This window comes from Narcine bancroftii, chromosome 9 (genome assembly GCF_036971445.1).
Source record: "Narcine bancroftii isolate sNarBan1 chromosome 9, sNarBan1.hap1, whole genome shotgun sequence".
NCBI classification, from domain to species: Eukaryota; Metazoa; Chordata; class Chondrichthyes; order Torpediniformes; family Narcinidae; genus Narcine; species Narcine bancroftii.
Genome location: NC_091477.1, coordinates 50,463,781 through 50,530,041, shown reverse-complemented (window position 1 = coordinate 50,530,041; position 66,261 = coordinate 50,463,781). Strand labels below are relative to the sequence as shown.

The window sequence follows — 66,261 nt, the reverse complement described above, 5'->3', positions numbered from 1 at the left end:
ACTTTTTCCAATGTACAGTATAAACATAATCAGGATGGAGCCACCATTGGTTTGGTTGCTAAATGTATTGATGACATAAGTGGGAAAGGAGGTGTTGAAGATCAGAGGCAGCAAAAGGATATAGATAAGTTGAGTGGTTAAAAGATCTGGGAAATGGATTATGAAGGGTATTCCTGTGATGGCAGCTGAGAAATGGTAAGGGATTCCAGTGATCTCAGGAAGAGGAATTTGGATGTCCTCAGGAATATTTACAATAGACTGGAATATAATTGTTTATTGCAAGAGACTGGATTAAAAAATAGTAGAAAGGATAGGTTTCAATTTCACGAGGGATTGATGCGGCCACGTCTGGAGTACTGTGAAGAACACTGGTCTCCTTATTTAAGAAAGGATGAACTTCATGAATTAGAAACGGGTGGCACGGTTAGCGTAATGGTTAGTGCAACATCAGCGAGTGGGACTGGAGTTCGAATCCTGCGTGGTCTGCAAGGAGTTAGTTTGTCCTCCATGTGACTGCATGGATTTTCTCCCCGGGGCTCTGGTTTCCTCCCCCCCATTTGAAATGTACAAAGTTAAGTTAATTGGGTGGCACAGACTCATGAGCCGAAAGGGCCTGTTACAATGCTGCATGTCTAAATTAAAATTTAAAACTATTTGGAGAATCTTTACAAAACCTGGATTGGATGGACAGGTGAAGTTTCAACGAGTGAGATGGGACTTGATGGAAATGTATTTAAACTTAGGGGTGCTCAGGGAGCAGATGTGAACAGAGCTTTTCCCCTTGTGGAGCAGTCCAGAATTAGGGGACACTTTTTTCCAAAAGGAAAGTCTTTTACTGAGAGATGAGGCAGTGTTTTTTTTTAAAAATCAAGAGTCGTGAGTTTTTAGAACTTTCTTCCACAAAGTGTAGTGGAAGTAGAGGCTCTGGATATTTTCAAAACAGAGATCGAGATAACTTGATAAGCAAAGGGATGGATGTTTGATGGGAATGTGAGTTGAGGTTCAAATCAGATCAGCCATAATTTTATTAAATGTTTGAGCAGGTACCAGGGGATGGAACCTATTCCTGTTGGTAGCTTGTACATCTGTATAAGATACTATTAGAGAACTCACTTAAATTATGTCTTAAAATCACTTATGGTCAATGGAGAGAGGAGAAATTTTTAGTTTGAGGCCTCATCTGAAAGATGGCACTTCCATCTATGTAGCCTTCCTAGAGTCATACAGTATGGAGCAGGCCATTTGGCCCAACTTGTCCATGCTGACCCAGTAGAAATAACTCATGATGGCTATAGAGAAAAATAATTAAACTGGATGTAATTCAATTTTGACAGATGTGGCCTGACTTCCCTGCAAGTCATTCCAACAAAATGCTTGATAAATCTCTAACTGCTTATTTGATTGTGAACATAAAAGGTCAGTTTATTGGATTTACTATAAAGTTGGCCACAGAGCTGAAATTGTTTCCACGAAGCAGGAGAAACTTAGAAATGCTTCAAACTGGCAGGATGGCCTCCAGGAGGGACCCTGTAAATGTCATTGTCTGGTATTTGATGTTATCTTGTGATTCTCATTTACATTGGGAGGCCTTAACCTGGGAATTCAAAACAAGAAAGCCCCAAGCAACAATAAAAGAATGATATTAAATATAACGGCTGCACATTGATGCCCCAAAATAATGTAAGTAAGGCATTGCTGCTTTTCCAATCAGGAGGATGGAGGTATGGGGTGGTCAGCACCATTAGGAAGTATTCAATGTTAACCACATTGCACTGAAAAAGGTAATGTTGGAATATCTCTTCCACTGCTGCAGTATTATGATGAAAGTGCTCCTTGTGTGTTTTGGTTGGGGAATTCAAAATCTAAATTCAACAAAACCTAAGCTTATTATTTCTTGGAGAAGGTGTGAAAGTTGAAATGGAACTTGAAGAGGATGCAATCACAGTTTATGATTGGAGTTAAGATTGTGGAGTTAAAGTTGCTGCAGCAGTCTTGAAAGAGAAAAATAAAAGGTATTATGCTTCCTAGTGTTTGGTTCCTAGACACTTGTGCAAGGATTCCCAACTCTAAATATGTTGTTCCCTAAGAGAATAACAATTAAGAACAAGTGCTGGTACAGAATATAAACAGTGGGATTGACCATTACTAATTAACGACCTTGACATTTATCATATCAGGAGAAACTTCTCCAAATGTATTAACTCCTTTATTGCTCATATTCCCTCACTGTTCCACTATACTCCATCATTCTCTCCAATGGATGATCTTTAAACCCATCAATGGGCTCATCCATGTTGCCTTCACATGACACCACATGTAGAAAGATTTTTCATGATGCTGTCACCTGATGCTATCATTGCCCTCACCTATTGTTACATTGTTCTCGATCTTATTCTAACTTATTATTGCATATATATGAATCTTTCTTCAATTATGTAGTTTAATTTTTTCCATATTGTAATAAAATGCTATATTTGTAATCCTTGCATTAAGGTTCCTTCATCCTATTGTTCTTAAGTAATAGTGTCCTTGTCAACATTGTTAATGCTCGATCTTATAAGGACTGCCGTCAAGAGCAGCCATTCTCAACCTGTTTTCAGATATGCTCCCCCCCTCCCCCGACTCTGCTAATAGCAGCCAAGTTTTGGTTTCTTTCATACTTCTCCCCTACCGACTACATAAAAATATTTATATGAGATGAAAAGAAAACAAGGTTTTAACTTAAATGTGCTGTGGGCCCCAGGAAGGGCTGTATGTCTCCCCAACACCTCTCTCCTCCCCCAGCATTGAGAATGGCCAGACAACCATCACTGAGCATTGAGGGGCTGAGATTAAGGGAAAGCCCCTCAAACAACAGAGGGAGGAGTATCGAGAAGATGTCACAGTGGTGTAATGGCGCTAAACAGACAGCATAGGTAACAATATAGAGTGATGGGAATATATGGACATGAAACTGAGCATGTGAAGAGTCTTTGAATTGTTTTATATTTTGTAAATAATTTATCGTAAATAAAGTCTATTTTTGAAAGAAAAATGTGGAATCTAGTCCCTATTCATAAATTCTTTGCAATGTGGGATGGTGAAAGACAAAAGGAACCTGTAGGCCCTCACCCCATCTCAGGGCTCACAGGGACTATTGTAAATGAACACAATGCAATTAAGGCCAACTACGTCACCCCAGATGGGGAGCAAAAAGGATTATTAGGGAGATGCACAGTGCATCATAGGTGTTGCACTTCACAACAAGTTTTTGCCAGTCCTCACCTTAATTTATAGATGTTCCAATCCCTTGTAGCCCATATTCTGGAAGTGAGTTAAATCAAGTTGGATTCTCCCCATTAAATTTCACTTCTAAATGGCAGTTCAAAGTGGATTGGTTCATAAAAGACTTCATGGGCACTAAGTTTTACTGGAACAACAAATGGCAAAAGATGCTGGTGTAACCTCATTGATCGGATTACCCTTCATGGGGTCCAAAAACAGTTCATTTATCATCTGATTGTATAAGTACAATTGGATGAAATAGTGTTCTTTGATCCTCAGTGCCAAAACTTGCAAATACCCACATAGACGTAGCACACATACAGACAAATGATTCATATGCAGTACATGTATACATATGTAAAATAAATCTATATATTGTTAAATAAATAGGTGAGTCTTGGAGGGTTTACATGAGCAGTTTATCAGATGTTCAGCAGACTCACTGCCTGTGAGAAGAAGCTATTTCTCAGCCTAGTGGTTCTGGCTGTGATACTTTTGTACCTCTTCCCCTGTGGGAGTAGCTGGAAGATGCTGTGTGCAGGGTGGTAGGGGTCCTTAATGATTTTGCAAGCCCTCTTCAGACGATCTCGGTGGATCATGGTGGGGTGGGGGGGGGGGGTGGGGGGGGGTGGGGGGGGGGAACCCTAGTGATCCTTTCTGTCACTCTTATAGCTCTGTGGATTGATTTCCAATTAATGGTCGAGAGCAGTGGTCTTTTCACTCACATACCACTTTAAATATTTCCTATGCCATAGGTGCTCTGTGATTTGTAAGGGATTGCTTAAGGTGGTACAAGGATGGAAAGAAAAAAGTTTGAAAACCACTGTTTTAATCGCACCTCATTGACTTTTTATGTGCACAGTTTCATAACTTTCAAAGGAAATGGGCCAATGACAATTTTTCTGAAGCAAAATATTTCAGTGACAATTGGGGTCTAGAGTAGTGATTTTTCAACCTTCCTTTCCCAACTACTAATCACAGAGCACCAATGGCATAGGAAATACTTAAAGTGGTATGCGAGTGGAAAGAACCACTGCTCTAGAACACAATAATGCAGCCGGCCAGGACATTTTCGGTAGTGCTCCTGTAGAATGTTAACAGGGTGGTGGCCGGTAGCCTTCCCTGCCTCAGTCTTCTCAGTCTTCCTGACAAGTTGAGGAGATAGTTTGAATCCAGGATGTCACTACTAAAGTGATCTCTGAGGACATTGCTGCTCTTTACTCTCTCCACTACCAAGCTATTAATGGTAGTGCAGGGCGGCCGCCACCGGTCTTCCTGAAGTCCACAATCATCTTCTTTGTCTTGAGGTGATCCATCAAAAGAGATATTGTAAGTCCTGCAATTATAGAGCAATAGGTTAACAGGACTCAGTTACATTTAGGGTTAGGGTTAAACACAGCAGAGCTTTTGATAATGATGTTTAATGAGGGTAATGCATGGGGCATGCATTTATTGGAGCAGTGAAGTGCATTCCAACATATATTCCTCTTCAAAAATATAGAAGCAGATTCTGAAAATGTGAGAATCACCGAAAAGGCCCAGCAGCATCTGTGGAAGAAGAAATGGTTTAACTTTTTGGGTCAATGGCATTTCAATGGATAAATTATTTGAATTCTCCTTGAATGCGAAGATGTTTATTTCAGTCATCTGGTTTCCAACTGTGAAGAGACATCCTTCAGGCAATGGGGGTTCTGTATTTCGATGATCTGAATTAAATGAACGTATTTCGCAATGCCCTGCTAACAGCGAGGAGCATGCCATTTGGAACTCTGCCACAGATCCAGGCCAAAGAGTGCTCACACAGCAAAATATGAACATCTTGTGCTGGCACATTACCTCATGACTACAGTTCTATCACTTGTAGGAGAATAAAGCATGTTGATTTGCTTTATGATTCAATCATTCTCGTTAAAGTCAGTGAGGTGTATAGATTGGGATTCATACAGTACCAGAAATGCCATCTGGAAAGGTTTTTTTAACTCTATCTTATGCTCTATGCCCATTCTCTCACAGGTTCAGAATCAGAATCAGAAACAAAATTTATTGTCACGAACAAGTCACAAAATTCTTTGCTTCGTGGCAGCATCACAGTGTAAACATTCATATAAACCACCTTAGAACAATAATTAAAAGTAGTGCACGAAAATTCAAAGTAAGACAGTGTCTTCAGTTCATTGTCTATTCAGGAATCTGATGGCAGTGGGGGAAAAGCTGAACATGTGCTGCCAAGTGCTCATCCTTAGGCTCCTGTACCTTTCTCCCAATGGTTGCAGAGTGAAGAGGGCCTGTCCTGGGTGGTGGAGGTACTTCGGGATAGAGACTGCTTTCTTAAAGCACCACCTCTTGTAGATGTCCTCGAAGGAGTGAAGTCTGATGCCCATGATGTCCTGAGATTTGGCATGTCCATATGGGACAGCGATGCAACCAGCTAGAATGATCTCCATGGTACACCTGTAGAGGTTTACAAGAATCTTCAATGGCATAGTGAATCTCTTCAAACACCTCACAAAGTATAGCCACTGGAAAGCCTTCTTCATGATTGAAATGACATGGAGGCTCCAAGACAGATTTTCTAGGCGCATGAAGTTGCCTCTTTTTTTAAAAGTGCAGTCAGAATTGGTCTTATTTATTTAAAAGCCACTTATGTCGTGTATCTCCTATAGTAAGGATAATACAAGTCATCTTTCCAGGAAGCCAAATATTTTTTAGTCTTCTGTCTTCTCAGTCTTCTTCAGTGTCCTTCTGATGAAAATGTCTCTCTGCCTTCAGTGTATAGATCTCTGACTTCATGTGACATTACATCATAAATTAGATCAGTGTAAATTCCTGGAAACCATGTGACCATTTACTGGGATCTTTAATTGTTGCCAGCTCGTTTCTTGGTAAACATGTGATCTTCATAACTCTTGCTTGCAGATATCACAACTCCATAAGATTACCTTACTTCTGAATGTATGTATGGGTGTGTGTGTAACCCTTTTCCATACCCACTTCATTACCTAAGACATATTTATAGGAAATATATCTTAACATTAACCTAAATATTAATATTAACTCAGATCCATTACAGGTGGAAATTAAATGATGAAAAGTCCTGGGAAACTGGGAGGCAACATATTCAGGGAGCAATGTAAGGGAGAAGACAGAAAAATATAATTTCAAAGAAAAATAGAGAAAGAAAAAGATCTTGGATTCCATGCTAACAGATTTCCATAGCCAGCAGGCCAGGAAAATTTGGTGGCTAAGGAAAAATACTTATCTTTTTTTGGTCAAAATACAGCAGATTCAGGAGGAAGTCAGGGAAACATGACCCAGTCCTCATCAAGGGATCAGTAGTGGAGAAGTTCAAGAATTTCAAATTCCTTGGTGTCAACATCTCCAAGGATCTGTCCTGGAGCCTCCACATTGATACAATAACAAATAAAGCTCACCAGCGGATATACTTTGTGAGGTTTTTGAAGAGATTCGGTATATCACTGAAGACTCTTGTAAACTTCTGCAGGTGTACCATGGAGAGCATTCTGGCTGGTTGCATCACTGCCTGGAATGGAGGTGCCAACTCTTAGAACAAGAATGAACTCCAGAGTGTTATTAACTCTGCCTGCGACATCATAGGCACCAGGCTTCACTCCATTGAAGACATCTACATGAGGTGGTGTCTTAAAAACTAGCCTCTATTCTCAAAGTCCCCCACCACCCAGACTATGCCCTCTTCACTCTGCTACCATCAGGGGAAAAAGAATTACAGGAGCCTAAAGATGATCACTCAACAGCTTCTTCTCCGCTGCCATCAGATTCCTGAATAATCAATGAAACAAAGACACTGCATTACTTTTCGTGAACTATTATTTTAATTTTTATAGTAATGTTGTAAGATGGTTATAATATGAATGTTTGCCCTGTGATGATGCCACAAAACACTGAATTTTGTGACTTGTTCATGACAATAAATTCTGATTCTGATTCTTCTGAGATAATTGAACAAGACCATGTGAGAACTGGATGAAACTAACAAGGCCACACATAGAATACCTTGTGCCATTCTGTTCTTCATAGGCAGCAGGAAGGCTGTGAGAGCATTTGATAGAGCGCAGAGATAAACTATTGCCAGGGCTGGGAAATTGTTCAGTGGAAAGACTGTCCAAGCTGCGTTTAGTTCTCATTGGAATAAAAGGCATGGAGGGAAGGCTTTAACTGCAAGACCTTAAAGCACAAGGTGACCAGGTGGGACCTATATCCCTTGGCAGAGGGATCAATATGCAGTCAATGTATACTAATTGATAGGAGGATTATATAGAGGCTGAGGCAGTTTCACCCAAAGAAGTGTAGTCATCTGGAACTCCATGCAAGGGCACGAATAGATGGGAGCAGAAGGAAGCCCTCAAGCTTGTCTCACCATTCCATGTGACTATTTCTTCTGTGCCACTTTTTGAGTTTCTCCATCTTTCCAATATTTATCTATCACAAACACAACCTTGCATTCAATGTTAGCAAAACTAAGGAATTGATTGTGGACTTCAGTGAGGGAAATTCAGGAGAACACAAATCAATCCTCATCGTGGGGCTGGCAGTGGAGAGGGAAAAGAACTTCAAATTCCTGGGTGTCAACACCCTGAAGATTCAATTTATGGAGCCACCATCTCAATGCATCATGAAGAGGATTTGCCAGTGGCTATATTTCATTGGAGCTTGAGGTAATTTTCTGTGTCACCAAAGATCCTTGCAAAGTTCCACAGGCATACCATGGAGAGCATTCTGACTGGTTGCATCACAGTCTGGAATGGAGGTGCCAATGCATTGAATAGGGAAAGGCTACAGAGGGTTGTAAACTCAGCCTGTGCCATTATGGACATGAGCCTTCACTTCATTAAGGACACTTTTTTAATGTTGTGTCTCAAGAAAGCAGTGTCTATTATCAAGGACGTACACCACCAGGCCATGCCCTTTTCTCACTGCTACCATCAGGAAGGAGATACAGGAGCCTTAAGACATCCACTGAATGTTTAAAAAAACAACTTCTTCCCCTCTGCCATCAGATTTCTGAATGAACAAGGAACCAATAGTCATCACCTCACCTTTTCTCTCTTTTTGCACCAATTATTTATATTTAAATATTGCACTACCACAAAACAACAAACTTGTGACATGTTCATGACAATCAACCTGATTCTGATCTCCACTATAAAGAACTTCCATTGAGAAGGGATGGTGGAGGCAGTTCTCATGGTATTTAAGAAATGCCTTGACGAGCGCACACAGGGCTGGAAACAAAACGTGATGGACTAAGAATTGGGAAGCATGAGAAGCAAAATTACAAATTATATAGGCCTCTTTCTGAGCTATAAACCTCAATGGTTTGAGATGAAACCATACAATCTCCCTCAACATGAGGGAGGCTACATTATGACCAAAAACTTAAACTCAACTTAAGAGCAAGCCCAGGGTTTTAAAAAGTGCCTCAAAACATGAGAGAGAGAGAGAAAGTTTGGTAATTTTCGGGAGACCGCATTCATTCAGGAATCATACAGGCATTAAGAGTTGGCATAGCGGTTAGCCAGGTGGTTCCTGGATGCAGTCTCCAATTTACACTTGTCTTTAAAGTGCCAGCGATAGAGACTGGATGAGTTCGAATCCCACGCTGTCTGTAAGGAATTTTCATGTTCCTTCCATGTCTGCGCAGGTTTTTCCCCCGGGGCTCTAGTTTCCTCCCACCATTTAAAAAATGTACCGGGGGTGTATGTTAATGCAATGTAAATTGGATGGCACAGTTACGTGGGTTGAAAATAGCCTTTTACTGTGCTGTTATATCTAAATTTAAAAAAAAAATTAAACACTCACAGCTGCCCAACAAAATTTATTTTATGATAAATGCTGGAATTAGGATTGTTTATAACCTTGTGCTCTAATGGGCTGCTTCTCATCCCATTACATCTGATGTGGAATTGGCACAAATAACATTAGTCACTGATATCTTCTTTCTTTGGCTTGGCTTCGCGGACGAAGATTTATGGAGGGGGTAAAAAGTCCACGTCAGCTGCAGGCTCGTTTAGGCTGACAAGTCCGATGCGGGACAGGCAGACACGATTGCAGCGGTTGCAAGGGAAAATTGGTTGGTTGGGGTTGGGTGTTGGGTTTTTCCTCCTTTGCCTTTTGTCAGTGAGGTGGGCTCTGCGGTCTTCTTCAAAGGAGGTTGCTGCCCGCCAAACTGTGAGGCGCCAAGATGCACGGTTTGAGGCGTTATCAGCCCACTGGCGGTGGTCAATGTGGCAGGCACCAAGAGATTTCTTTAGGCAGTCCTTGTACCTTTTCTTTGGTGCACCTCTGTCACGGTGGCCAGTGGAGAGCTCGCCATATAATACGATCTTGGGAAGGCGATGGTCCTCCATTCTGGAGACGTGACCCATCCAGCGCAGCTGGATCTTCATAAGCGTGGACTCGATGCTGTCGACCTCTGCCATCTCGAGTACTTCGACGTTAGGGGTGTAAGCGCTCCAATGGATGTTGAGGATGGAGCGGAGACAACGCTGGTGGAAGCGTTCTAGGAGCCGTAGGTGGTGCCGGTAGAGGACCCATGATTCGGAGCCGAACAGGAGTGTGGGTATGACAACGGCTCTGTATACGCTTATCTTTGTGAGGTTTTTCAGTTGGTTGTTTTTCCAGACTCTTTTGTGTAGTCTTCCAAAGGCGCTATTTGCCTTGGCGAGTCTGTTGTCTATCTCATTGTCGATCCTTGCATCTGATGAAATGGTGCAGCCGAGATAGGTAAACTGGTTGACCGTTTTGAGTTTTGTGTGCCCGATGGAGATGTGGGGGGGCTGGTAGTCATGGTGGGGAGCTGGCTGATGGAGGACCTCAGTTTTCTTCAGGCTGACTTCCAGGCCAAACATTTTGGCAGTTTCCGCAAAGCAGGACGTCAAGCGCTGAAGAGCTGGCTCTGAATGGGCAACTAAAGCGGCATCATCTGCAAAGAGTAGTTCACGGACAAGTTTCTCTTGTGTCTTGGTGTGAGCTTGCAGGCGCCTCAGATTGAAGAGACTGCCATCCGTGCGGTACCGGATGTAAACAGCGTCTTCATTGTTGGGGTCTTTCATGGCTTGGTTCAGCATCATGCTGAAGAAGATTGAAAAGAGGGTTGGTGCCAGAACACAGCCTTGCTTCACGCCATTGTTAATGGAGAAGGGTTCAGAGAGCTCATTGCTGTATCTGACCCGACCTTGTTGGTTTTCGTGCAGTTGGATAATCATGTTGAGGAACTTTGGGGGACATCCGATGCGCTCTAGTATTTGCCAAAGCCCTTTCCTGCTCACGGTGTCGAAGGCTTTGGTGAGGTCAACAAAGGTGATGTAGAGTCCTTTGTTTTGTTCTCTGCACTTTTCTTGGAGCTCTCTGAGGGCAAAGACCATGTCAGTGGTTCCTCTGTTTGCGCGAAAGCCGCACTGTGATTCTGGGAGAATATTCTCGGCGACACTAGGTATTATTCTATTTAGTAGAATCCTAGCGAAGATTTTGCCTGCAATGGAGAGCAACGTGATTCCCCTGTAGTTTGAGCAGTCTGATTTCTCGCCTTTGTTTTTGTACAGGGTGATGATGGTGGCATCACGAAGATCCTGAGGCAGTTTACCTTGGTCCCAACAAAGCTTGAAAAACTCATGCAGTTTGGCATGCAGAGTTTACCGCCAGCCTTCCAGACTTCTGGGGGGATTCCATCCATACCTGCTGCTTTGCCACTTTTCAGTTGTTCGATTGCCTTATATGTCTCATCCAGGGTGGGAACCTCATCCAGCTCTAGCCTTAGGGGCTGTTGAGGGAGCTGGAGCAGGGCGGAATCTTGGACTGAGCGGTTGGCACTGAAAAGAGATTGGAAGTGTTCTGACCATCGGTTGAGGATGGAGATCTTGTCGCTGAGGAGGACTTTGCCGTCTGAGCTGCGCATCGGGCTTTGGACTTGGGGTGAGGGGCCGTACACAGCCTTTAGAGCCTCGTAGAAACCCCTGAAGTCGCCAATGTCCACGCTGAGCTGTGTTCGTTTGGCGAGGCTAGTCCACCACTCATTTTGGATCTCCCGGAGTTTGCGCTGAAGATGGCTGCATGCGCGACGGAAGGCTTGTTTCTTCTCTGGACAGGACGGCTTTGTAAGGTGAGCCTGGTGGGCAGCTCGCTTCTTTGCCAGCAGCTCCTGGATTTCCTGGCTGTTTTCGTCAAACCAGTCCTTGTTTTTCCTGGAGGAGAAGCCCAGTACCTCTTCAGTGGTTTGCAGTATGGTAGTCTTCAACTGATCCCAGAGGGTTTCAGGGGACGGGTCCGTGAGGCGGGTTGCAACGTCGAGCTTTGCTTTGAGGTTTGCCTGGAAGTTTCCTCTCGCTTCGTCTGACTGCAGTTTTCCAACATTGAACCTCTTTCTGGGGGCTTTATTGTTCCTGGGCTTTGGCTTGAAGTGAAGGTTGAGCTTGCAGCGAACCAGCCGGTGGTCAGTGTGACATTCCGCGCTAGGCATGACCCTGGTGTGGAGCACATCTTGTTTGTCACTTTCTCGCACCAGGATGTAGTCCAGGAGGTGCCAGTGTTTGGATCGGGGATGCATCCAGGTGGTCTTAAGGCTGTCCCTCTGCTGAAAAAGGGTGTTTGTAATGACAAGTTGCTGTTCTGCGCAGAGCTCCAACAGGAGGCGCCCATTGTCGTTGCACTTGCCGACGCCATGCTTGCCCAGGATTCCTGGCCAGGTTTCTGAGTCTTTGCCGACACGAGCGTTGAAGTCGCCCAGGATGACAACCTTGTCGGCTGTAGGGGTACGTTGGATGAGGTTGCGCAGGTCGGTGTAGAACTTGTTCTTTTCTGCTGGTTCCGCCTGGAGGGTTGGAGCATAGACACTGATGAGGGTGATGTGATGCTTGTTTTGAAGTGGGAGTCGCATGGACATGATTCGGTCCGAGAGGCCTGTCGGAAGGTTTTCGAGTTTGGAGGCAATGAAGCTCTTGACCATGAAGCCTACACCAGATAGGCGTCGTTCATCCGAAGGCTTGCCAGACCAGTAGAGTGTGTCGCCCGCGCCGCGTTCTTGGAGGCTGCCTACATCTGCCAGGCGGACTTCACTGAGAGCGGCTATGTCGATGTCAAGTCTGAGGAGTTCATGTGCAATGAGGGCAGACCGACGTTCAGGTCGGTGGCTGTCAGCCTTGTCTAGCATGGTTCTGATGTTCCAGCATGCTAGCTTGAGTTTGTGAGCATCTTTTGAGGGGGAGGACGTGGAGGGGGAGGACGTGGACCTGTCCTCGGGCCTGCGCAAAGGAGCTTTTAGGTGGAGTGCAGTGCGCGCAGTACTGGCCCCACCCTTTACACCCATGGTTCGTGTGCCGTGGCCGAGCAAGCTGGGACGTGGCAGCGAGGTCCTTGGGTCGTAGGTTTTATATCGGAGTGGCCTTCTCCTATGCAGGTTTCTTACCCGAGCTGGAGGGGCCTGCCTCCCCTCCTAGGTCGGTCCATACTGCCCGGACCGGGGCCGAGGCCGCCGCAGTTCACCCTGTGCCTGGATTGATATAACCATATCTGATATAACCATATAACAATTACAGTCCGGAAGCAGGCCATCTCAGTCCCTCTAGTCCGCACCGATTTCAGTGAACTCCACTGGTCCCACCTACCTGCTCCTTGTCCATAGCCCTCCAATTCCCTCACATCCATGCACTCATTCAACCTACTTCTAAATGACACAATTGGCCCTGCTGCAACCACCTCTTAATGATCTCATAGCTCATCTCAGAGATGATGCAAAAAGAAACTTTACATTTTTAATGCTTTATTCAGGAGATTCACAACCCACACATTTAACCTATGTTTTGGAAGAGGTATAGGTAATAAGAAAAGAGTGGATGTGTACAGTATGGTTTGATCACCTCTGGGCATTTCCTTGAAGAGGAATGAATGTTACTCTTTGACAGGGCACAATGGTTTGGGCAATATGTCATGTTGGGCCATGCTTGGGAGGATGGTGATGCAGTGGATTCTACTCAAAAATGGTTTAAGATACCATACATGTTTAGGAGTCTCCAATTTACACTTGTTCAACACCAAATCCATCACTGTAATCAAAACAGTGAGAAGTGGGAAGCATTCCATTTTACCTGCCCATTCCTCCTTACCCAATGGGTCAGGAATGTGGGCAATCACCCATGTAAATTCTAACTATCCACATCAATTAACTTTGCCTAATATTTATCCCCAAAATAATTATACTCTTCTGCCCATTTCAAAGACTTTACTGAACTAGCAAGCTGTGTTATTTGTCAGAACCGGGATGTGCAAGAATACACTGTCCCAGTTCTTGCAATGTCAGTATTTCTACTGACCAAAAACTGATTATAGATTAACAACATTCAACTTCCTAAGCAGTGGTTTAGTTATTGCAGCTGCTTTGTCATTTTGACACTCCAGACTTTGCTCTTTTGGTCTGACTATAAAAAAAAAGTGTTTAAATCATTTCTTTTCAAACTGGGTCAAGTACTTGAATGCAAGAATTTGCCTGTGGAAAACGGTTCCAAAATCAGGTAAGGCATAAATGTGTCCTGGAACATTAATTAAATCTATGAACTGCAGTTTCAAGTACTTATCGCATTTGTCTATGGTATGAAGCATTTAATTTGTCATCTTGGTCGAATGCTTCATCTCTTTATTTGAATATAACATGAATTAAAATAAAATGTTATCACTTAAAGTCAGGAAAGTGAATTTTCATAAAGTTCTTTAATTATATCAATAGTCTTTTCTCCGTTCTCTTTAATAGTGTTGCAAAATGGTACATGTAGTACTGTAATTTAATGGGTTAACATGTAGGTTTAATTCTCATGGACCAGAAGGATATTAATTTAAATTAAAAGAATTCATGTTCAAACTGGAGAATTAACTGATACATGAACGGTTGGAACTAAAATCTTGGAGAACAGATGTGGTATCCTGACAGTATTCTTCCAGTTTATTTTGCTTGGTCAGTTCTTTTTTGATTATTTTATTTATATTTTTGAATCAACATGAAAACATGAAATTCATCAATTACAGAAAAGAAGCATAATCTTATCATTTGATGTTGATTTTGAGAAAAAAACAAGAATAAAAAGAACAAGCTCTAACCCTCCCCCTTCCATTCACCCAGGGGGAAAAACAGGAGAGAAATAGTCAATAGAATTGAAGAGAGAAAAGAAAAAAATAGATGAAAAAAGAGAAAAAGTTTCATTGGATTCTTCAATATCCTGCCAAGGGACAAATATCCTGACTTAACCAGAATCCCAGGTGGTTCCTGGATGCAGAGGGCCAAGGGTGGAGATGGTGGGGGTGGGGGTGGGTGGGTATGATGGGTGGGGGCATCGTTGAGCATCTACACCTACATGTTGAAGATATGGAATCCAAATTTTTAGAAAAACATCGTATTTTTTCCTAAGATTATAAGTAATTTTCTCTAGGGGAACACAAGCATGTATTTCTGCTTTCCAACGAGTCATATCTTGCTGGGAACCAGATTTCCAGGTAAGCACCGTACACTTGCTGGCCAAATTTACAAATTCTAATTGATGTTTTGACAGCCTCATTTTAGGTCTTACATCTGCTATATTTCCCAATATAAACTGAATAAATTGAATCTTAGTGATTTGTTCTAGAAGATTTCCCAAATCTTCCCAGAAAGACCTCATGTTGGAACATGACCAGGTTGAATGCAAAAAGGTTCCTCGTTCTTTGCCACATCTAAAACATTGATCTGATATTTCTGATTTTAATTTGTGTAATTTTTTCAGCGTAAGATATAGTTGGTACAAAAAATATTGTGCCAATCGGTACCTTATGTTAATGGTATTGGTCGAGCGTCCCGACACAAGTCAGACCAACTTTTTTCTTCAATCAGTATACTCAAATCTGTCTCCCATCCTTGTCTAGATTTACCCATTTCATGGAACCCATTTGAAATAGGAAATTTGCTTTTGAAATAAATTTCTTTGTCGTCCCTTTTGAAACAGAGTCTCTACTTGACTGCACTGTGGTCAGGCCATCATTGGGCCCAATATGTCCCTTAAATAAGATCTTAACTGAAAACAGCAGATGATAGTATTATTAGTTATGCCATATTTGGATTTAATTAATCAAACTACATTAATTTCCTCTGCTTATAACAATCCTTGATCCACCTGATCCCTCTTTGGGACCAGGTATCCAGGATTTTATTGTCCATTGTTAAAGAAATAAACCTATTTTGAGCTAAATGCATTTTAGGTGGTGGGCCCCATTTAGACCTGATTTGATCATTTATTTTATTCCAAATATTAATTAAACATTTTAATAAGGGGGCTTCTTTTACACCTGAAATTAATTTTGAATTCTTCAAGATTCTTCGAACATACTCGTGTGCTACTTTAAAACGGGTTACGTTATTTTAAAGAAAAAGCTTTGAAACATTATTTTTTTTATTTGCATTTTTCTAATAGTATCAAGAATGTAAAATGTGCATCAGAAGAAATAATAAATCAAGGAGAGTACTGTGGTTTTCAGTGGAATGGGCAGACACAAGCATGATGAGGATTCTGAAGGATTAAGCCTTTGAGTGAAGAGTGATTCAACTCCAACATTGCTCTCATATGTTGGAGTGGCAGTTGAAAACAATTCTCCATTTTGGAAGTGCAAGCATATTATTATTGTTTTGCTTCAATGAAATCTGGCTTATTGGCAATTGCTTTAATTATTTTGACAGTAATAGATTCAGATGCAGAGAAGCTTTCTGCAAAAGAAAATTCTCTTGAGAATATTTCACACATTTGAAAAGATTAAATTTGGGGTAAATTTCAAGTGTCCCATACAATCCAGGCATTGTATGGATCTGTGTGGCATTGAAGCTTCAAAGGATCAGACCGGAAGTCTAGACAGAGGATCACTAAAAGAGCTGAGATGATCACTGGGGTCTTCCTGTCCTCTATAGACAACATTTACTGGGAATGCTATCTAAAGAGGGCTTCAGGAATTATAGAAGACCCTCTCCAACCATAAAATCAGGGCTGCCAGGCTGGGGAATAGCTTCCCACAAGCTGTGACACTGATGACCATGTTAATCATCCAAAAAAATTATATATTTTTATTATTTATGTGATATTTATATATTGTGTATTGAGTGTTTTTTTTTGTGATGGAGAGATGCTGAATTGTCGAGTTGTATAAAGTTGAACTTTTATTTGGATGATGTTGAGATTATTCCTTCATGATGGCCCCTTTGCTGCACAGGGAGAGCCATCAAGACACATAAGCAAGTTCAAGTTTATGGTCACATGTACTGAGGTCCAGTGAGAATGTTTGCTTTGTATGAGGTTCAGCTATCCAACCCATACATGATACAGCAATTAAAAGCACAATGCAGAGTGCCAAGTTACAGAGAGAGATGTTTTAGAAGGTTTTTAATAAGAGGTTGGAGGAAGTCAGAGATCTCAGCAAGGTCAAAGAACGTGGTTTGAGAGATGGCTCAATAATTAGTACCATTTCAGGGAAAATGTATTGATCCTTATTTACTTTATTGGGAGGTGAATTTGGGCAAGACCAGAATGTAGTGGCCATTGTTTTAGTCCTTAGGACAGTGGTTCTCAACTTTCTTTCTTCCACTCACATACCACCTTTAGCAATCCCTTACAGATTCCAGAGCACCTCTGGCTTATGGGATGTGAGTGGAAATAAAAATGATGTAAACCATTAACTTAGAATATCACAATTTCAAGTGCAATGATGATATAGGACCAGCAATATATTTAAAAAGAGCAAGATGGTATGAGGAGCCTTTTTTCTTTGTGGAAGAGCTTACAACTTTGTAGATGCTGTCAGAGTAACCTATGGAAGAGCAGTAATTGCAATGATTTTGTGGGTGGCAGACACTGTGGTAGACCATGCTGCCAAAGGAAGGAATGAATGTTTCAGGAAGTAGATGTACTGCCAATCATGTGGGCCACTTTGTCTAATTGGTGAACCTCTTTATGTGCCATTCAGATCTGCACATATCCAAGTGAGTAAAAAGTATTCCATACTGACTTGTGCCATGCCACAAGATCCCCTCCTTTTAATCTCCTGCTGTTGGCGCAGTATTTATCTTCAGTGAAACACAGATTGGACAGAGAAGACTATTCAGCCTGTTGTGACCATGCTAGCTCTCTGGAAGAGCAACTCACTAGCACCGCTTACTATTCCCTGCTCTGGCCCCTTTTGATATTTTTTCAACCCCTATTTATCCAGTTCTCACTTGCCTCCATCGGGCTACACATTTAGCATAGTGGTTAGAACAATGCTGCTATTGAGACTGGGGTTCAAATCCTGCGCTGTCTGTAAGGAGTTTGTACGTTCTCCCAGTTTCTGCATGGATTTTGTCTGGGGGCTCTGGTTTCCTCCCGCCGTTTGAAGCATACTGGGGTTTTAGGTTAATTGGGTATAATTTGGCAGCACGGGCTCGTGGGCTGAAATGGCCTGTTACCGTGCTACACGTCTTACAAAAAACTCCATAGATTCCAACCCACCTGTGTAAAAGAAAATAGTGCATGACCCTCCTTTCCTTTATTTATAACAATAACTGCACATCCATGACCCATCACCAAAAGCAACAGCCTCCCACAATTCACTCTGTACAGGCCCTCATCCTTCAGTGCCCAGCTATGAAGCCTTCCTTCACCTTTCACTTCCCCAAAGCAAAGTGCCAGCATCTTCAATCGATTAGCATAATTATAATCCCTCATTAGAGGTCATTCACATAATCTCCCCAGAACCTTGCCATGACTTCACATTCTTTTTTCAATGAGACATGCCAGAGTCAAAACCAGACAAATAGTTTATAAATATTCAGCATACCTTCCCTGCTTTTATAAAGCACCTAATCATGACTAACTTGTAGAATAATTTGTCAACTTTAAATATCCTGTATGCCCATGACCCTAATCCCATTGTTTCAATACCCCTTTTAGACAGGTACTTTCTATTCTATGATGCCTCACCTTGTTCTTCAAACTAAAATGCACCTCCTTACATGTCTCCATATGAGACTTCACCTGCCACATTTTCCTTCTATTAGCCAGGTTAATTCAGTTTCTGGTTAATAAAGATGATTTCCAAAATATTAGTAGTGGGTGATTTGGTAAGGGTAATACAATTGAACATCAGCTAGGTGGTTAAATTCTCTTTTGTTAGAGATGGTCATGCCTTGTATTTTTTTAAGAACTGACCGTCACTCTCAAATTCTCAGCCCATGCGTGACTGCTGTCCAATTCTTGCTGCACGCAGCGACGGATTGCTTTCCGTTCTGTCGAGTTACAAAGGAATTGAACATTGCATAATCAGAAACCTCTGACCTACGATGGGAGGAAGGTCGCTAATGAAGCATCTGAGGGGGGTTAACCTGAGGACATTGCCTTATGGAAGTCCTCCACTAATGTCCAGCTGCTAAGATGATTGAACAACAATGATCATTGTTCCTTGTGTTTGAAGATTTATTCCTTTCTTTTACGCATTTGACTCTGACCAGAGTGTGATTTGCAGTTAAAGGGAAGATCAGCTCAGGATGTGATGGTTTCCTCATGCAAACACAGATCCATTGCTGGAATACAGGGAATGTCTATTGTCTTATATGAGAGCCGGTATTGACACCAGAGAATGAACGTGAAGCAAGAGTAGGAAATGTGACCCCTTGCACTAACTCTGGCTTTATAAAACCACAATTGACCTGCTGCCTTGGCACTCCTCTCCTGCATATTCTCTTTATAGTCGAAAATTGATTCCTCTTTGTTTTGCATTCACTCTGTAATTAAGACCCCATATGTCCCAGAGTAGAGAATTCCAAACCATTACAGCATTCCCCCCTTTCCCCCAAGATAAATAAATCTTTTCTCCTCTCTGTCCTCATCAGCCAGCCTGAAACCTGGGTTATCCTTTGCTTCCCATAGACGCTGCATGGCCTGTTGAGTTTCTCCAGCATCTTTGCGTATTGTATTGTATTCCAATTGAGGTCTCCCCAGTACTCAGCTCCGCTTGCAGCGACGAGTCTTCCTTATCTCCTGCTACACCTGCGTGGTTGGTTTTCACTGATGTGTGAATAAAGACAGCAAGGTTCCTCTGAACATCAGCATTTCCCAATTTGTCACGATTTAGAAATGACTCTGCTTTACTGTCTTAAACTCTGCATTGGATGACCTTGTATTTTGGCATATTATATTCCATTTGCCATGTTCGTGCCCCTCACTTGACTTGTCAACATTCACTGAATGCTTCTTTACCTGGTCCATACTCAGAGTGAACAGTTCTTATCCTGTCAGCACAGAAACAGGCCCTTCAGCCAGCAAGTCTGTGCTGACCACCAGGCACCAATAGTTGAGTAGCATTCTTTGTTTAGAGTGTAGATGCCTGTTTTGGATTGAACAACAACACTTTCAAATGCAACTTTGTATTATACAACCCAACATGTGGGTTGTATAAAGGAAGGGAATGAGTCAGCAGACAGGATGGAGGTTGAAAACTTGGCTGAATGGTGCACCAATAACAACCTTGCACTCAATGTCACCAAAACAATGGAGCTGATTGTTTACTTCCGGAAAGGAAAGCCAGAGGTGTACAAACCAGGGATTATTGGGGGATCAGAGGTGGAGAGGGTGAACAAATTTAGGTTCTTGGGAATTGCTATCTTGGACCAAACATACCAATGGCATTGAGAAGAAAGCACCTCTACTACTTCCTCAGGAGTTTGTGGAGCTTTTGTATGACACCAGAAAACCCTAGACAATTTCTACTGAGGTGTCATGGAAATTGGGCTGAACAGCTGCACCAGGCTCTGGTATGGGAACACCAATACCCCTGAATGTAAACCCCACCAAAAAGTAGTGAATACAGCCCAGGACATTACAGGCAAAACCCTCCTTACTACTGAGTACATGTACAGGGGATGCTGCTGTCAGAGAGCAGCAGCAATCGTCAAAGAACCACACCACCCAACACCATAGTCTGTTCTCGCTGCTGCCATCAGGAAAGAGGTATAGGTGCCACAAGACTCACACCACCAGGTTCAGGAACAGCTGCTACCCCTCCACCTTCAGAATCCTCAATGACAAAATCAATCAGAGACTCATTTAAGGACTCTGATTTGTGCACTTTATTGATTGATTTTCTTTGTTCTCTCTGTATTACACAGTTTGTTTAAATTTGTTATCTGTTTACAGTTTTTATATTTGTTCATATGTTGATGGTAGAGTTTATTTTTTTGCACTACCAATTATGGGTAATTCTGCCGTGCTCACAGGAAGAAAGGAATCTGTGTTGTATGTGATGCCACCTGACAATAAATCTGAAATCCTATCACAATTGATAACATCCATTATGCATTAAACCAATACGTCGAGTGCAGGTGACACATGAAAAAATACAGATGCTGGAATCTGGGCCAAAAAAAATCTGCTGGAGAAAATCAGCGGGTCGCGCAACATCAGTGGGGAAAAAGAATGGACGACGGTGGAACCCTTTGTAAAGTCTGAGAGTGCAAAGGGGAGAGAGCCAGTGAGGAGGGGGTTTGATGAATTGGACAGGGTTAGGGAGGAGATGGGTAAATCAGGAAGGAGTAGAGGGTAGCAGGCAGTTGGAGAGGTGGAAGCAATGATTCAGAGGTGTCATACAAAGGGAGAGAGAAGTAAGAGAAAAAGAAAACAGGAGGTTGGGTGGAGGATGCCAAGTCATTCAGGATGAGCTTGAAGATGGGTGGAGGATGTGTGATAAATAGTGGCAAAGGCTGCTTGTGCTGGAATCTGATCAGTACAGAGGGTGATCACGGAACATATTTGAATAGAGGCATGGACAAATTGGACCAGATAGACAGAAAGGGGTTTGGGGACATTCTGTGCACTAAACATGGATGGAAAAGAATGAAAACAGAATGGGGAGAGGGATGAGAATGGCTGGAGGGCTGGGTGGGTGTGTATGGGGGAAAGAGGACAAACAAGGAGTAAGAAAGAACAGAAGTAGCTCAGAAGAAGAAAGAGGACACATTTTCCTGAGAGTACAGGTCACGTTAATGCCATTCAAAAAATAATAATATTACAATCATAATAGGTTTCTCATTGTTTAAGTGTAAACCCAGAATCAAACACCATTATTGATTGCACGTGGGAGATGGGGGAGTCAGGTGCTACCCCACTTGGAAGGTGGTGGGTCTGCAGTACACCGTCCAGACCCCTGTCCGACCCCTGTCCAACCCCTTTATGTTCATCTGGTCTAATATGTCCATGCCTCTCTCCTGATAGCTGCCCTGATCACCCTCTGCACAGATCAGTCTTTGCCACCATTTATCACACCCTCCACCCAACTTCAACTTCATCCTGAATGACTCCACCCAACCTCCTGTTTTCTTTTTTTCTCTTACTTCTCTCTCCCTTTGTATGACACCAGTGAATCACCTCTATTCCTTCCTGGTTCACCCATCTCCTCCTGACCCCTGTCCAACTCCTCCCACCCTGTCCTCACCATACTGGCTCTCTCTTCTCCCCATTGCCATTCTTAACAAAGGGTTCTGACACTGTCCACTGTTCTTCCTCCTCTGATTCTGTGCGACCCGCTGAGTTCCTCCAGTAGGTTGTTGTTTTGGTCCAGATTCTAGCATCTGTATTCTTTCTTGTGCCACCTGCACTTGAAGTATTAGTTTTGTGCATAATTTAAAAAAAATTTAACTGTAGACATTCAGCATGGTAACATGCATTGAGCACAGGTACACCCAATTAAACTAAACTTCTGGTACATTTCAAATGATGGGAGGAATCTGGACTTCCCGGAGAAAACCTATGATGTTTATTTTATTGTAATAAAGAAACTTGGCATCTTTTAAAACAACTTTGCTTTGGTTTTCTCTCAAGAAGAGGTTACATCCTTGACTTTCACCCAAAAAAGAATCTTTGCTTTTACCTCATTGATAGCTAGATGAGCGATTGTAATGAAATGGAAAGATAATTCTTCACCTACTTCAATGCAAAGATTGCATGATTATCATGTCTACTTTAATTTGGAGAAAATTAGATATAGCATTAAATATGTCAAGGTTGAATTGGACAAGAGGTGGGGCCCATCCATGGGTTACTATCACAATGGAAAAGTTTAGTTGTGTGAATGCTCTGAGGATTCCCTGACTGATGTCCGAAAGTTGTGATTTGATTCATATCTACTTACTATATGCAGGTCAACCTTGTTTAGAGGGAGAGGTAGGATTAGTAGGGTTTTTTTTTTACTTTTTTCTTACTTCTAGAGAAAACCAGGCTCTAGTAGACAATTAACAATGATCACATTATAGAACAGGATGAATATTTATGGAATATATGGGATTCTTAATTCTATTTTATTATTTTCTGTATAACATCAGAATCCGAGATTTTGAGCAAGATATGTTGTATGATAATTAGGGTTATATTCTGTATTACAATTTATATCTTTTTCTTTGGCTTGGCTTCGCGGACGAAGATTTATGGAGGGGGTAAAAAGTCCACGTCAGCTGCAGGCTCGTTTGTGGCTGACCAGTCCGATGCGGGACAGGCAGACACGATTGCAGCGGTTGCAAGGGAAAATTGGTTGGTTGGGGTTGGGTGTTGGGTTTTTCCTCCTTTGCCTTTTGTCAGTGAGGTGGGCTCTGCGGTCTTCTTCAAAGGAGGCTGCTGCCCGCCAAACTGTGAGGCGCCAAGATGCACGGTTTGAGGCGTTATCAGCCCACTGGCGGTGGTCAATGTGGCAGGCACCAAGAGATTTCTTTAGGCAGTCCTTGTACCTTTTCTTTGGTGCACCTCTGTCATGGTGGCCAGTGGAGAGCTCGCCATATAATACGATCTTGGGAAGGCGATGGTCCTCCATTCTGGAGACGTGACCCATCCAGCGCAGCTGGATCTTCAGCAGCGTGGACTCGATGCTGTCGACCTCTGCCATCTCGAGTACCTCGACGTTAGGGGTGTGAGCGCTCCAATGGATGTTGAGGATGGAGCGGAGACAACGCTGGTGGAAGCGTTCTAGGAGCCGTAGGTGGTGCCGGTAGAGGACCCATGATTCGGAGCCGAACAGGAGTGTGGGTATGACAACGGCTCTGTATACGCTTATCTTTGTGAGGTTTTTCAGTTGGTTGTTTTTCCAGACTCTTTTGTGTAGTCTTCCAAAGGCGCTATTTGCCTTGGCGAGTCTGTTGTCTATCTCATTGTCGATCCTTGCATCTGATGAAATGGTGCAGCCGAGATAGGTAAACTGGTTGACCGTTTTGAGTTTTGTGTGCCCGATGGAGATGTGGGGGGGCTGGTAGTCATGGTGGGGAGCTGGCTGATGGAGGACCTCAGTTTTCTTCAGGCTGACTTCCAGGCCAAACATTTTGGCAGTTTCCGCAAAGCAGGACGTCAAGCGCTGAAGAGCTGGCTCTGAATGGGCAACTAAAGCGGCATCATCTGCAAAGAGTAGTTCACGGACAAGTTTCTCTTGTGTCTTGGTGTGAGCTTGCAGGCGCCTCAGATTGAAGAGACTGCCATCCGTGCGGTACCGGATGTAACAACAACCAACAAGGTCGGGTCAGATACAGCAATGAGCTCTCTGAACCCTTCTCCATTAACAATGGCGTGAAGCAAGGCTGTGTTCTCGCACCAACCCTCTTTTCAATCTTCTTCAGCATGATGCTGAACCAAGCCATGAAAGACCCCAACAATGAAGACGCTGTTTACAATTTATATATGTTATGTATATACCACAAATTGAATTGAATTATGTAATCAGAAATCATGTATAAAGGGTTTTTATCTATTGAATTCAATTTTAAAAATTGTAAAAGGAAACTATTCTTTATTAGCTATAGACCATGGGGTCTTGATTCCATCTTGAATCCAACTGAAGCTACTACCCACTAGTCTCTTGCTCCCTCTAGTGGTCAGGAGGATTATTAATACTCTATCATTACATCGCCTTTCCTTGAGATGTTTAATCTAACAACATAACCCACTAATACAGTGTCCATTTCAAAGTTTAACACAAATGTAAACACAAACATCAGCAGCACAAAATTTTTAAGTGTGTACTTCTTGTTCTTTGAGATTTGGCCTGTCAAGTGGTTTGATAACACCTGTGGATCTTCTTAACATGGGTGCTTGTGTTGACTCTGCTGGTCCACATTTATCTAGCACTGGTGGTGTTTCCTCTGTTGCTGTGCAGGCTGGATCTTCTTCATTTGTTTCTTCCTGCATTGTCTCTCATGTTTTCAGCAGGCTCTTTCAATTCCTTCTCAGTATTTGATCCTCCTCTGTTCTGACTGTGTAGGATCTGGGATTTACTTCCTCCAGATCAGTGGCCTTAATGTCCTAAGGGTTGGAATCTCTGAGTATCCCTGTGCCAAGTTGTGCCAGTGGCTCTAAACTTCTTGCTAACTTGTCATAGTTTGCTTTTTGTCTCCATTGCAAATTCTTTTGTTTCCATTCAACATCTTCGATATCTCTGATTTTGCTTGGGTCTGCAGAGTAGGGAAGTGTGGTGAGTAATATACATCCCATCAGAAGCTCAGTGGTTGACATACTATGTTCAAGTGGTGAAGCTCTGTAACTTAATAGAGCTGGATACGGATCTGAGCCACTCTCTTGTGCTTTGTTGAGCAGCTGTTTAACTATGTCAACTCTTTCTCTACTTTGCTGTTTAACTGTGGATGCAGAGGACTTGACGTCACATGTCGAAAATCATACTCTTCTGCAAAGTTTTGGAATTCTCTAAGGCTGTAATATGTTCTATTGTTACTGTAGACAATTTGAGGAATTCCATGTCTTGCAAAGATCAATCAACCAGCAAACATGGTAGGAAGCAATGGAATCTCTGAATAGTTCAATAAATAGTCAACAACCAGCAAGTAATTCTTTCTATCTATGTGAAACAGATCAGTCCTAACTTTCTGCCGTGGTTCTGCTGGTATGTCGGTTATGTTCATGGTTTCCTTTGTCTGCTTTGCGTAATGTTTCAAACAGGTCTCACAGCTTGAAGCAATGCAATCAATGTCATTATTTATCCCTGGCCAATAAACAGTTCTGGCCCTCCTCTTCCATTTTCCATTCCAAGCTGGCCCTCATGCACCCTTTTCAGCATCTCTTGTCACCGTGATTAAAGAATGATAACTCTGCTCTGACTGAGTAGAAGCCCATTGACAACAGTCAGCTCAGCTCTGATGTTGTAGTAGGCCAGCTTTCATTCAGATTCTTGATGACCTTCTGTAGAACTGTGTCCTTTTCTGTTTCAGCTGCGACCTGTTTGGATTTCATGTCAGATACGGGAAGAGATTCAGTGAGCAAGTTCATGTGGAGATTCACATCTGTCTCTGTTGAACTCTCTTTGTGTGCTACACTCTGCATCATTCCCCAGGATAACACATCAGCTAACACAATAGGTTTCTCTGTTGTGTACACCCTCTTGATGAGTCTTAAGTTTTCACATGCTTTGTCACCCAGCAATGATTCATGTCCATCTGGGACAACTGCAAATCTGAGGTGGTGCTCTTTATCTTTAACTTTCACCTTGAGTTTACATGTACCTTTCATTGTAGGCTTTGAGCTCTACAGGATTTGCATGGTTGTATGGCTTTATCTTCATTACCCTGATGTCACACTTGCAGATCAAATTGACCTTTAACTCTGTTCCAACTTGAAAGGAATATTTGTTCCATTTCAATGCAATGACAATCCACATGTCCTGCTGGATTCTGTTCATGCTTGGCTGTTCAATATCTGGTAGCTTATAATCTTCATGCATTACCATGCAAATGATAAGTGTATCACTGAGAGCAGTTTTCATTGTGAATATGACTATGCCTTCATTTTCACCTTCAGCACTCCTTATTGTGGACCCTCTGGACTTCTACAATGGTGGTTTTCAAACTAGCACCCGAAACTCACATTCCACCTTAAGCAATCCATATGCCATAAGTGCTCTGTGATTTATAAGGGATTGCTTAAGGTGGTATGTGAGTGAAAAGAAAAAAGTTGAAATCACAATTTAATCATACCAAATTGTCTCATTATGTGAACAGTTTTGTAATTCCAAAGGAAATGGACCAATGACTATTTTTCTCATTCAAAATATTTCAGTAACAATTGAATCTAGAGCAGTGGTTCTCCACCTTCCCTTCCCACTCAAATACCACCTTAAGCAGTCCCTTACCAATCACAGAGTGCTTATGGCATAGGGATTACTTAAGGAGGAATGTGAGTTTATGGGGGAAGTTTGAAAACCACTGATCTACAACAAACCACTGTGGGCTCATCCATAAACAGTGATTCACAGTAATGGCATTAAAGGTGGGCTTCACAACCTACCAGAATCAGCCTGGGGTATAGCCTGTGCAATTGGAGTCTCAATCCTCCTTGCAGCTGAGTGATGACACTAATTATGCTCTCCTGAGATGACCATGCTCATTTTCATCAGTTCCAAGCTCCTCATCCTTGTGCCTGAAGGGCTCTTAGGCTTCAATTCTGCTTTCTGCTCTTCCAAAGTACCTTCAATTGCAATGTTGAGTTATTAGCACCTGCTGGTCAACAAAGCAGGATTGCAGGACTCTATCCAGTGGATGCCAGCGTCAGGATTTTTTTTTTTTGTGGTGTTCTGTACAATGATTCTATGTGGCTCTTATTCTGCTGGTGGTCATCAGTTTTTTTAGGACCACATATTGGTGTCAGGATTCAGGGAAAGAGTAGATAACATTGGTTCCCCAGGATCTATCCACCTGAGCAATAGAGAATGCTTAAAGTAGCAGTGTTGGTCTCTTAGATCATGAAGGCTGTGAAGATGTTAAAGTTATCATCAGAAAACCTTTGGATGGTCAAAACCGGTTATGTTGAAGAAAAGGTTCAGGTCATTTATGGGCGTCCTCATGAGTATAGAAGTGCAGTCAGCGGTCAGTCACAGCATTAGTCACTTGGAAAGATGTATAGAGAGTGTCATCCAGGCACAAGAGTTTAGCTAATGGTCTTCCCACACACTATAACAGATCTCCATGGGGGCAGCTTGAGAAAACTGAACTCACAATTACATTGTTTATCAGAGAGGTCAAAATAGAGTGTAGTATCGTAATAAAACTTTCTGGGAGGAGGAAAGTGGGGAGTGTCTTTTTTTCCTGCCCAAAGTTCCCTACCCACCCCATGTAAATAGTCATTGCCAGAAGGACTAGGATGAAGCTGACAGCAGTGTCACCACTGAGGAATCTCTTTTTAAAAAAAAAAAAAAAAAATTACCTCAACAATTCAGAGCTGCAGAAACATTGTTAGTTGTACCTCACCCTGTAGATTTTGGAAGCAGTTGGACCAGCCTGCGATGAGCTCAGAAGTTGTCCAGCAATGTCCCTTGATGTCATGAGATTGAGATTAAATACAAGGAATAGCTTCAGAATAAGAATCTGAATCAGAATTTATTGTTGTGAACATGTCACAAAATTTGTTGCTGTGCAGCAGGATTACATTAACGAAAATTAGCGCAAAGGAAGAGTAAGTGAGGTAGTGTCTGTGGTTCACTGACCATTCAGAAGTCTAATGGCGGGGGAGAAAAAGCTGTTCTGGTGCTGTTTTGTGTTTGTCTTCAGGCTCCTTTACTGCCTTCCTGATGGCGTGACTTGGATGGTGAGGGTCCTTGAAGATGGAAGCTGCTTTCTTCAGACACTGCCTCTTGTAGATGTCATTACTGGAGTGAAGACTTATGCCCATGATAACGATGGCCAAGTTCACAACTCTCTGTAGTCTCTTCCTGTCCTGTGCATTGACACCTCCACACCTGGCAGTGATGTGATCAGTCAGAATGCTCTCCACAACCTGTAGTGGTTTGCAAGGATCCTTGGTGACATACCAAATCTCAAATTCCTCATGGAGTATAGCCACTGATGAGCTTCTTCAAGATTGTAGCAACATGGAAGCCCCAGGATACATCTTCAGAGATGTTGAAAGCCAGGAATTTGAAGTTCTTAACCCTTTCCTCTGCAGACCCCTGGATGAAGACTGGTTTGTGTTCTCCTGATTTCCCCTTGCTGAAGTCCACTAATTTCCTTAGTTTTGCTGCTGCTGAGTGCAAGGCTGCTGTTGTGGCACCACTCTACTGGCTGATCTATCTCACTCCTGTACCCTTCAGAGTAGTGCTATCTGCTCTAGGATGTACAATCACAGTTCAATAAAAAACACAGCTTGTATCCTAATTCTTTAAGTTTATATTGGGAAGGGCAGGACTGGGACTTGATTCGCTAGTGGTGCATAGTTGCTACTGGATAAACAATGTGCATGCTACCTGATTAATTTCCCAATGTTTACTGTTTTATCCAATATGATCACCAATGTTATCTCAATTTATACAGATGGGAATTGATATATAGTCTTGGCTAATATTTGGGTGAAGGGACTATTGTTTTCTGTTCCTCTCTTGAAGAAAAAGAAAAAATATACATTATTAAATAACACCTTTCACTTAAGCAGAATCTCCTGCTGAGGTTTGTAACCTATTGTAGGTCTTAGATCACAAAATAACAGCAATGTTCCAATCAATTCCAGTGAGGAAGATAAATATCAGCTTGGATATTGTAGTAATAGTGATTAAAAATACCATCAAATTGATCTTCCTCCCTCTGCACCCGCACCCTCCCCCCCACCATTGCATCCCAGTGTGGCATGTTTGCAATAGAGCATCAGATTGGCGGTCAATCCAAAGACCCATAAGAGTGGCAGAGAAGATCACTGGGGTCTCTCTCGCCATCATCGATGTGATCTACTGCGATCATTGTCTGTAGAGGGCATGCAAAATCATTGAGGACCTCTTTCTCCCTGTACACAGCATCTTTCAGCTGCTCCCATTGGGAAAGAGATACAGGAGTATCAGAGCCAGCACCACCAGGCTGAGGAGAAGTGAGAATGCTGAACAACCAAAGGAACTGCTCACACTAGCCATCTGAGATTCCCATACATATAAAACTATATATTTTTTTTAATGTATGAATATTTGTCTTGCATATGTATTATTTGTCTGTATGTGTGTTGTGTGTTATGTCTGGTTGTTTGTCTACATATTTTGCTCTGAGGACCAGAGAACACTGTTTTGTTGGGTTGTACTTGTGCAATCAGATAACAATAAACTTGACCATGGATGAGAGTTTTAAACATTATTTCTCTGTGCTGGTTACTTACATGAAATCTTCATCTCATTCTCTGTCTTCCCTGTATAGAAATTGCCAGTGTTCAGTGATATTTTCCGGATTTCATGTCAAAAGGCTGGATAGACTGAGCCTTTTTTCCCTCAAGTGTTGGAGGCTAACAGGTGGCTTTTTAGTGGTTATAAAATCATGGTGGAGCATGGTAAAGGTAATGGTCAGAGACTTTGTCCAAGGGGCATTTATTTAAGGAGAGGGGGAAGATTTTAAAGGGGTCTGAGGGTCTATGTTTTCATTTATAAGTTGGTGTGTAGATGGAATGATCTGACAGATGAAGTAGTAGAAGTAGGGATAACTGGAGTATTTAAAAAACTATTTGGACAGTTGCTTAGCTAGAAAAGGTTTAGAGGGCTCAACAAAGGCAAAAGACATTACCTCAGGTAGACATCTTGGTCAGCATGGACCAGATGGTCCATGCTATAGAATTGTGACTCTATGCAGTAAGTTGATGCTGCCCACTTTTACAATGTCTCTAAGTGTCCAGACGATTGGGAATTCTGGGGTCTGGCAGCTTGGAGTTTCCAATGCCAGTTGTGTCATGAGGGGAATGATAGCAGGAAATGAACAGGGAGAATCACTGATGTTGTGTTCTACTGTGGCAGGCATGTATGGAGAGGCTGGCACAAAACCCTACCCTCTCCCCACTATGGGAGCGGTTCCACATTCGGACCACAGCTACCTCTGTCCAGGGTCATCGGTCAATCTGGTGGACAGCATGGACAAGTTTGAGATTGACACGCATTCATCTATAGCTTGGGCATTGTCCAAGTTAGACAATTCCAATGTGCCTCAATGGAGAGGTAAGTGATGAACAATCATTTTTGACGACAAACCAACAGGAAATTTCCTTCAACCTACTACTGTTAAACAATATGCAGATGCTGGGGTCAATCAAGTGCAATGTGCAGATATGGTGGAGAAACTCAGCAGGTCATGCAGCATCAACAGGAAGTAAAGGGTAACCAACATTACAAGCCTGAGCCCTTCATCCAGACGAAGGGCTCGGGCCCAAATTGTTGGTTACCTTTTACTTCCTCTGGATGCCAGTAGCATTGAGTTTCCTCAATGTATTACTTGTTTTAAGTACATTCTTTTACTATAAACTCTATCATTGCTATTTATCAATCAACATTGGTAAATAGGTGTTAAATATGGTTTCTCAATCTGAAAGGCATCTGTGGCAACAAATTAGGCTACTACAAACTTGCAGGGAACAGATGCCTAGTCGGACAAGCTCTGCCAAAGCAGGCTGACCTTACAAATAGAGGTATAACAAAACAACAGATGTAGACACTGAGTGACAAAATAAAAGCAAGCGGCTGGTCAATCACGAGGACCATTGGCTCCTATACATCAGTGGAAGCAGATAAAATGCCCCATGTCTATTAAGAAGAAGCTTATAAAATAAAACAGAAATTTAACTGCATTGCAAAGAATTAGGTGACCAACAGCTAAAAGAACAAAAAACACAAAATCTGTTGGAGGAGCTCTGTGAGTTGAATAACTATAATGGGAGAAAAGGAATAGTCTGTGGTGCTCTAAGGAGCTGAATTAAACCACAGCCACCACACCGATGGTCATTAAGGACTGTTTTTGTTCAAATTCAGGGCGCCCCTATAAGGGCAGGATGAGCTCAGTCACCTGGTGCATTGTGACATCATAATCGCTGCCCAGGGTGCGCGCTGGAAGGGATGCTAGAGTCGAGAAGATACCCCTGATGACGCCATCTCCTAATGGCTGCCCCACCACGTGGCGATACCAGCAGGGCCAATTCGCCATTAGGCTGTGCACTGCCACAAGTCAACATTTTAACACTAACAGTGACTCTTTGTCTGCTTTATGGCAGGCTGAAGACAATTCAATGTAATATTATTGATTCTGTACTATTACATAAAAATAAAGGAATCTTGAAACTTATGAATCCTGATAGATGCCTGGAATGGGTTGCCAAGAATAGTGGTGGAAGCAAATGCAATAGTAGCATTTAAAAGTCTTCTAGATAGACACATGAATATGAAGGGATGGAGGTGGATCTATCAACAAGCAGCAGAGCTTTAGAAAGATTTGAACAGCATGCTCACCAAAGGGTGTGTTCTTGTGCTGAACTGATCTATATTCTATATCAGGGCAGCATGGATGGCCTGGCGGTTAGCGCAACGCATCTCCAGCACCAGTGTCGGGACCTGTGTTGAAATCCTGCACTGTATGTAAGAGTTTGTAAGTTCTCCCCAAATCTACATGGGCTTTCGCTGGGGGCTCCAGTTTCCTTCCACCTTTCAAAACATACCAGGGGTGTAGGTTAATTGGGTGTAATTGGGCGGCACGGACTCATGGACCAAAATGGCCTATTACCGCGCTGTATGTCAAAATATATTCGATGGGAGAGAAGCGGTACAGTTTGGGAGGTCGCTCCATTGCATATAATTTTAATGAATAAGTGAACTAATCATTGGTGGAGTGAGTTCCAGAGTTGAATATTCCATATTTAAAAAAAAAATCTGCTCACAAACATTTTGATGCACTTTGTGAGTAATGTCTTGTGACCACAGTTTTTTTTTTGTTAGTGTAATTCCATGGCCTTTTGTAACATACAAGTGCTGTAGCTTTTCAGTAACTAATTTTACAACAATTTAACTTTGAATTATCTCAACGGGTACAAATGATTCACCAACATTCCATGCAAGGCAGAATGGGTTCAGGAGAGAAACAACAACAAACAAGGTTGCTGCTGGGACATGAAAGGTTGAATTATAAGGAGAGCCTGGACAGGCTGGGATCTCTTGCCCAGGAGTGTACAAGGCTGAGGAGGGACCTTAGAGAAGCTTCTAAGATCATAAGGGGCCTAGATAGGTAATAGTCATAGCCTATTTTTTTCCAAGAGTAGATGAATCCAACACTCGTGGGCAGAGATTTAAGGCAATTTGGAAATTATTTAAAAGGGATGTGAGAGTCACCTTCTTCACACAGAGGGTGATGGGGAGGGAACGAGGAAGTGGTAAATGGCAATTGTTACATTCCAAAGACACTTAGCAAGTTCATTCATAATAATGGTTTTGATGGCTTAAGGGCCAAAAGCAGACAAATAAGACTTGCTGGGTCAGCATTGACAGCATGGGTCGAAGAGACTATTTCCGTGCTGTAAGATTAGTTAAAATTTATTCAAGAATTCAGAATGTGCCTGCACAGGTTACTGTCAGAATTTTGAAATGAGAATGAAGGATCATTTACATTTCACAGCACTGTGAGAGGCCGTTCAATCCATCAACTCCTTCCCACATTCCTGCCAGACAATCCCATCAGTCGCATGTCACCTTTTTTTCCCTGGACATCCTGCACATTATTCTCATTCACATGACCCCTTTGATTCTTTTTACTCTAATCAGAATCAGAATTTATTGTGATGAACATGTCACAAAATGTGTTGTTTTGTGGCTGCGTCCCAGTGCATTTATATGAACCACCTTACTAAATTAATAAAAAGAGAGCAAAAAGAACATACGCAAAATAACAAATCATTTCCAGTGGCCAATCAATCCAGCAGGTCATCTTTGAGACGTAGGAACAAAGTCGATCATCCACAGGGAACCCATGAGGTCAGAGGAGAAGCGTGCAAACTCCCTGCAGACAGGCTCCCAGCTGAGGATTTAAACTGGGTTCACTGGAACTTTGAGACTGCAGGCCCACTGGCTACCCCACCCTCTCCACTGATGATGTCTTTTTATAATTTAGGGTCGAGATTGCCAGGCAGTCTGACATTCCAAATTTATCACCAGGTGTCCTGAAAATGCTGAGAGCTGGTTGACAACTGGCTGAACCTCTGAAATTTGATTTCATCATCAACCACACGACAGTGTCAGATCAGACATTGTCCCTTTTATAATGGGCATTGGTGAACCACATCAGCTTTTGTAACAGATGAGGAGCTTCAAGGCCAGTTTTCCAAACCCTACTTTTTACATTTGTGGATTTGAACTCTGCCAACACAGACTGAGACAGGCTTGAAATTTACTAGTAAAAGACAAAGGCAAATAAGACAGTGAACCTTCTCATGGTTGTGATGTCAACACAATGTAATGAGATGGGTGTTGGTTGCATTCAGCAGGAAAATAGGAACCAAGCGGTGAGCTGGGAGCTTTTCTGTGTCAAAGCACAGAGTTGCAGATGAGGTTTCAGTAGAGTTTATTTACCCTGTGCCAAATTTCGAATCTACCCATGCAGCCAGTACCTTAAGATGGAAAGGGATGAGCCAATTCAACAATAAAAAATAACTTCTCCATTAGCTGGTTAAAAATGATATGAGAAATATCTTTGTTCTTATTTCAGAGTTGGAAGGAAAAGGGAAAGTGAAATTAATGTTGAACTCAACAATGAAGATGCTCCTCCTCTTTTGCTTTCTCTATATGTTTGTGTGTTCTCTCGACGTCCTCAGCGCAGCCTTTCAACTCGCTGGAGGTAATGGACATTTAATTTGTTACACCTGATCTAATTGTGGGCAAGATGATACCACATTCAGACTACAATATACCTTATTCGATAAAAGGTTTACAGGCATTGTAGGCAGCTAACAGCGACTAGGTAGTTACCAGGGCTAGAAGGCCAGGCCGAAAAAAGTCAGACCAGACTAGAACAACAATGGCTGATCATCTTGAAAAAAATCTAAGATACTTTATGGTGCATGCTCAGAATGATTAGCAACTGAACTTCACCATCTGAGGGTAAAAAATTTTGCCTGAATTGAATTGAATTGAAGTCTGGTGGGCTCTAACAAATATAAAATCAGCATGCAATATACAATAGTGCTGGAGAATCTCAGTAGATCACATAGCATCTTTAGAAGGTAAAAGGAAGCCACCATTTTGGGCCTGAGCCTTTTGTCAAGTTATAAGCAAAGAGCAGGCAGGCACCTGATTTAAAAAAGGTGGGGGGAGGAGAGGAGAGCAGGGAGAAAGGGACAGAAGGAAGAGTGCAGGCCAAGAGAAAAGAGGTCATAGGTGGATATTGGTGGGAGGGTAGAAGAGGAAAAAAGCTGAGAAGTGATAGGGGGAGGTGATGGCTCTCTGAATGGAGAGGGAAGGGAAAGAGAGAGATTTGTATCTCGGTATGACCGAGCTAAAATTTTTCTCTTTTCCAAAACTGAATGCTAACAGCAGAGATAATTGGGAAAACCAGATTGGTGCTGGACCCCAAGAGAAGGAATTTATCAAATGCCTTTAGGATAGTTTTATAGAACAACATGGCTGAGCCAACCAGGGAAATGCAAGTCTGGATTGGATATTGTATAATGCACAACAAGGGAGCCGAAGGAAAGGGAATCTTTAATAAGCAGTGATTATTATATAATATATTTCACCCTGCACTTTGAGAGGGAGAATCTCAAAAGTATGACAGAGGAATTAGCCAAAGTGTATTGGAAAGGTACACTAGCAGGGAGGACGGCAGAACAACAATGGTTGAAGTTTCTGCAAGTAATAAGGAAGGTGCAGGACTGGTACATCCAAAAAAGAAGAAATATTTGAATGGAGAAATTACACAACTGTCGCTAACTAGAGAAGTCAAAAAAGCAAAGAAAGGACATATTAGGATAACCTCCAGGTTGAGTAAGTTTGGAAGAGGGTGAATGCAATGTTGGCATTTGTATCTGGAGGAAGAGCAGAGATGTGAGGATGAGGCTCTATAAGGTGCAGGTGAGGCCTTACTTTGAGAACAGGGTACAGTTTTGGGGTCCTTATTGAAAAAAGGATGTACTGGATTTGGAGAGGGTTCAGAGAAGATTTACAAGAATGATTTGTGGAACGAAGGGATTAGTATATGAGAAATGTTTTGTAGCTCTTGGACTGTACTCCTTGGAATTCAGAAGAATGAGGAAGGACCTCATAGAAACTGTTTGAATGTTGAAAGGCCTAGGCAGAGTAAATGTTGCAAAGAGAGTCAAGGAAAAGAGGGCGCAACTCCAGGATTGAAAGACACCTATTTAAAACAGAGATGCAGAGGAATTTCTTCAGTCAGAGAGTAGTGAACCTCTAAAATTCGCTACCATGGGTGGCTGTGAAGGTGTATTTAAGAAAAAGATTGATAGGTATCTGAAAAGTCAGAATATCAAAGATTATGGGGAGAAGGCAAGGGTGTGGGACTGATTAAGAGAATTGATCAGCTCGTGTTAGAATGGCAGAGAGGATGCGATGGGCTGAGTGGTCTACTTCAAAACCTACATGTTATGATCGTGGTTCAACCACTGCAAGAATGCTTGTATTTTATCCTGTAGGGCATGAGTGAATGAAGTCTCTGTCTTTTAGGCAAGGTGGCCGGTGATATTTTTAAGGACAATGCAATCCTGTCCAATCCCGTGGCTGGACTTGTGGTGGGAATCTTGGTCACTGTCCTGGTCCAAAGCTCAAGCACTTCAACCTCCATCATTGTCAGCATGGTGTCATCAGGATGTAAGTAAACCTCCCGGTCTATAGCTTATAGTAGGGTAGAGACAGCAACTTGGAGATAGAAGGATAAACTATCACCAGTCAAACAAAAACACAGTTGACTCTTACGACGTATCTAGATTTATGAACTGATTGACTCTTGTGGTCTATTTGAGGACTCCAGGTTCTGATAGTTCTCCCATCAGAATTGCATGATTTAAGATAGGTGACTTCATAGAAGAGTAGAACCACTTCAAAGTGATGGTTCCCAAATTTTTCCCTTATGGTTGGTAGCTTGGAGACATTAGATTTCAGCTTTATTGTCAGAGTACATATATGACATCTCTGAGGTTCCTTTTTCCTGTGGCCATGGTAGTGCAAAAATTAACTGCACACAGTATGAACAGGTAAACAATCAAAAGAACTGTAAATAGATAACAAATTCAAACAAACTGAGCAAAGAAAATCAATCAAGTGCACAAGTAAAAGTCCGTAAATTAGTCCCCGACTGAAACTGATGGTGGAGGGGCAGCAGCTGTTCCCAAACCTGGGGGTGTGAGTCTTGCCTCTTGCCTGATAGCAGAAGTGAGAACAGAGCATGTGCTGGGTGGTGTGAATCTTCGATGATAGCTGCTGCCCTCCAACGGCAGAGTTCCCCGTAGATGTACTCAGTAGTGGGGAGGGTTTTGCCTGTAATGTCCACTACTTTTTGGAGGGATTTACACCCAGGGGTATTGGTGTCCTCAGACCAGATTGTGATGCAGCCAGACAGCGCACTTTCCACCTCACCTCTGTAGAGATTTGTCAGGGTTTCTGATGTCATACTAAACGTCCACAAACTCCTGAGGAAGTAGAGGGACTGTCATGTTTTTCTCACGATGCCATTGGTGTGTTGGGTCCAGAAAAGATCTCCGAGATCAAAGGGAGACCAAAAGATGTTACAGGCCTTCCTGTTACTCCTGACTTCACTTTAACTGTATCGTTAATTGTTAAGTCTTTGTTTCCTATTTTAGCTGAAACAATTATTAATTAAATGTCTGTTATTTAATTGTAAGGAAAATTAAAGTCATCATCTTAAGTGCCCATGAAACTTAAGAGTTATCATTGAATACATCTCCTTCCCTATTTTGTCTGGAGACAGATCCAGAACAGTCTCAGTGTCCTAAATGACTCCGAGGTGAGCGATTGAGCGCACATTCCCAAACGGAGCACTCCTTCAGTCTCCCTGACATCTCCTGCCTCTATGCAAACCTGGTGCATCTGTCACTTCCAGGCCTGTATATTCCAAAGCAAAAATGGGAAATTCCAGAGGAGTTCAATAGGTCAACTACAGCTGTGGAATGAGGTTAATGCTTCAGACTGAAACTAAATCCTGCTTATCTTTTTATAAAAAGGCACTTGCTTGGCTGAGTATTTCCAGCAGTTTGGAATTTATGGACCCTGTAGATTGTTGATTCTCAAATGCCCATCTCAAGTATTGCAGAGCTGCTTGTAAATCCTTCCCTTCTTCCAACTCAACCAAAAGTCGTCAAGTCACTTTTATTTATCATTCATACCATAATACAGTAAAGACAAGATAGTGATTCTCCAGGACCATAAAACAGATTTACACAAATAATAATTAAATAACAAGTCATGTAAAAGAAAACAATGAAAAAATGATAATTTACTAAGCACTCATATGTTCTAGGAATTGAAAACTCTGATGGCTTGGGATTAAAACCTTTTGCACAATCTGGACACGAGGGTCCGAATGCTACGATATCTCCTTCTGGATGGCAAAAGGGAGAAAAGCTTACATGAGGGGTGTGTGGACCCCTTCACAATGTTTATTGCCTTTCGCCTGCATTGTGTCTTGCAGATGTCCATCACGCTAGGAAGAGAGCCCCCAGTGATCTTTTCCGCTGACTTCCCTATCCTCTGTAGGGTTTTACGGTCTGAGGTGGTACAGTTTCCAAACTGTAATGCTCAGACTGCTCTCGATACAACCTCTGTAGAATGTAGTGAGGATAGAGGGTGGGAGATGAACTTACCTCTGCCTTTGCAGGAAGTAGAGGCGCTGCTGGGCTTTCTTGGCTATGGAGCTGATGTTGAAAGACCATCTGCTGCCTCTGTGATATTTCATAATGCTCAATACTTCCACTTTCTTTACAGTTCTCATGTTTTTTCGCTTTTCACTGCCTCTCTCCTTCTGCTGCCCAATCTAGAAATCACCTGCACTCCTCTCTCATGGCTCCTTTTCTATTATCTGCTCCTCTCCGTTTGCTAACCCATACTTAAGACGTCTAGCTTCCTTTCTAAACATGTCTGCCACTCTGTGTTCTCTTCCCCTCTGCTAAATGCTCTTCAACCAACCTCTTTATCGCCCCCCCCCCCCAATTCTTCGTATTTCTTTTAATATAAATTTTAATTGTAACTTTTAAATTTGGGTATACAGGAGCCCATGCTGGCCAATTACACCCAATTAACCTCAAACCCCAAGTAAGTTTTGAACAGTGGGAGGAAACTGGACCCACTGAGGAAAACCCACGCAGACATGAGGAGAAGGTACAGCTCCTTCCAGACAGTGCAGAATTCTAACCCCGGTCCCACTCACTGGCGCTGTAACCATGTTGTGCTAATTGTTTGAACCATTTTCATCTCATTATTTCTGAAGAAATTTGGGGAAATATTCAATGCAGCAACAATGTATAAAAACAGCTTGATCTTACTTGTGCTTAATTTTGGTTTATTAATATCATGTTCCACATCTTCCTAAATTATAGTAAAATATCATAAGTTGTGATCTGCTCTCCAACAGTAACCTGGGCCTTAAATTCACATAACACTTACCATCACATTAAGGTGCATGCTTGCTTATCTATGTTTACAAAGGCCCATTTGGTTGCTTTTCAGTGAGACCATTTAACCTATTTTGTAGGGGAGAGACACTTTCTTAATTTTAACATCTGAATAGAATTATATTAAAAATGGACATTGACCCTTTAAGATCGAACCTCTGACTAGACTTCAAAGTCTAAGGGAAGAAGACATAACATAAAAGTATCAACTCTGTTTGGAGGAATGTTTGCCCACTCTTTAGCGGACCTTGGTGTTTTGAAGTTTCTAATTCTTTCCTTGGCCCTACAATCCGCAGGTGTTCAAATTCCAATCTTGCTATCATCCCATCCAGGGCTTCAGAATTAACTCATCTGTGTTCAAAATGGGAGGACTATATTTGAAAGCAGAGAGGATAACAAAAAGCAATTCAGTTGGCCAGACCAGTGCTGTGAGGCTAGACCTATGCCAGAGGTCATCAGTGGTTAGAAAGGGATTACTTAAGATGGTATGTGAGTGGAAAGAAAAAGGTTTGAAAACCATTGTTTTAATCATGCCTAATTGACTCGTTATGTGCATGGTTTCAGAACTCCAAAGGAAATGGGCAACTGACAATTTTTCTCAAGCAAAACTTTTCAGTAACAATTGGGTCTAGAGCAGAGATTCTCAACTTTCCCTTCACACTCACATACCATTTTAAGCAATTCCTTACTAATCACAGAGCACTGATGGCATAGGGATTACTTAAAGTGGTATGTGAGTGGAAAGATAATGTTTGAAAACTATTGGGCTAGATAATCCAGTCCTTTCTCATTCTAGACCTTGCCATCTGATGGTGTTTGGGGGTTGCCCTTTCTATCACATTTCCAATGGAAATAACTGAACAAGCATATTTATACATTGATACAGGATCATGAGATGGGCAATGAGGGAGAGGTCTATTCAGCTGATCCATCACAATGTGTCTTTTGCTTTATGGAATATACACTCCCCAGTCCTTGCACAATGCATCATTTTCCTTAGAGAACAATAATAGCTAATCAAGGCCAAGAACAATTGAAAACAAAAGGACAGTATGATCACAGGAGCAGCAACCTGTGTTCGAATCTGGAGCTGTCTGTAAGGTGTTTGTACATTATCCCGCTGTCTGCATAGGTTTCTTCTGGGTGCTCTTGTTTCCTCTCACTTTCCAAACCGTATGGGCATTGTAGATTAATTGGTGTATTTGGGTGGCCTGGGCTCATGGGCTATATATCCAAATTTGGGGGAAAAAACCTGGGAAATTCCTCTCCACTTTTTGAAGTTAAAATTACCCCTGCTCACCAGCCTGGTCCAAAACAACATTGATCACTTGCCACCATTTTTATGATATGATCTATATTCTGTTTTTCACTTGAATAAGCCAACTGCCCATCAAACTAACTACCATTCTTGTCTTGGATCTGACTGTTATCAGCAAAGGTCTATATAATTAAACCAAATCATGTTGGGGAACTGAGATGAAGTTCAACTTCTTAGATCACCAGATGACAGTTAACAAGCATCTACATATACTGCCAGAGCAATCTAATGGGTCAGAGATACATTGGAGAATCTTGTCATCTTGTGTAATTAAATGTTGCAGGTCCTGCCTTTCCAGTTTGATGAATATTCAATATATTTGTGTCTTTTCTAGTACTTGGAGTCCAATCTGCCATTCCGATTATTATGGGGTCCAATATTGGAACATCAGTAACAAACACTATTGTAGCACTAATGCAAGCTGGGGACAGAAATGAATTCAAACGGTAAGATAAACTATTAATTATCCAACAGTCAATTCAAATCATTAAGAGTAGATTCCTACCAATGTAGGTCCAGGTAGAATTGTGTCCAGGGCGACAACAAGCTTGGTCCTGTCCATGGATCCAAAATCTTCAATAAGTTGACATAATTAAAAAATTTAACATTTAAAGTTTCTCAGGAGATCTGATTCCTAGTGCCCAAATGAAGGGCCTTTTGATATTCCACGATCCCACATCAACACTTTGAGTACGAGAGTTAATTTATAAGGTACCTTTTGTAAAACACAAATTACAATCTCAAGGAGACAGAAATTGAAAATAATTATTGATTGTTTTCCTTCAGCAAAACAATTTCTTAAATTACTTTTTGTTACTATAATGAGAGTAATGAATGAATATTGTGCTCAGAATACTGTGGTGTTGAAGTGTGTTTCAGTTCAAGTTTATTATCATCTGATTGTACACATGCTACCCAATGAAACCATGTCCCTTCGGACCATGATGCAGGTAAAAGAAGACACCGTACGGAGTACATAAAGATCACGGTTAAAGGTTAAAGTCTTAGCCTGTGGCAAGAAACTACTTTCCAGTCTGGCAGTCCTGATTATAATGCTCCTGTGCTGCCTTCTTTTTTAAAAAAAAACTTTATTTAATATTTTTCAATAAGAATAAACAGACTTTTACAGAATAAGGAATCTAATAATAATAAATCAATAAGACAAACCCACTTTTTCCCCCTCCCACCACAGAACCCTCAAAGGAAGCATTAAAAATAAACAAAAACATTCAGTAATTTACAATATTATGAAATTCATATTCTTCATATAAGGTGTCCACATCTTAACAAAAACATCATAATTATTATGTAAATTATGTGTTATTTTCTCCATATAAATACACAACTTCAACTCATTATACCATTGAATTAAATTTAACTCCACTTCATCTTTCCAAGACACGGCAATATATTTACGAGCAACTCTCAAAGTTAGATGAATAAACGCCGTCTGAAACTTATCCAACCCCAAGTCCACTAACAGAATAAAATAACCTAACAAAAAAATTTTTGGATCTAAAGGAAATTGAATTTTAAACAAATTTTGAAGAAACCTCCTACTTGAAGCCAGAAAGGTTGAACTTTATCACAAAACCAAACAGAATGTATGAATGTTCCAACACATTTGATGGTTGAATGTAGAAGATACTGGGCATTAGATGGAAAGGGTTTTCTATAATTCCTTAAGCCCTATTTAGACAATGCTCCCAGTAAATGTTGTCTCTAGAAGAAGGGGTGACTTGAGTAATCCTCTCAGCTGTTTTAATGATACTCTGTGTAGACTTCCAGTCTGCTGCTTTGCAGCTACCTTACTACATAATGCTGCACCCATTTAGAACACTCTCAATTGTGCTCCTGGTTGTCAAGAAGGAGGCCAGTAGCCTTGTTCTCTGCAGCCTCCTTAAGAAATGTAGGGACTCTTGCACCTTCCTGATTAATAACGAGGTGTTGCGAGTCCAGGATAAGTCATCCCTTATTTTCATGCCAAGGAACTTTGTGCTCTCCAATCTCTTCATAACAGAATCTTTGATAGGTGGTGGCGAGTGGTCGATCTTCATCCTCTTCATGGACAATCATCTCATCGTGGACAAGTCCTGTCCAGGTTGAGACTAGGGTTGTTTTTGTCGGACCATTGTACGAGTCTTTCAATCTCCTCCTGGCAACGTGACCCATCATTTTTGCTGATGAGGCCAACTACTGTTGTAACATCTGCAGATTTTATGATTAGGTTGGAACTGGGTCTGGTAGTGCAGTCATGAGCCAGCAGTGTACGCAGAAATGAACAAAGCAGACAGCCCAGAGGTGCGCCAGTGCTCCCTGTGAAGGGCTTGAGGTTTTGCTGCCAACCCAGACAGACTATGGTCTTTCTGACAAAAAGTGCAGAACACAGTTGCACAGAGGGGTGTTGAGTCCCCTCTCAGGACTAGACTACCAAGATTTAAAGGCCCTGATACATGTCACAAAATATATAAATCTGATTTCCACCAGGGATATTTGGATTATATTTAATTCATTGTGACCTCAACCAAACTTCCCATCTGTTCAAGTAGCCTCAAAGCCCATTATCTCAACTCAGTGTAACCTTGGCTCGGGTCAGGGCAGCAGAAGCAAAACCTAAGTGCCTCTGTGTAATACTGGGAAAATATCATCCACTCTTAGTTCCAAAACAGCAGTCACTCAAGTCATTCTATATTGCCAAAATATTTCTCAAATTAATTTCAGGGCATTTGCAGGCGCCACTGTCCATGACTGCTTCAATTGGCTCTCTGTGTTGGTGCTACTGCCAATCGAGGTTGCCAGCGGTTTCTTGTATCGACTCACAAAGGTTGTGGTGGGGAGCTTCAAAATCCAGACGGGGAACGATGCACCCAATCTTCTTGGCATCATTACTGATCCATTCACTGACCACATTATACAGGTTAGGAAATCCATTCAATTGTTACCAATGTTTACTTGCATTATGGATATTTTGGATGATAATATATGTTTTTACCTCAGATTGAAAGTAGCCAGTAATGATGGAATGCAGCAGATAGTAATGTTGCCTCCCAGTTCCAGCAGCCGAGGTTCAATCCTGACCTTGGTTGCTATCTGTGTCATGTTTGCACCAAAAGTCAGGATGTGTGATGTTCTTCCATAATCCTTTGATTTCTTCCCATATTCCAAAAGATGTGCTGATAGGTTAATTCCCTGCTGTTAATAGTGCAGGTTGATGGCAAATCAACGGGGAAGTAGATGGGCAGATGTGAGTGAGAATAGATTCTGAGGTGCAGGGAATACAAAGCAATGTGACTAATGGGATTGCTTCTCTAAGACATCAAAGAGAGTCCTTGTTTGTCATTATAATTTAAGATATGCATAAGGCAGCAATAATAGTGTGCCAGGTATGTGTACAGCAGAAATGTTAGTGAGGGCTGAATGGAATGCTTTGAAGGCTGAAAAAAAGGAGGGGGATTTCGTATTAATCTTTCTACCTTATTACACAAATCAGCATTAAGTAATGTTACATGATTGATTCACTTTCGACTAATCCATCATCTCCACTGGATACTTAATCAAAATTTTAAAAATAAGAAATTCTTCACCTAATGCTGCAGCTGTTGGTCAATTCAAAATGGATGGAAGCAATAATTCACGCTGTGACTTTGAATGAGCTACATGGAGCTGTAGAGATAATGAGAACACGTCATGTAGAGGAAACCTGGTGGGAGACTCTCTTGGTGGATTTTCGCTGGAGTTTTTCCCAGGAGGGAGTCATCACCAGGCCTTCTCCTGAATATCTTCTTTTATGTCTGGAGCACCAGGCTCTCATGCAAAGTCACAGCAAAGATCATTTTATCTGTTCAAGAAACATTTTAAATTAATTAGTCCATTGCAATGACACAGCACTCAAAGGAAATTATCTTGCCCAATTAGTAAACATTAATCAGAAAATAATTGGTGTAATTCCATTTTCCTTCATGCCTTTGGTCAGTTGAATTGGAAGATGAAGGATACTGAGTGAAAATATAGAAATGTCTTGCATTCCTGTCAGTTATAAACCTTGCTTCTATTTTAAATTTCGGCATACAGCATGGGAACAGGCCATTTAGGCCTGCACCGCCTGATTTGCACCGAATTAACCTACACCCTTGGTACTTTTCAAATGGTGGGAGGAAACCAGAGCCCCTGGGGTAGGCCCACATAGGCACGGGATGAATGTACAAACTCCTTGGAGACTGCGTGGAATTCAAACCCGGGTCCTGATGGCCGCTGCTGTAAATGAAATGAGCTAATCGCTGTGCCAACTGTGCCACCCTATACCAATTGTTAACTTTAAATTAAACTGCGGTTCCATTATTTTTGAAAGTAAAGAGAATATACTGAGAAACAAGTTCAGTGGTTGAAATGGATGGGAAGTCTGCTGCTAATTTTCAAGACATATAACTAAAATATAATGCTTGCCTTAAGAGCTTTGGTAGAACAATTGTGCAAACATTCTATCATACAGCACATCATGGGCAGACATTGCACAATTCCATAGGGTTATTGAATCACAGAGTCATTTAGCGTGGAACAGGAGCTTTGGCCCTATTCATCCATGCCATCCAATTAAGTATCTGGATGAGTCCTATTTACCTACCTTTGGTCCATATCCTTTCAAACACTTCTTGTCCTCAGCTGTCCAAGTGTATTTTGAATGTTGTAATTGTACCCATAGATACCTGATAGATGTAATAAATAATAAAAAAAAGAAAAGTGTTAACTAAATTAGTTATTATTTTTCAGCTTGATAAATCTGTCATCACTGCAATAGCAATTGGAGATGAGAGTTTTCGTAACAAGAGTCTCGTGAAGATATGGTGCATTACAAGAACTGTTCAGGTAAGAAAGATTTTCATTCATTGGGAAAGTAAAATATTTGCACCACCTTGGACTTCTTTGCTGATGCTTTGAAGCGGAGTTGACGTGTACTGTGCCAGAACTCATGCACAAGAAATGTGATTGCTTGTGCAACAGAACAGCTATCTGAATTGGTGCAGTGCTGTCCATAATGTTTGGAGCAAAAACACTTTTTTTCCTTTATTTGTCCCTCGGATCAACAGTTTTAAACTTGTAATCAAACAATTCAAATGTGATTAAAATGCAAATTCCAGATTATATTCAAGGGTATTACATAGGGTATACATAGTCCCCTACTTGGGACATAGAAATGGTATGTATATTAAAGTAGTCATATTTAGAAATTTGTTGCATACAGTGACTGCTTGAATTCTATGATTCATAGACATCACTAGGTGCTGAGTATCTGTTGATGCTCTGCCAGGCATTGACTGAAGCCACCTTCATTTTTTACTTGTATCGGAGGCTTGTCCCCTTAAGTTTCTCTTCAGCATGTGGAAGGCATGCTCAATTGCATATGGATCAGGTGACTGACTTGGCCATTCAAGAATCTTCCAGTTTATAGCTTTGAAAAACTCTGTTGTTGCTTTAGCAGTATGTTTGGGATACTGGCAAAGGAGCTGCTGGCAAAGAAGCGAGCTGCCCACCAGGCTCACCTTGCAAAGCCGTCCTGGCCAGAGAAGAAACAAGCCTTCCGTCGCGCATGCAGCCATCTTCAGTGCAAACTCCGGGAGATCCAAAATGAGTGGTGGACTAGCCTCGCCAAACGAACCCAGCTCAGCGTGGACATTGGCGACTTCAGGGGTTTTTACGAGGCTCTAAAGGCTGTGTACGGCTTCTCACCCCAAGTCCAAAGCCCGCTGCGCAGCTCAGACGGCAAAGTCCTCCTCAGCGACAAGATCTCCATCCTCAACCGATGGTCAGAACACTTCCAATCTCTTTTCAGTGCCAACTGCTCAGTCGAAGAATCCGCCCTGCTCCAGCTCCCTCAACAGCCCTTAAGGCTAGAGCTGGATGAGGTATTCACCCGGGAAGAGACATATAAGGCAATTGAACAACTGAAATGTGGCAAAGCAGCAGGTATGGATGGAATCCCCCCCAGAGGTCTGGAAGGCTGTCGGCAAAACTCTGCATGCCAAACTGCATGAGTTTTTCAAGCTCTTCTGGGACCAAGGAAAGCTGCCTCAGCACCTTCGTGATGCCATCATCATCACCCTGTACAAAATCAAAGGCAGTAAATCAGACTGCTCAAACTACAGGGGAATCACACTGCTCTCCATTGCAAACAAAATCTTCGCTAGGATTCTCCTAAATAGAATAATACCTAGTGTCGCCGAAAATGTTCTCCCAGAATCACAGTGAGGCTTTCGCGCAAACAGAGGAACTACTGACATGGTCTTTGCCCTCAGACAGCTCCAGGAAAAATGCAGAGAACAAAACAAAGGACTCTACATCACCTTTGTTGACCTCATCAAAGCCTTCGACACCATGAGTAGGAAAGGGCTTTGGCAAATACTAGAGCGCCTCAGATGCCCCCCAAAGTTCCTCAACATGGTTATCCAACTGCACGAAAACAAACAAGGTCAGGTCAGATACAGCAATGAGCTCTCTGAACCCTTCTCCATTAACAATGGCGTGAAGCAAGGCTGTGTTCTCGCACCAACCCTCTTTTCAATCTTCTTCAGCATGATGCAGAAACAAGCCATGAAAGACCTCAACAATGAAGACGCTGTTTACATCCGGTACCGCACGGATGGCAGTCTCTTTAATCTGAGGCGCCTGTAAGCTCACAACAAGACACAAGAGCAACTTGTCCGTGAACTACTCTTTGCAGACGATGCCGCTTTAGTTGCCCATTCAGAGCCAGCTCTTCAGCGCTTGACGTCCTGTTTTGCGGAAACTGCCAAAATGTTTGGCCTGGAAGTCAGTCTGAAGAAAACTGAGGTCCTCCATCAGCCAGCTCCCCACCATGACTACCAGCCCCACCACATCTCCATCGGGCACACAAAACTCAAAACGGTCAACCAGTTTACCTATCTCCGCTGCACCATTTCATCGGATGCAAGGATCGACAACGAGATAGACAACAGACTCGCCAAGGCAAATAGTGCCTTTGGAAGACTACACAAAAGAGTCTGGAAAAACAACCAACTGAAAAACCTCACAAAGATTAGCGTATACAGAGCCGTTGTCATACCCACACTCCTGTTCGGCTCCGAATCATGGGTCCTTTACCGGCATCACCTACGGCACCTAGAACGCTTCCACCAGCGTTGTCTCCGCTCCATCCTCAATATTCATTGGAGCGACTTCATCTCCAACATCGAAGTACTCAAGATGGCAGAGGCCGACAGCATCGAATCCACGCTGCTGAAGATCCAACTGCGCTGGGTAGGTCACGTCTCCAGAATGGAGGACCATCGCCTTCCCAAGATCGTGTTATATGGCGAGCTCTCCACTGTCCACCGAGACAGAGGTGCACCAAAGAAGAGGTATAAGGACTGCCTAAAGAAATCTCTTGGTGCCTGCCACATTGACCACTGCCAGTGGGCTGATATCGTCTCAAACCGTGCATCTTGGCGCCTCACAGTTCAGTGGGCAACAAGCTCCTTTGAAGAAGACCGCAGAGCCCACCTCACTGTCAAAAGACAAAAGAGGAAAAACCCAACACCCAACCCCAACCAACCAATTTTCCCTTACAACTGCTGCAACCGTGTCTGCCTGTCCCGCATCGGACTTGTCAGCCACAAATGAGCCTGCAGCTGACGTGGACTTTACCCCTCCATAAATCTTCATCTGCGAAGCCAAGCCAAAGAAGGAAGAAAATGATGTTTTGGATCATTGTCTTTTGCTTGAAACTGAGCAGATAGGATGTTTCTATACACCTCAGAATTGATTTTGCTGCTGCCATCATCAAGCACATCAACACACCCCAAAAGTTAAATAAATGGGACCCAACAGTATCAGATAGATGTTTTTTCACTGTAAGAAGGAATCCGGAACAACAGTACATGCAATTTGGGGATGTGAGAAAGTGAAAAAGTTTTGGGAAGATCTAAATCAGGTATTAAATAATATCACAAAAAACAACATACCAAAAAATCCAGAGATCTTTCTTCTAAGTAATATAAAAAGTAAAGAACTTGGACTCGATTTGGATGGAGTACAAAAAAGTTATTATGATAGCCTTAGCTGTAGCAAAAAAATGTATTATGTCAACCTGGAAATTAGAAGATAGCCTGAGAATACAGTGATGGTACATAGAAATGAATAAATGTATTCCATTAAACAAAATAACATATAATTTAAGAAATAACATCACAGTATTCGAACAAATCTGGGAACCGTACATGGAACACAATAGAGAAATCCTACCATGGACCTCCACCGCCTAAAATGACAGAAGGAGAAGACGACAAAATGAACTGACCCAGAATGTAAAAGTAGATGGCACTAATTTCTTGTTTATTTTCATTGTGTGATGACATTGTTTAATGGGTTTAATGTATCATGTAGGTTGAACGTTTGAGTGGGGAAGGGGGGTGAAGGGAGGGGGGAAAAGAGGAGAAAATGACACTGTGTATATTCAAGAGGGAAATGTCTGTGTGTATTTTGGTCAGTATGGTTCATAGTGTAAAAAATTTAAAAAAAAAAACCAATGAAGATAAGTCTACCAGTACCTGTGACAGCCATACATGCCCCCATCACCATGTTCCACAGATGAGGTGGTATGCTTTGGATTTTGTGCATTTCCTTTGGGCCTTTCTACTTCGCTCTTCGCATCACTCTGATACAGGTTAATCTAGGCCTCATTCATCCATTTTCCAGAATTCTGCAGGCTCTTTTAAAGATTTTTTGGCAAACCGTAATCTGCCCATCCTGTTTTTGTGTCTAACTAGTGGTCGCATCAGCAGTGTAGCCACCACCATGAAGTTTTCTGCAGATAGTCGTCATTGACCCATACTCATCTTCTTCCTGAAGAGTGTTTCTGATTTGTGAAACAGGGGTTTGTGGATTTTTCCTCACCATGATAAGAATTCTTCTGTCATCAGCAGTGAAGTTCTTCCATGGCCTTCTAATCCCTTTGCAAATACTGAGCTCACCAGTACTGAACTCTTTCTTCTTAATGATGCTCCAAACCATTGATTTTGGTAATTCTAAGGTTTGGGCGATGCCTCATTGTTTTCCAGCCTCATGATGGCTTTTTTGACTTTCATTGGCACCACTCTGGTCCTCATGTTGAAAAATGGCAACTACAGAGTCCAGAGCGGATCAAAAGCTTAGAAGCAAGCCTATCTCTCTTATACCTGCAACAATGCAGCAACTAAATATACCTGAATACTCACAAACACCAGTGAAGCCAAATGTCTAAAACATTATGGGACACTGAAGTGGAGTACTTTCTACATGGCCAAATCAAAATTTATACAAATAATCTTAAATAAAATCTACATTTTATTCACAATAACAAATTTAAAACCAGGGAAAACAGGATAAAGGGAAAGAAGAAGTGTCCTTATCCCAAACTTTATGGAGGGCACTGTAGAGGTATTGGAACACATATCAGCACCCAATGAAGCACAAAGGTGTCACAAATAAATGGATCAGTGCAAGTTCAAGCTGTTCCTGTTGGAGAGAGAGAGAGAGAGAGAGAGAGAGAGAGAGAGAGAGAGAGAGAGAGAGAGATAAACAGAGAGAGAGATAAACAGAGACAGAGAGATGTGGCTAGATCGTCGATGAAGGGAGAGATGTATACAAAAAGCTGGAGTCAAATTAACTAGAGGAAGTGTATTAAGCAAAGAAACATGCCATGCATTATCACACGAGGGTAACAAGATTGATCCAAATGCTGTTATATATTCTGATTAGATGTTAACCGGCTACTGGTAAGCTGTGGCAGCCTGAAGCTTGAGAGAGGAGGCAGAGAGAGAGGGAGGTAAAGTTTCCACTTAACTTGGCAGAGTGAAGCACCGATAATCTGATGTGCAATTGCTCCGAAGTTTGGTTCAGCATCTGGTTCACTGGTTTCGGTTTCCTGCACTCCCCTTAACCTTAGTGGTTCAATTTATTTAAAAGTTGGACCTAAAGCAAGTTAACAGGCCCTTCTGGCCCACAAGCCCATGCCCCCCCCAAATACAGCAATAATTTCCATATATTTTTAAAAGGTGGGAGGAAACCAGAGCACCCAGAGGAAACCCATGCAGATTTGGGGAGAATGTACAAACTCCTTACAGACAGCCTGGGTTGCAGGTGCTGTAATACATTACTCCAACTGCAATACTCACCATACTATGATTAGGTGTAAAAAATTATTCCATAACTGTGTAACATGTTGAAAAAGTGATCCAAATGTACTGGGGTATTAATAGGAATAATATCCAATAGATTGGATATCCAATAGTCTAAATCTACCAAAAGACCTGGGGTGCCAGATTATCAGTTTTACTGCAGTGAAAAAAAAAGTTATTTTGGTTTTTTACCTGGCTCTGTTGCAATTTGGATTTGTAAGGCACTATTTACCCTTGCAATCATCTCCCTTCTGGTAGCTTGCTTGCTTCGTTTCAGTATTTGGGCATTGTATTTTCTTTGGAAACAAGGAACCCCACCACAAGCAGGTGTTTGAAAGTTTGGAAAGGGAAATGTGGCCAAGAGAGAAACCAAATGAACAGAAGGAACTAAGAAAAAAAAATTAGAAATGAGAAAAATAAACAGAAAATAAAGGACTAAACTGAAATAGATAAAAGCTGATTAAAATGGATTAAATTGGAAATAAAGTCAATGAGATTGGAAAAGAGAAATATGAAAACAAGGCCGGGGACAATATTAAGCATCTTCCTGTACTTTGGAATTCACTTTATTGGATTCTAAAGGGAGAAGACATTGTGTCTATTCCACCAAAATCCTTTAGTCCACCCAGATTCTTATCTCTGCCTCCTCATCCACTTCAATCTTGCAGAAGGGCCGAAACTCCCTCAGGTTTTAGGCAGCCTCTTTATAGGTGCTGTTAACTGACTGTCTCTTTTCAGCTCCAGGATAACATCACAGTGGATGGACTGGAAAAGTGCACGACTCCGGAATTGTGCTGGCAGGATCAGAACTACACATGGACCCTAGTCAATAGAACATGCAAAGAGAACATCGAGAAATGTAAGTGGAAGGATGGTCATCTAGCTTTGATTCTGATGTTCATGTACATGCTCATGGACCAGTGGACAAATGATCTGTAAATGCTTCAACTAAATGAGAATGAAGAATTTGCTAAATTTGTCTCATCCATTGCCAATATGATTTGATATATTTCAACTGAGAGCATTAATTTCACAGACCTATAACTAAAACAAGGCTTAGTCATAAGAGCACCACTAGAAAATTTGTCTGTACCCCTGTATCCTGGGAATTTGACAATTGTAGAGACAAGAAGGTAGGATAACAGCATAGCCCACTCGCCATGTATTCTCATTAGATTTTAATCTATTACAGGTGAGCTGGAATTTCAGCTCCGATTTATCCCTGTTGGTAACTAATAATTTTGAGCATTTATATTTCATCTACTTACACATCCTATTCCTAAATATAAATGCACAAATTTATCCACACACAAGTAAATCCACAGGAATTCAATCCTTGAAAATTTGCTGATGAAAGAATGTACCTCTTTCCCCTTTCCTTTCCTTATTGATTCACCCCTCCCCTCCACTCCACATCCCTTCCCTAAATTTCCCACCACCACATCCGTGGCTCGCCACCCTCTTCTCCATCTGCTAACCAGAGTGAGCATGTCCATTCACAGCTGCTGCTTGTCCTCTTTAAGGTCGCCCTAAATTGCCGGTTGCCCACACCCTCCCTCCGGTTCCCAGCAGCTAATAAATTTCCATATGTCGTGTCTGGTTCCACAACTCTTCATGATGTAAACAACAAATCTTCAACTTTTTTTTACCAATGTCCTTAACTCTGTGTTTTTGACTGTTTCAGCAATGGAAACAATCTCTCTTTATTCACGTAGTTTAGACTCCTCATAACATGCGGATCCAACACATCTCAACCTTCTGACCTGCAAGGAGAGGCTCTGAAGCTATTCTGGTGCTTTGAATCTCTTCTTCCTTGGACTATTCCAACTAACCCTTTCCACACCTTCTCTGTGGATTTTGCCTACCTCCTTCCTACAGGTCTATGCCAGAATTTGGGCATGGTACTCCAGAGGTGACTGATGTTAGGTCTGCTTTGTTCATGAATGAGTGAGACAAACACCAGGCTGAGTCGAAATCAGGGTTCTTTGTTCTTTATTACCGGATTGTAACACTTGCGACCAACCAAGTTAGTCGGAGAATGCATTCTGCCGTTATCAGCAAAATGGTGATTTTTTATACCCTTGGATACATGCTTAGAACATCATCATATCATTACTTGTCCAATGACTAAAACTGTTGCTATCCTTTCCCTGCTAGCTTCCTGCCTCTCAATCCATCAATGTCTCTCTTATCTTGTAAGTACAAGGATGCATTCTGTTACTCCTTAGTACTGGGTGACTCCTTCTCCGGTCCCATCTCATGATGTTTTACCTAACAGGAGTACAAGGACACCTCCCCTTCTTGTTACTGCCCTGTACAGGGTAACTCCCTACACATTCCCATCTCATGATGTTTTACCTTACACTGAAGACATCTGATGGAGCTGCTGCCCCACAGTTCCAGTGATCCAGGTTTGATCCTGACCTTAAGTGCTCTCTCTGTGGAGTTTTATTTGTGATTGTACAGGCTCCCTCCAGATGCTCTGCTTTTCTCTCACATTCCTGTGAGTTGGTAGATTAATTAGCCACTGTAAATTTCAACCACCCCCCCCCACCCCCAAGGTGGATGAGTGGTAGAATCTGGGGAAGGAGTTGATGGGGTTGTGGAGAGGATAAAATGGGATCCATGTAAATGGGTACTCAATGGTCAGTGTCGATTTGATGAGCTGAATGTCCTGTTTCAGTGCTACAATTTTATCACTCCATATCCTCCTTGTCTTTGAACCCTCTGCCTCTGTTTATGATGCCCAGGAACCTCTGTGCTTTTTAAAACTATTTTCTCAACTTGTCCTGCTATCTCCAAAGATTTCTGTATAGAAATCATGAGATCTTAGTGTCTGCACCCATTTCAGATTGTACCAGTCAACCTTTCTTCATTCTTCACACCAAAATCTATTGTGTCTCCTGCTGTGTATCCAACATGGATACTTCCTTTTCAACATTCGGAAAAGTCCATTTTCTTCAGATAGTCAATCAGGTTCACTCCTCCATCTCTACTAGTACCCCATTCCACTTCCCACAGCACCTCCTGCAATACCTGTACCACAATGTAAACTCTAGAGAGGAACATTGAAAGACTGCAAGTTTAACGAATCTCCAACATGATCTGAGGAAATCCACCCTTGAGGTTCTTTCTTCTGCATCTGGAAATGGAGAATGTGGCACGGGGTAGATTACGGATCTCACTAGGCCAAGAAATAATTGGAGGGGAGTAAAAGGATATTATCAAGTTAACCATGGAGTTGGTGAAAACAGTCAGATCCTCCTCCGAAGAGATGTTTAGGAGAATACTGTGCTGACACTGAGAATGGATAGGCCCCACAATCAGAATCAGAATTTATTGTCACAAACATGCCATGAAATTTGTTGCTTTGCCACAGAATTACAGTGAAAATATTGCTATAAATTCCATTTCAAAATAAATAAATAAATAGTGTGAGAGAATAGGAGAAAGTGATGGAGAGTCTGTGGTTCATTGCCCATTCAGAAATCTGATGGCTGAGGGGAAGAAGCAGTCCTTGTGCCATTGAGTGCTCATCTACAAACTCCTGCACCTTTCTCCTGATAGTAGCAATGTGAAGAGGGGATGGCATGGGTGGTGTGGGTCTTTGAGTATAAAGGTTACTTTTTTAATACACCACCTCTTCTAGATGTCCTTGATGGCGTGAAGATTGATGACCTGATGTCTCAGGCTGAGTTCACAACTCTCTGGAGGTTTTTTTTTTCTGTCCTGTGCATTCACACCTCCATAACACCAGCCATAATGCTCTCCATGGTATACCTATGGAAAGTTTCAAGAGCTTTTAATGATGTATCAAATCTCATCAACCTCCTCTTGGAAGTATAGCCTCTGGCAAGCCTTCCATGTGTTTGCATTGACATAGAGGCCCCAGGACAGATCATCAGAGATATTGACCCATGGGAATTTGAAGTTCTTGACCTTCTCCACTGCTGACCCTTCAATGAGCACAGATTCATGTTCTTCTGATTTCCCCTTGAAGTCCACAATCAGCTCCTTGGTTTTGCTAATGTTGAGTGCAAGGTTGTTGTGACACCACTCAATTGGGTGATCTATCTTCCTGCTTCCTCATTGCCGCCTTTGATTCTACTGATGACTGTGGTGTCATCGGCAAATTTGTAGATGGCATGTGAACTGTGCCTGGCCATATGGTCATAGCTGTCAAGTGATTAGAGCAGTGGGTTACACATGCATCCTTTAGGTATGCCTGTGTTGATCATCAATGAGTGTTTTCAAGTCATACTAACTATGATCTTGCGATGAGGAAGTCAAGGATCAATTGCAGAAGGGGGTGCAAAGGGCCATGTTTTGGAGCTTGTTGGCCAGCACTGAGTGAATGATGGTGTTAGAGGCTGAGCTGTATTTGATGAAGAGTGGCCAGATATATGTGTTGCAGTTGTTTAAGTGATCTAAAGCTAGGTGGAGAACCAGTGATATTACATCTGCTGAGGAGTAATTGTAAAGATATGGAAATTGCAGTGAGTCTAGTCCCCTGCTTAGCTATATGTTAATTCTGGCCATGCCAACCTCTCAAAGCATTTCATCACAGTAGATATTAGTGCTACTGAGTGATAGTCATTGAGGCACCTCATTCAGTTCTCCTTGGGCACAGGGATGACTGATGGCCTTTTGAGGCAGGTGTGAACCTCCGACTGCAGCAGTGGGGGATTGAAAATGTCTATGAACACTCCAGTTAGTTAGTTGGCACAGATTTTCAGTACCCTACCAGGTACATAATTAAGCCTGTCACCTTACGAGGGTTCACCTTCTTGAATGATGTTCTAATGTCAGCCTCAGAGACAGTTATCACAGGATTGTCAGACTGTGTAGGGATTCCCATAGGCACTATAGAGTTCTCTTTCTCAAAACGAGCATAAAAGGTGTTCAGCTCATTGGGTAGTGAAGCATCGCAGACATTTATGATGTTCAGCCTCATGTTGTAGGTGCAATGGGGACCTGCAGTCCCTACAATAGTTCCGTGAGTATCTGTGTCTGTCTCCAGCTTCCCTCTTTGTGGCTGAGATAGCCTTCCATAGGTCATACCTGGACTTGGAGGTATCTGAATCACCGACCTTAAACGTCCTCAAGAGGTTGCGAATATTTTGATTCATCCATGGCTTCTGGTTGGGGAGCTCCAAGTATGTGCGTTTGGGCACACACTCATCCATGCATGGCTTGATCAAGTTGTTGACAACTGTTACATATTCATTCAGGTCTGAGGATGATTGCTTGAATATGGTGTTATGAGCCCAAAGGACCCCAAAACCCAGCAGCAATAGATATTCATCAAGACAAGTGGTTACTTAAACAAAAGTTGCTTTTAATTATCTTTAAACATGAAAATAGAATCACACTTTAACTTATCACTTTTGACTTAACTAACCTAACTTAACCCCCTTCTAATTCTAAATGCACATATATGTAATATGTGTGTAAATTCAGAAAAGTTATTTGATTCACAGTCCAATCGCACATCGCATTCCACCAAGTTCACTGTTTGCAGGCAATTCTTATACTGTGCACAGAATTTATAAAATTCACCAGGCATTGGTGCTTGAAATGTGCTTGAACCAGGAAGGTTCTTGCCAGTTTTCAGAGAGAGTTTCATTGTTCCAGGACACCCACAACTGATGTATTTCTATCAGCCACTCCAGTGCTGATGAAACTCGCACCCTCAGGGTTCTCCAGATGATAACCTCTTTCTTTCAGGTCACCACAGAGTTCCTTTTTGTTTCTTTTATTCCAAGTGAAACTTTAGATAGCCAGTCCTCTCCTCTTGCATGAACCACAAGGGCTTTGACCAGGCTGAACTAAGCACTCACAACCCATCGTCTACAAGCTTGACAACACGTCCTGTTCCAGTTCCAATTGCTGCAGCTGACTGTAACAATGTAGAACAGATCTCTGTGTGTCTCTCTCTCTCTCTCTCTCTCTCTCTCTCTTGAGTCTCTCTTGCAAAACCACATGACCATCTTAGAACAGCAAGTTCTCCTCCAGACTGTCTGTGGCTCTGGCAAGCTCTTTCATCTGTGGCCTTTTTGTAAACAACAATCCATTAGTGAAGTCTCTTGGGCACTCTCCAAAGCCTTTACAAAGGCTCTGAGGCCTTGAGATGTCTAGCATTATCAGAGCTCCAGTATTTTAAATAAGATCTGTTTTAAAGTGTTTGATTGTGACCTACACTAACAAACCCTTCCCCAATTTATCTCCCAATGACATATCTATATACTGTCACAATGGTTCAGTCCACCGATTCAAAACAGTCCTGCAGACGCTCCTCTGTGTCCCTCGACCATACTTCCATCGACTTTACCACTGGTGCTGTGGTTCTCAGACTCTGTTTGTATGCCAGGAATAAATGTACAGTTAGGTGATCAGACTTGCTGAAATGTGGTTGTGGGATGCCTCAGTAGGCATTCTTCATGGTGATGTAGCACTGGTCAAGTGTGTTGGCTCCTCTGCTCCCTTATCTGAATTTATTCCTCTCTGAACTCTATGCCCCCTGGCCACCCTTTCTAAGTCAGCTTTTGCATGTTAAGGATGCCTGATTAAGTGAAAAAGACATCAATTGGTGCCGAATGATCACCAAGAAAAACCACTGAGGCTGAATGGCTGGATTTTGAAAGAGCGAATCCCTACTCTTCTGATTCTCTGCTGTAGATTGCTGCTGACCAAGTCTCGTGCACAATCTCCAGACGAGCAATAGAATTGGAATCTCCCTGTCTTGAAACTCAGCCCACCTGTGACTGGGTAATATGGTCCCATAACCAATGGCAGACTCTCAGTACCTAAGCAAATTCTGTGCCAATATGGAGAAGTGTGTGTGTGGGGGGTGTGTGGGGTGTGTGTGGGGGGGGTGTGTGGGGTGTGTGTGGGGTGTGTGTGGGGTGTGTGTGTGTGTGTGTGTGTGAGGTGTGTGTGTGTGTGGTGTGTTGTGTGTGTGTGTGGTGTGTGTGGGGTGTGTGGGGTGTGTGTGGGGTGTGTGGTGTGTTGTGTGTGTGTGGTGTGTGTGTGTGTGTGTGTGTGTGTGTGTGGGGTGAGTGTGTGTGTGTGTATGTGTGTGTGTTCATTCCTTTGGCTGTTATCATTGCAGCATGAGAGCTGGATCATTTGAATGACAGCTCCACTGATGAAGATATGTCACAAAAATCTTCCATCTTTTTCCAGTCCAGAGCCACTTGCTTAATTTGAAAATGATTGCTTGATCTTCCAAAGTTTCCCTCCTTTATCCAGGTAACCATTTGTTTGTGAATTCCACCATGTCCGACCTTGTGGTGGGACTGATCCTGCTGGCTGGTTCCCTGGTCGTTCTGTGCACATGCCTTGTTCTGATCGTCAAACTGCTGAATGGTATGCTGAGGGGGCAGGTTGCCAAAGCCATCAAGGGGATCATTAACACTGGTGAGTCTCTGATGATGGCTAAGGGCACGTGTTCCCTGCTGCAATAAATGGAAATCTTTAGTGGAGCCCAGACAGTTAAATACTCTTGCAATTATTTACAGTTTAGTAATCAATGCAGTTCAGTCTCTGCTCGTGCTGGCATGTTCGAGGCAGAGGGAGGGAAGGTGGGGGAGAGGGAGGATATTCTGTTTCGCCCTCCACGGATGATGCCTGAACATCTGAGTATTTTCACCATTTTCTGGGCTTATTGCGGAAGGTTTCTGGTGCTGGCTGGACTGGTGTCACACCAACGGTAATCAGCCTGAACATATCTCATTAGAATTTCCTGCCTAATAGTGTCACGATCAAAACTTTGGAGATACCTATCTAACATGGTGGGGAGATTAATGTCACCTGGAGAGTGGAAGTACAGAGAGGAATCCAATGTTTTTCAAAGGTCATTGAACAGGGAGATAAATGACATACTTAATAGGCAGGCTGCTATCCTAAAACCAATAATTGAATTGAATTAATTGTTCATTGTGAGTGAAAGACTTGGCATGATATCCAGGCAGTCAACGCATACATAGAGCAAGAAAACAAACAAAGGTGCAGGGTATAGTATAATTTAGGGCAAGAGCATTGAAGAGAAAAGTACAATACAAAAGGTCATCTTGTACAAATGGGAGGTCCATTCAAAAGTCTGATAACAGCTAAAAAAATAGCTGGTCTCGAATCTGGAAATGTGTGCCTTCAAAGTTGTGAATCGTCTACCCAATGAGGGGGAGGGGTGGGGAGAAGAGAGTGTGACTGGGGTCTGTGGTGGAAACACAATACCGGAGAAACTCTGCAGTCAGTGTCCTTTATTTATCAAAGGTAAAAATACGTAACTGATGTTCTGGGGTTGAGCCCATCATGAAGGTGGGCGTCTGAGCCAACAGATAAGGGGGGAGGAGCATGGTCCCAAAAGCAGGTAATTGGTGGAGAAGGGAGGGAGGCCACAGCAGCAAGCAGAGAGAGGATGTGGATAGGAGGTTGGAAAGCTGAGAGAAAGAAAACCGGGGGAAGGGAGGGGGGGAAGGAGAGCAGGTTAGCAGAAACCAGAGAAGTCGATGTTCATGCCATCCGGCTGGAGAGTGCTCAGTCGTGAAAATCAAATGTTGTTCCTCCAATTTACGGGTGTCCTTAGGGGGATAGTACACGAGGCCATGGGCAGACTTGAACATGGGATTGGGGTGCAGAGCTGAAGTGATTGGCCACTGGGAGGTCCCTGTAACTGGTTTGGAGAGAGCGGAGATGCTCAGTGAAGTGATCTTCCAGACTGCACCCAGTCTCTCCGATGTAGAGAAGACCACAAAGGGAGCACCAGATCAGTAATTCATTCCTAAGAATACACGTGAAGTGTTGGATCACTTGAAAGACCTGTTTGGGCCCACAGATTGTGGTGATGGGGGAGGTGTGGGCACAAGTGTGGCACCTCCTGGGCCACAGGGTAAGGTGCCAGGGTGGAAGGTGATTTTTAGTGAGGGATATGTGGAGGGAGCAGTCCCTACAGAAGGCAGAGAGGGGAGGAGAAGAGAAGATGTGTTTGGCAGTGGGGTCCTGTTAAGGGCCAGAAATTCTGGATGATAATGTGTTGAATCCGGAGGCTAATGAGCTGGTAGTTAAGGATGAGGGGAATCTTGTATTTGTGGGTCTGTCATATGTTGGCCTGCTTTTCTGAGACAGTGGGAAATGAAGAAAGATAGAAACCATATTCATAAAACAAAATGGTTCTAACTAGCCGGTTTATAAAAAAAATATCAAACTGAACTGATTATAAAGATGTCTGTCATATTGATAAGATATAAATTTACTGTCAATGCTTCAGCACAGTGTATAGAAGCACTAAAAGCCTAACTTTTTTTTTAAACTTTATTTAAAAATTTATGACATGAATAAAATAAAAATTACATTTAAAGAAATAACTAAAAGCCTAACTTGATGCAGCCATACAGGCAGGGTCAGTGTATCAGCACAACGCCATTGCAGCATCAAAAATATAGGTTCAAATCTGGCATTGTCTGTAAGGAGTTTGTACATTTTTGAGCGGCACTGTTGGTGTAACGGTTAGTGCAACACGTTTACAGCGCCAGCGATCGGGATCGGGTTCAACACCCGCGCTGTCTGAAAGGAGTTTCCACCTTCTCCCTGTGTCCGCGTGGGTTTTCCCCAAGGGTTCCCGTTTCCTCCCACCATTCAGAACATACAGGGGGTGTAGATAAATTGGGTGGCACAGACTCGTGGGCCAAAATGGCCTGTTAGCGTGCGGCATGTCTAAATCATAAATAATATTTTTTAAAATTTACACATAATTTTTTTTAAAATTAAATATTCTCCCCATGACCTGCTTGGTTGTTGTCTGGGTGCTCTTGTTTCCTCGCACACTCAAAAGACATATGTGGTCAGTAGGTAATTGAACGGCACAGATTCCATCGGGCGGAAGGATCTTCTACGGTGCTGCATTATTTTTTAAAAAGGTGAATCAGCAACCACAGTACAAATGAAATGACCAAAAATTGCCATGAGACAAAAACATGTGTGAAATATGAAAGGATGATAAATAAGTATGGACAGTTGTTAGTTCAGGAGACAATTGTGATGTTTCAATAGTGCGGACAAATCTTTTCATGGTCCTGAAGTAGTTTATGGTTAAAATTGCATGAGGATTATCAATGGAAATTGATTAGTTTTTGGCTCACTGTTTTCTGAGGAGCTTCATGCATGTGGGCAGTTACAGACTGAACTGTACTTAAGTTATGAGAACTCGGCAAGCGGTAGAGGTAGGCCAGACAGGGAATTAACCACGCCATCCCCTTTGCTTTCAGATTTCCCATACCCATTTGGCTGGCTGGCAGGCTATCTCGCTATGATGGTGGGGGCTGGCATTACCTTTGTTGTCCAAAGCAGCTCTGTGTTTACTTCAGCCATCACTCCGCTCATTGGTAAGTCTGCTCGCAATCAGTGCACTCTGCCATCTGGCAGGGCATATTGATGGGTACGTTAGAAATGTTTCATTGTGGAGGAAGATACTCCCACACCTTGTCAGTGTTGGCTCCTTGAGGGAGTTGTCCAATTCTTCACATCACTGGAGTCATACAACATGTTCCAGTTGAAATATTTCTCCCATTTCCTGTGAATGAACTTTTCAGGTTGATCCTTCCCAGCTGAAAGGTTATCGACTGGAAATGTTAACTCGGTTTCTCTCTCCACAGGTTCTGCCTGAACTGTTGAGTATCACCAGCATTTTCTCCTTTTATTTTATGCCAAAGTCTTAGAACTTTCCACAGATCATTTAGCCACTATTCTTCAAGCTGTGATCCCTGATAATGGACGGAGTTTAATCTTCATTATTGTAGGGAACTTCCAACCAGTGTCTTGGATTTTCTGCTCTTCTCTCCCTCTCCCTGTCTTTCACACTCAGTATTTTTTCTCATTCTCTTTTATTTTCTCTTTCTCTCTCCATTTTTTTCTTTTATCCCCTCTCTTTCATTTTGTGTCCACATCTCTTCCTGTTTTTCTCTCCTTCCATTTTTTTTCCCTTTGACTTTCTCTCTATTTTCCTTTCACTATCTTCATTGACTATTTTCTTCTTACGTCCCCAATATGTCCACTCTGGTCTCAACTATGATCAGTTTTAACAGCAATTCGGGAAAATATAACTGTTTTCCCTCTCTTTGTACAGCCACACTGGCCACAATTTTGAGTAAATTCCTTACTTTTGATTATGAATGCTGTTAAAGAGCTTTAAATTCATACATAAAATTACTCATCCTCTCCTACAGATCAGCAAGAACAGACTGTCCTACCCATTCTCACAATCCATCCCTCCCACATTGTTTCCACTAATGTGAATCCTCAAGGCCTTTCAGCCTACAATGTTGTGCCAACCTATATAAGCCTAGTCCACAACAATCTAATCTGTCCTAACATCACACCAATAATCCTCTATTTGTCTTACATCCCTGTGACTATCTAAGAGTCTTTTGAATGTCTCCATTGTTCCTGCCTCCACTACCACATCTGGCAATGCATTCTGGGGACACACCACATGCTGGTGCAACAAAAAACTTACCCCTGCCATCTCCCTTAAACGTTCCTCTCCTCACCTCAAACAAATGTCCTTTGGTATTGGCTCTTTTGTCTCCGTTACAGCTGTCTGGTGCATTTAAAAAATCTTAGTAGGAAACATTTGGTAAAATGCTTAAGAACCAAAATGTGACAATCGAGGTGCTGGAGGAACCCAGCAGCCAACAGCATCAGTCAGGGAGAAAGGAAGCATTGATGTTGAAGGTCGAAAGACTTCATCTAAGATCCAAATCATCAACACGTCATTTTTCACCCTAAAGATGCTGTTCGACCCGTTGAGATCCTCCATAGATTTCCTTTTAAATTCCAGATTTCTGCACCTGCAGTCTGTTGTGTCTCCAAGAACAAAAGTGTGCATGTCCAGTAGACAATTGAGGGAGGAACAAGAACATGTTGAAATGCTCTGCCATCCTTTCTGGATATTAGATTGCTGACCAGAAGACAGAGGAGCTCAGCATTAGTTTCCTAAACAATTACTACCATTTGGTGAGCAGCAAAAGAGGAGGGGGGGGGGGGGGGGGCAGGAAATAATGTAAATTGCCACTTAAGTCTCTTGGGTGTTGATAAACAACACGTATAACTGACTAAGATTCTGAGAAGTATAGATAGCCAGTACCTTTCCCTCCCAGTGAGGCAATGGGCAATATGAGAGGACATCCGTTTGTCAGTGGAACGTTCAAGGGAGATGTCAGATGTGAGTTTTATACACTGAGAGTTGTGGGTACCTCAAATGCTTTGCCGGTATTGGTGGAGACTGGGCATTTAAGAGGCTCTTGGATAGGTACATTGACGTTTAGAAATAAGGAAGCTTATGGACTGTGAGGGAGGGAAGAGTTACATTGATGTGGAGTAGGTTGGCACAACAATATGAGCCGAAGGCCCTGTACCATGCAGCAATGTTCTATGATCCACATGCAATTCCATTTAATCTTTTTAAAATTGTTTCTTCATCACTGCAGCTTTATCCAATTTAAATCCCCTACCCGAAACCACAATTGCTGGATTCTACCTTCCATATAGTGCACAGCGGAATGAAATATTTCACACTCGTCCATTGCTCAAGGCAGAACATGAGCAAAACTCAGTCAAAATATCCAGGGAAAATCTTCCTCTCTGACATGTCAGGGTTACACGGTTGCTTTAATGTATTTGACAGCTTGGAACTTGTCACCTGCTAGAATGTTCTAGTTTGAATACTTTTACAAACCTGTTAATTTTATAATGGGGGTGTGTAATATATGATCAATCTCACTGTGCTGAGGTAATTCACCTGTGATGATATTTTGTATTCTCTAGGTATTGGGGTAATCAGTATTGAACGTGCCTACCCACTAACATTGGGATCCAATATTGGCACCACTACCACTGCAGTTTTGGCAGCTCTGGCCAGCCCAGGTGACATGCTACCATCTGCCTTCCAGGTAAACCCAGCACTTTCTGCTTTGTTCTGGGGATCAGTCCTCTCTGTTATACAGAAATTTTACATGAGAGCTTCAAGAAGCCTTCAGTAGTTTAGATTTCCTCCTCTTTTTGGGGTAAAACATGAATGTCTGCAGACACCACAGTTGAAGCAGCAACACAATGCTGGAGAAACTCAGCAGGTTGAACAACATACTTTATATAATAAAAACATATAACTAATCTTTTGCACTTGAGCCAGTAGCTAGTGAAACCTCCACCAAGCTCATTTTTCAAAAGTGGCATCTTTCCTCCACACCCCCCGGTTCAATGCCACCGACACCACACCCCCTCCGGTCCAATGGTGGTGCCACCGATAACCCCCTGCCCCCCCTCCCCATGATGGCCCACCTCCGGTCTGGCGCCACCGAAAAAATTAGTGCAGTCCGCCATTTAACCACTGATTCACCATCTGGTATCTCTCTTTTTATGTGCTCATGAACCTGCCATTTATCAAAGTACCAACAGCTCAAGCCTGAAACATTGATTAAGTATCTTTACCTTTGCTTTATAAAGTTGACTGCTGACCTGCTGAGTTTCTCCAGCTTTGCATTTTTACTTCCCTTTTCCTCTCCTGCCTTGGAGAACTTATTTACGTAAAGGGATGGTTGCACGGGACACACGTTTCCTGCTGGCTCCTCATTTGAATGGACAGCTTTCGTTTGTGCTCCTTCACACTGGGATGGGATTGGGCATGGGCCAAAATGCAGACCATCCAACAGATGGCAGATTCAGCGTAGCAGTTCACATAACCCCATTACAGTGCCATCGACATAGGTTACAATCTGGTGCTGTCCATAAGGAGTTTGCATGTTCTTCCTGTCACCTGCCATAGAGCTCCGGTTTCCTCCCTGCCTCCAAAAGATACGGGGTTGTTTGGAGTTCAGTGGCTGGAATAAGTTTCTACTGTACTGATCATTAAAATTTTAGAAACTAATATTCAACAATGGAGATTGGAGTCAGAGTCCACATACACTTGAACTCACTCTGGGCCAGGAGTTCAGTGAATTATTATTGTTTCTTTTATTTCAAATTGGATGAGGCATAGATGGTCGCACAGTGGGCCGAGTGTCTGACTTTGATAATCTCATTTATTTTGCTCACAATTTCTTGCAGATTTCAAATGATAAATGATAAGGGCCCAGAGATGTGAAGCATCACATGGTTGATCGACTGAAACAAGCCAGTCAAACCAATGGGAAAGCGCAATAATACTGATTCACAGCTCCAACTATTTTATCCTGATCTCTCTCTCTCTCTCTCTCTCTCTCTCTCTCTCTCTCTCTCTCTCTCTCTCTCTCTCATGAGATGCAACAGGAGCACCTGACGGAAACTCATTGGCAGAGGGTTAACAGGGATCAAATGAGAATGAAGAGGCGAGTGGGAGAGAACAAGTATAGGGCTGCAGGGAAGTAGGACGAGATCAATGACTTCCCTAGAAATTCCCATGGCCCTGATGGGTCAAATTGCTTCCTCCTTGTGGAAAATAATGATTTTAAAATACCTTAAAATTTTGAGTAACAAACCAAAATTGGAAAAATAATAATAACAGCTAGCCTTTTTAATCCTCCAGGATATGCACCTTCATCTTTGCTCACAACACAAAAGAGCCAAGTCCACTTGGGTCATTCCTATCAATACCATTCCCCACTTACTACCCGGTAACTCCTTCTCTTTCACTTCCCATCAACTCCACCCTCGTTCTCCCACCACCTGTCCAGAGCATGGGTCATTTTTACAGCAGTTTTTTTTCCACTTGCAATATATCACAGCCTTTTTGTTGTGATGGAAATAATTCCTTTCATTAACAACTTCAATGGTATTCATCAAAGTGCTGCCTAAATAACAATAACAATGTTTTATTTTTCAGATTGCCCTTTCCCATTTCTTTTTCAACATTGCTGGGATAATACTTTGGTACCCAATTCCAATCACCCGCTTTCCAATCCGAATGGCAAAAACCTTGGGAGAGCGAACTGCCAAATACCGCTGGTTTGCTGTTTTATACCTGATCATCTGCTTCCTACTCCTTCCCTCACTAATATTTGGCCTTTCCATGGCTGGTTGGCAGGTTCTGATAGGCGTAGGTGCTCCTTTTGTGGGCATACTCATCTTCATTGGCATTACCAACGTCTTGCAGGCGCGCAGACCAAGGTATCTGCCGAAGAAACTACAATCATGGGAGTTCCTCCCAACCTGGATGCACTCATTGAAGCCCATGGACCGTATCATAACCAATGCTGCTCTCTGCTGTACGGACCACTGTGTTTGTGCTGACAAGAGAGAAATGCGGGAAGCTACCAGCCACACTGAGTTATCGCCACAAGTAAAGGTGAAGACAGCCTGCGAAAACCCAGCCATTGCCTACCGGGAGGACATTTCAATTGGAACCTCATCACCTACAGGTATATCAAACAGATTACCTGTGCTGGACGTCACTCCGCTGTAGCTCCACACTGTTTCGCTTGTCCCTTTGACATTTTCATGGCTTGCAGAGTCCTTCCTTCCCTTCCCTCTGTTTCGTTATCCCTTTCCTTTTTCATTCCTCCCCCCTTTCTTCTCCTCAACCCCTCACTTACCATGCCTCACCCTGGACAATGCAAGTATGACCAGAGGCCATTTGCTCTGTATGTGGCAGAGACTTGGGTGAATGTACCCAGAAGAGACTGCCACATGAGTGGAAGGATGCTCTCTGCAATTCACCTGCTACTTATCACATTCAAAGTGAATGGCTTCCTTAAAATAATGAGTGGAGGAACAGTGACAGGTCCGGTAACTATCTACCTGACTGGTTGCTCAGAAGTCGATGCCTCCAACTAACCCACCTAATCCAAGAGACCTTTTCTCTACCATTTCCAATCTTTTCAATCAATAAACAAGTGTTCATAGGAAATGAATACAGCCACATCGTATATTTTAAGCCCCCAATAACTATCCTGCAGGGAGACTGACAGTAGTTCTGAGGAGATTAATCTATAACCCTTTTTAGGCTGAAACCCCACATTAAAGTCGGCTCAAGTGGGGAAAACAAAGTAAGGTTACCTTTTACGTTGATGACCTGTAAGGCAGATCCCAC

General features: G+C 42.3%; 1 protein-coding gene across 1 annotated transcript; it reads left to right on the top strand.

Annotated features, from left to right (window-relative positions):
- The first annotated feature begins 33,790 nt into the window (after window positions 1-33,790).
- LOC138742929 (sodium-dependent phosphate transport protein 2A-like) lies at window positions 33,791-65,764 on the top strand. The gene is made up of 10 exons (XM_069897808.1): window positions 33,791-33,913; window positions 35,755-35,898; window positions 40,367-40,478; window positions 42,754-42,949; window positions 44,800-44,895; window positions 50,940-51,060; window positions 57,453-57,620; window positions 60,467-60,583; window positions 63,024-63,148; window positions 65,056-65,764. The coding sequence occupies exons 1-10, from the start codon at window positions 33,814-33,816 to the stop codon at window positions 65,632-65,634; spliced, it is 1,758 nt and encodes a 585-aa protein (XP_069753909.1). The 5' UTR covers window positions 33,791-33,813; the 3' UTR covers window positions 65,635-65,764.
- Window positions 65,765-66,261: the final 497 nt, after the last annotated feature.

Coding starts and splice junctions, on each gene's coding strand:
- LOC138742929 (XM_069897808.1), top strand. CDS start 33,814: ATGTTGAACTCAACAATGAAGATGCTCCTCCTCTTTTGCTTTCTCTAT. Junction 42,950..44,799: donor TCACTGACCACATTATACAG/GTTAGGAAATCC, acceptor ATTATTTTTCAG/CTTGATAAATCTGTCATCAC. Junction 63,149..65,055: donor TGCTACCATCTGCCTTCCAG/GTAAACCCAGCA, acceptor TTTATTTTTCAG/ATTGCCCTTTCCCATTTCTT.